General features: G+C 39.0%; 1 protein-coding gene across 1 annotated transcript; it reads right to left on the bottom strand.

Moving 5' to 3' along the window:
* Positions 1-31,496: 31,496 nt before the first annotated feature.
* Positions 31,497-32,225, bottom strand: LOC127079016 (uncharacterized). Its single transcript, XM_051019433.1, has one exon. It carries the CDS (start codon positions 32,223-32,225, stop codon positions 31,497-31,499), a length of 729 nt encoding a protein of 242 aa, XP_050875390.1.
* Between the last annotated feature and the right edge of the window lie 39,864 nt (positions 32,226-72,089).

Here is a 72,089-nt window from a genome sequence, read left to right on the forward strand (position 1 = left end):
AGTTCGGCTAAAAGATTTCCAAAAAAGTAAGTGGATTGATTTTAAACAAAAGCCCTAAGGTCTTTCATTATCCATGGGAGAAAACTCAACCTATACAAACCACAAGTCCACCATGTGAGAAAAGCTTCAACTTGCTAGTGAGGGACCATGCCCTATAATAAGCAAGGAAGTCTTACAATTCAATCACTAAGGACAAAAGGTGAGATTCACATCAACCACTAAGATAATTGAGATCTATGGTTAATGTATGAAAACTTATCAAGAAGTGGACAAAAGCCACAAAAGACAATTGAGTGAGTGAAATTAACCAATTAGGATTATTCACAAAGATGAAGTCAAAGTTGACATTAGATTCAATTCAGAAGAAGTATTGTGAAAATGAAGTTTGAAAATCAGAGGCTTAAGGCCTAGGTTTCTAGTTTGAAAAGAAGTGAAAATGTTTGCACAAAGTTTTCAGGTTTGGGTTATAAATGCAAGTGGAGGTTGTAAGGAAACAAAAGGTGGGGATGATGAGTAAAACTTCTTAGGAGTTCACCTCTTGAGATCATATGTAGATGATCCAAGTGATTCCTTTGGAATAGGTAACAAGCACAAAGTAAGTAAGCAGGTTCAAAGAGAATAAAACTGGAAATGGAATGCCAATAAATGGTCTTACATCCAACTCCGAAAACAAATGAAATAGGAAACAAATTGCCAATCAATGGTCTTATACCTGACTCCACAAAATGATCACAGGAAACAGATAGCCAATCAATGGTCTTACATCTGACTCCTCACAAGACAAAAAATAGGAAATGGAGTGCCAATCAATGGTCTTATGTCCACCTCCACAAAACAAAGATGGAAACCAGATTCCAATCAATGGACTTACACTAGCCTCACAAAGCAAAGAAAACAAATGCAATAAGCAAGAGGAAACAAGTTGCCAATAAATGGTCTTACACTCGACTCCAAGGGAATGGAATGCCAATCAATGGTCTTAGTTCCAACTCCCACCAGATCACAGGAAACAAATGCCAATAGCTGGACTTACAATTGACTCCTCAATGGACAAAACAAAATGTCACCAAGTGTGAACAATGATCATGAAATGATGTACAATTAATACTCAAAGATGAAAACAATGCACAAGGCACACACAAACAATTATGCACAGATGGACAAATAAGCAAACAAGTGGTCAATTATCACACACTATACACAATCAATAGGCTCAAGCAAGGTTGGGCTTTAGTCAAGGGGTCATATCGACCTTGACAAACAAGCCAAATACTGGAATGGGTAGTCAGGCTCTTAACCTCTAACATTGAGAGTTAGGGTGAGCAGATGAAATGGAGATGAGGGTTATGCCTCATAGCTCTTATCCCTGGCCTGGGAGAGCTTGAATCAATAGAATGTGTGGGAGTCCAGAATGAGGAACTCTACTCCACAATGACTGACTCTATACACAAGATTTTGGGTTTTTATTCAAATTGCATCAACATATGGTGTGAGCAAAATGAAAGACTCAACTGAATAGCAGGGGATGGATTACACATCCCTTTTATCTGCCAATTGCCTCTTAAGAGGACTTAACCTGCTTGGCACAACATTAAACAAACAAAGACATGGCCTCTTAAGGAGGGCTTCAGACAGGTGCCTGCCAATAATAGCAGGTCTTCCAGACTACATGAAGATCAAGAATTATACCTAAGTGGTATGCCAACCACAAGCAAAGCAAAGTTCAAATGAACTTAAAGCAACTTAGGTACCTGTGTAAACAACTAAACAAATCAGTACAGTATTCAGACAAACAGACAACAGTCAACAACAAACAGACAATCCCAATGTACAATATGTAAGCCATAAGGCAAACTCAAGTGAATTATCATTAACCCACAAAACAACCAAATGTTAGCAATCAATAGCAAATATCAACATTCAAATGATGAAGCAACATCAACCATGGAGATTGGGTGCTTGGTCCTGAAATTCAAAGCTCACATGTAAGTACAAACCACTAGGTCAAAGCCTAGGGTCAAAGGTGAAGAAAAAATTCAAAACAGGAGCTAATATTCAACACAATGCAACCTCAAACACATATTAACATGTCCTAAAAAGGACCAAGTCAAAATCATCAAGCAAGGCCATGTAATAAGCAAGCCATGTCAAAGGCAAATTTAAGGCACACATTTGGACATTGAGAATGAAAATTACAACTCAAAACAGAAATGATTCAAACAATTCTGGAAATTTTTATGAGAATTCAACATATCCAAACCAATCATCATACCAAAAATCATAAACAGAGAAGCTCATTTGATATGGAAATAAAATTGCACAAGTTGATCAACCAATTGTGTGACACACATTGTCACACCATGCAAACATGTGTATAAAACAGAAATGGCAAATGAGAAAAATGCACAATCAAGCCTCAAACATCCATCAACATGTTAGGAACAATCATGCAAAATTTCATGGCATTTGGATCAATATCAAGCATTTCATGATAGAAAGAATAAGGCAATGTCACAAAAGCATACATGTTCAAACATCCTAACACAATTCAAAATCCAGCCATGCACAATTCCATAAATTTGCATAAAAAAATAAAGGACATTCCAAGGATCAAGTAGCAAAAAACTAGGAATGATTTGGATAATTTTCCAATTTATTATGAATTTTCAAAGTTGGCAAAAATATGAAATAAACATGGATCATGTCATATGGAAATATGGAGGGAAAAAGGAAAAATGGTAAGAACATTTGAAAATATTGCCTCGGCCAAAATCAAACTCGGTAGCATTTCAAAAACGCGCCTAATACGTTGCGTTTCATTAATGACTGGGCGTGCCAGTCAACAGTCAGCGCCAATGCGTGGCAAGTCAGCGAGATCTGAGCCTATCAAAGCGCTAACATGGCGCATACGTGGAGAGGAAAGAGACAAAAAACCTTAGGCACATCATCAAGAACCAGACGGACGCAAAAACGGACGCTACGGTGAAGAACATCGTCTTCCTCGCGAAGACGATGATGAACAGTAGCAAATGCTCAAGAAATTTTTCCAGAATTTTTAAAATCATACATCATTTTAAAGCTTATGTCATGGAGAATGTAGATCGAGTATTAACTAAGTCAAATTCAAAACGAATCATGCAAATCGATCAATAACATTTTGACATATCAAACTTGAATCAAGCATATCTCAATCAATAATGCACCATTTCACATGAAATTTCCACCAGCATAATCAGCAAGCAATAACCTACGCTAACATGGCAATGGATTTGAGAATTATGAGATTCGAAAACTGAACCTCTTGAAGAGCAACTTCTTGAAATGCACGATTCAAAGCTCCAAATGATCCAAATCAACTTCTGAGATGTTATCTTGAAGCTTTGGGAAGTAATTGAGGCTTGGCAGGTGCTAGATCCAGCTCAAATCTGAGTTTCCATCTTCACCTTCATGAACTTGCTACACTTGATTCTTGCACGAACTCAACAATCCAAAGCTTGATCTGCACTAAATCAATACCAGAGAACCAGAATATGAAAGAATATAGCAAGGTTCTTTGAAGATTTTTGAATTTTTGATTAGAAGAAAATTTTGGAGGGAGAGAGAATTTGGATCTAGAAATGGTGAAAATGATTAAGCTCCTCTGAAATTCTGTTAGGTTTTGGTATTTATATGCTCTCTTAATCACATTGCTAATCCACACTTAATTTGGTTAATTGAAATTAGGCAAAATAAGGTGTTTGGCAAAACTTGAAAATTGGAGGTGCATGGCAAAATTCTCACGTGAACAGTGCCATGTACATGGTCAAAGTCACTCAAAATCATTTCACAAACCAAAATGCAATGGTATTTTGTCCATACAATGCACCAATTTTGAATTTTTGAATTTCCCTCCAAAAAAGGCATGGAATAGCAAATGATCAAATGATGAAAATTCATGCAATGTGATGAATGTTTTGAAAAGTTCATGTCATGAGAAGCATTTTAGAAAAAGAGGCACCAAATTTGGAGTTATGAATCAAAAGTTATGGCCTTTTGAAGTTCTATGCACACTTGGCAATGATTTGACCATATCTCCTCAACCATTCATCATATGCTCATGATCTTGGTATTTTTGGAAATGGGAGAGAGAGATCTTTAACTTTCATGTTGGACAAAAATTCATTTGAAGCTTCTTTGATGTTGGAAAGTTGAGTTGAAGTTGGTAAAAAAACTTTCCATTTTTGGAAACTTGAAATTATAGGTCACTTTCCATTTTGGGAAACTTTTGCACTGACTTCAAATTCTTCAACATTGATGTTTGACATGATGAATAAGCATGATTTAGACATGAATGGGATGAAGAAGCTCAATTCCCACACTCAAAACCCACAGTTGACTTTTCAGTTGACTGGCATAGGCCTTTAGATGACCTGAAAATGTTCTGATGAATTTGAGCTTCAACCACTTGGGGAATTGGTCCAAAATGAACCTTTAGCTCACATAAGCTCCATATGATAATCACATGATCCATATCTCAATGGAAACTTCATCTCTTGCACAAAGGATTCACTTGAATTGCCTTGACCTGTTGACTGCTTAAGCTGCAAGTAACAAAGGTTAATGACATATTTTTGTACATTTTGGTTAGTGATTAAAAGAAAAGAAATGATATACAAATGCAAGCAATGCTTGGTGATCAAGAACCACTCTCAAAGAGATATCCCACCCACAGGGAAGAAAGCAAGGTGTCCAATGATCCTTGAGGCTATGCAATGATATGATATGATGCCATGAGGGATCTTAGGGACAAAATTGGGGTCTTACAATGGGAAAGGACGATATTATACATCACACCTGTCACTGATTTTGTGGGTGTAGGACAGTATGCAATATCAATCTTCTCCCATCCGACAATGGACATCCGCTTTATGAGTTTTTCCTTTTTTCCCTCTAATAGTCTTCTTCTTATGCTATATAAGTGAGACTTGGAGACTTGAAGAAAATGCCGGTGACACAATATTTTGACAAGTCTATTTCCTTGTGAAAGCTATCATTTGTTTGTACACAGTTTTTCTTTAAGTGTTTGTTTATTCATTTGTGTAAAATCTTCTTGTATAGAAGCATCTTGTAACATACAAAATATTATTCAAACTGTTTGTTTGATTCCTTGAGGAGGTTATCCTTGAGAAGACAAAGAAGGTTGTTCTTTATGAGCCCTTAAGGAGACTAGGGTATAGTTGGATCCTTGAGAAGACAAAGAAGGTTATTCTTTGTGATTATTGTAATCTGTTGATTATAGTGGATTAAGTCCTTGTGTATAAGGAAAAATCACCTTGGCGGATGGTCTGGAGTAGCTCTGAGTTTCAAGTGAACCATGATAAAAAATACTTGTGTTTTTATCTATTTGTTATTAATCTGTTTATGGTGTTCTTGTTTTGGAAAAAGCATTGGCTTATAAAACCCAATTCACCCCCTACTTGTGTTTTTCACACCTCCAATTGGTATCAGAGCTCCAATTCTGATTGTGATAACAATTTTATCAACACCTCACCGTGTTCAGTACCAACCCAGTTTGTGTGAGAAATAATGACCGTTGCTAACATTGTTAACAATAACGAAAGAGATCACTATAGTGCAAAACCACCAATCTTTTATGGTGAGAAATTTGATTATTGGAAAAAAGATAGAATAAAAAGTTTCTTTCTTGGTTACGATGTTGATCTCTGGATCTTGTAGTTGATGGCTACATTCACCTTGTGAATGCTGAAGGGAATATTATAGCAAGAAGTGTTATGAATGATCCACAAAAGAACGATTTGAAAAATTATCATAAGGCCATAACCATATTGCTAAATGCTATCTCTTATACAGAGTATGAGAAGATAACAAATAGAGATTCTTCCAAATCCACTTTTGACTCTCTGAGGATGACTCATGAGGGGAATGCTCAAGTAAAGGAGACAAAGGCTTTGGCCTTAATCCAAAAGTACGAGGCATTCAAAATGGAAGATGATGAAACAATTGAGACTATGTTCTCAAGGTTTCAGATGCTTGTTGCAGGACTGAAAGTTCTAGACAAAAGATACTCTACAACTGACTAGGTCAAGAAGATTATCAAAAGTCTTCCCAAAAAATGGAGACTTATGGTAACTACCTTGAAGCTGGAAAAGGATCTCAACAGTACCAGTATTGAAGAACTTGTAAGTTCTTTAAGAAGCCACATGATTGAGCTTGAAGAAGATGAACCTCATAAGAGAGGTAAATCTATTGCCCTAAAGTCTAATCCTAAGAAGACAGGAGCCTATAAAGCTGAGGAAGAACCAGAAGGATATGATGAAGACTTAGAAGATGATGATGAGTTGTCTCTAATTTCAAAGAGAGACTCTAGAAGCACAGGAAAAATGGTCAAGGAAAAATCAGAGGATCCAGAAGGACTGCTGGTCGTTTTGATTCTTCGTCTGGACAGAAGAAGCAAGGTTCTGGAAAAGAAGTTATCTACTTCGAGTGCAAGGAGTCATGCCACTACACAAATGATTGTCCAAAGCTGAAAAAGGACAGAAGGCCTAAGAAGAATTTTTCCAAAGGAAAGATGGGATTGATGACCACATGGAATGACTCATAATCCGAAGAAGAAGATCCTGACAAAGAAAAAGCCAACGTTACACTGATGGCAGCTACAAATGACCCCACAGGTTCTGAAGAACCAAAAGACAAGGTATTATCAGAAATCGGATCCAACTCCGATTCTGGAGAGGTATTTTCTAACCTATCTCGTTCTAATATTGAATCGTGTCTCTCTGAAATGCTGAAAAAGTACCAGAGTAAATACAAGGACCTTAAATAAGTCCATGTAGTTGCCTCTAAAACTCGTAGTGAGCTCGAGAAAGATATTTCCTCTCTAAATAAAAAATCATTTTCTTTAGAAAGTAACAACTCTGCTTTGAAAAGAAAAATTTCAAAACTAAAAGAGGGAATAGTCTCAGAAGCTTCTGGTACTGATTGTGTCATTAGATATGACAAAGCACTCCAGTACTTAATAGCTAAAAGCGTAGATAGAAGAAAAATGGCTTCCTTGATCTATGGAGTTAGAAGAAATGGAAAGAAAGGTTTAGGTTGTACAGAAACTATAAAACCTGACGAAAGTTAGAAGGTAAAACCAAAACCTCTCTATGTGCATTTTGTGCCTGCTGTCACTGAGCTTGATATTTCTGGACAGACACATAAACATACAAAGGATAAGAACTCAGTTCTGAAACCTAAGTATCATGCATAAATTCCTCATAATCATCCTTATGCTAAAAGACCCAAAGTTGTAAGAAACTCTGGGAAAAATAACAAGAGAGGACTCAGAAAGTGGGTACCTAAGGATAACATAATTTATGTTACAAACATCCTTAGCAACTCAGCTGAAACACTAGTCATGGTACCTGGACAATTCATGCTCGTGACACATGACGAGATGAAGGTCTATGTTCCAAGATTTGGAACTTAAGCCTGAAGGCTTTGTTGGTTTCGGAGGAAACCAGAAAGGAAATATCATTGGCTCTAGAACTATTGGTAACGACAAACTTCCTTTTGTTACTTATGTTCTTTTAGTTGATGGTCTGATGCATAACCTTTTGTCTATTAATCAACTTAGTGACAATGGTTATGGTATCATTTTTAATTAATAGTCTTGTAAGGATGTTAGTCCGAAAGATGGTACAATCATTTTTAACAGAAAGAGAAAGAACAACATTTAAAAAATTAGACTTTCTGATCTTGAAGATCAAAATGTAAAATGTCTAATGTGTGTTAATGAGGAGCAATGGGTATGGCATATACGTTTTGGCCATGTTAGCATGAGAAGGATTTCTCATCTAAATAAGCTTAGATTGGTCAGAGGTATACCCAACCTAAAGTTCTCTTCAGATGCTCGTTGTGAAGCATGTCTGAAAGATAAGTTTTCTAAAACATCCTTCAAAGCGAAAATTGATGTTTCTAGCTTTGGACCGTCAGAACTTCTGCACATTGATTTGTTTGGATCAGTGAAAACTGTCTCTATCAATGGAAAGAAGTATGGATTGGTCATAGTTGATGACTACAGTCGTTGGACATGAGTAAAGTTCTTGAAACACAAGGATGAGTCACACTCTGTGTTTTCTACCTTCTGCTCACTAGTGCAAACAGAAATGAACTGCAAAATAGTCAAAGTCATAAGTGATCATGGTTAGGAATTTGAAAATAAACATTTTGAAAATATTTTTGATTAAAATGGTATTTCCCATGATTTCTCCTGTCCTAGAAATCCAAAACAAAATGGATTTGTAGAAAGGAAGAATACAACTTTGCAAGAAATTGCTCGCACCATGATCCAAGATACTGATATGGCTAAACATTTATGGGCAGAAGCAGCTAACACAACTTTTTATATTCAGAACATGATTTCTATCAGACTTATTCTAGGTAAGACTCCTTATGAATTATGGAAGAATAGAAAGCCCAACATTTCTTACTTTCACCCTTTTGGATGTGAATGTTTTATATTGAACAATAAAGAGAATATTGGTAAGTTTGATTCTAAAGCAAAAAGTGTTTATTGTTAGGATATTCTGAACGCTCTAAAGGCTACAGAAACTTTAAGACATAAACACAAATTGTTGAGGAATCAATTCATGTTAGATTCAATGATAAGCTTAACCCTGAAAAGTCAAAGCTAGTTGAGAAATTTGCATATCTGAAGATCAATGTTTTAGAATCCAAGGATACTGATTATGGAGAAAAAGATTCAGAAGGCAAAGCTAAAGAATTTGAAGAAATGACTTACCCCAGAAGTTATCGTTGATCCAACTCATAAGAAGAAGAGTAGATAAAGAACCTCTATTTTTGAAGAACTGATTCTGGGAGATAAAAATGCTCTAGTCAGAACAAGATCTTCATTCAAACCTTATGAAGAGACTCTTCTAGGTTTGGTATCTTTGATAGAACCCACATCTATTGATGAATCTCTTCTGGATAATGAATGGATTCTGGATATGCAAGAAGAACTAAATCAATTCACCAGAAATTACATATGAGATCTTGTTTAGAAACCAAAGGGTTTCCATGTCATTGGAACCAGATGGATCTTTAGAAAAACGCTCAATGAGAAAGGAGACGTTGTCCGAAATAAGGCTCGACTAGTAGCACAAGGTTATAGTCAGCAAGAAGGTATAGACTATACAGAAACCTTTTCTCCAGTTGCCAGGTTAGACTCTATTCGTCTTTTAATTTCATTTGCAATCAATCATAACATCATCCTTTATCAGATGGATGTTAAGAGTGCATTCTTAAATGGATATATTTCTGAAGAAGTATATGTGCATTAACCTCCTGGTTTTGAAAGTTCTCAAAATCCTGACTTCGTTTTTAACTGAAAAAATAATTATATGGTCTGAAGTAAGCTCCCAAAGCTTGGTATGATAGACTAAGTAACTTCCTTTTGGAAAATAATTTTACCAGAGGGAAAATGGACACAAGTCTCTTTTGCAAAACCTTTAAGAATGATATTCTGGTTGTGCAAATGTATGTTGATGATATTGTTTTTGGTTCTGCTAATGCATTGTTGTGCAAGGATTTTGCTAAGTCAATGCAAGAAGAATTTGAAATGAGTCTGATGGGAGAACTCAAGTTCTTTCTGGTAGTCCAGATTGATCAATGTTCAGAAGGAACATACATTCATCATAAAAAATATACAAAGGAACTTATGAAGAAGTTTAACTTATCAGAATGTAAGCAAGCAAAGACTTCAATGCATCCTACATGTATTCTGGAGAAAGAAGAGGTAATCAGTAAGGTAAATCAGAAGCTATTCAGATGTATGATAGGTTCTCTTTTGTATCTAACCGCTTCTAGACCTGATATCTTATTTAGTGTCTTCTTATGTCCTCGCTTCTAATCAGATCCTAGGGAAACTCACTTAACTGCTGTTAAGAGAATCTTTAGGTATCTAAAAGATACTACTAACCTTGGTTTGTTTTATAGAAAATCAAATGAATACAAATTAGTAGGATTTTGTGATGCTGACTATGCTAGAGACAGAATAAAAAGGAAAATTACTTCTGAAAGTTGCCAATTTCTGGGAGATAACATGATCTCATGGTCCAACAAGAGACAATCAACAATTGCACTTTCAATAGCCGAAGCTGAATATATTGCAGCTTTTGGATGCAACATTCAGATACTCTAGATAAAGAGTCATGTTTTTGTTGACAATCAACAATCTATATTCAACAATTGCACTTTCAATAGCCGAAGCTGAATATATTGCAAGCTGATATCTTTACAAAACCCCTTGCTGAATATATATTCATGTTATTTCGGAAAAACTTATTTATGGACTTATGTCCAAAATGAAAAGATGTATTTCAGAATGTTTAAGTCTTAAGAACTCTATATTAGATTATGAGAATGTTTTTGTTGACTCTGAAACATGAGCTTTCTGAAGTAAGGAAGTTTTCATGAATCAAAAAGATTCTGATTAGAAGAAATCTTATCGATTTGTCTTCCTGATTCTGAACATTCGTTGCATTAAATGGTTGTCATATCGTTTAATTTCATGTGGTTCTAAGTGGTGACAATTGTCCCACTTTCTGAGCATGCGTGATAAAAGCGTGACACATTGGGTTTCATAATTCTTAGGATTAGGTTAAACTCTTATGCTTCCCCTTATGACTGTGTATTTCCATCTTGTCATCATTTCATTTTTTATATAAACCCACTTCACTCACATTTTTCACACTACGCGCACAATACTCCCACACTTTCATCTTTCAAACCTAAAACACCCATCTCTGCAACTGTTCTACATTTCCTTCATCTTCATCAATGGATACTCAACAACAGTTTCAACAACAGATCAACAACTACAACTAACTCAGCTCAAATCTCCTTCTAGATCTAGATCTATTGAAAGCACTTATCCATCAAAAGAAGAAATCATCGATAATAATATTCCGTCAGATAACTATCCTATCTTCACAAAGATCAATCCACCAAAAGCTTTAGCATACTACATGGAGATCTGTCTTGAAGATAATATTGATCCTTTGGTAGATCCCTTAAATCTTCTGGATGACTACCCAGTTGTTTCGCCCCTCCTCCTCCTTCCCAAAACCCTTAGCTGTTTTCAATAAATGTCTTCGCACATGTGTGGGCTTTTTTATTTCTATATAAGTGTGTGTATGTTCCCTTTTATGTTTGTTAAAATACTTGCTGTATTTCTCTGTGGTTCTTTATATTTTTGTTTTTTTAATGCTAGTTGTATCTTCTCTGCCTTTTTGGCTTTTCAGTGAAAACTTTGTCTTTGTTTCTCATTATTTATTTTATTATTTTGTCTATGTCTTTTTGATTGATGACAAATGGGGATAAACACATCTAAGGGGAATATTCGTAGTTATTTTGATATGCCTAAATTCCTTAAGTAAGAACCCAAACATTAGAATAATAGTTTGTTAAATTATTTGCAAGGTTATATTTCAAGAATCAGAATGGTTATAATCGAACATCAAAAGTTCTTATGAAGTTTCAAAGATCAGAATACAAGTTACCAATCATTTGATGAAATGGTCTTTTACATGGGTCTGTACAACCTTCATGATGATGATTGAGAATCAGATTCAAGGAACTAATATTCATGTTTTGAACCTAGAACATTAAGTACTTGGCATCAAAGTACTTCTGAAAGTTCTTTTTGAAAATTGTGGCATTGGCATCTAGCTACAAGGAAGAGTTTCCTCTATAGTAATCAGACTTGAAAGTCAAGTTTCTTTAAGAAGATAACCATCTCTAAAGCATCTTCAAAATAACTCAACAAGGCTTCTGAAGTAAAGCTTATCATAATGTTGATGTTAACAAACCAGTGCTCTGGACAACATCAATCAACTTCTGAAAATAAACCAGATTCTGACTAAAATTTTACTCTGGTACTTCAAAAAGGTTAATTAGGAAAGTGTTCTTTCATTCTGATTTTATGTGTAGGATTATACATATCAGGGGGAGATTTGTGATTCTGTAATATGTACTCTTCTGTGATTACCTAATACAAATTTGTCCATCAAAATACATGTTTTATCATCATGAAAAAGGGGGAGATTGTTAGAACAGGATTTGGTTCTACATCTATACCTTGAGTTTTGATGATAACAATGTTGTATTTGTGTGAGAACAATTTTGGCACCCAAATGGTTTGTTATTGTGTAGCTTTAATTGCCAATTCTGATTCTGAATATATGACGTGTAACGTCATCAATTTCTGAACAATATATTCCAAATCCTCTTCTGCGCCAGCTATTAGAAGTTCTGAAAGATGTTCAATATTGTTGTTGCAATGATCTTTCTGCTTCTGTGCTGATTCACTCCTAAGAAGCTTCTGAGGAGACACTATGTTGTGGTTGCTGCAATGTTCTCCCAATTCATGCTTCTGGACGTAACTCTAATCACCAAACTTCTGAAGAATGGCAAGCTTCTGAATTTGTGTTATGTAGCCGATGGTTATGAAGTTCTCAAGCCAAGTGATTAAACTTATCAAGGTTCTAACTGAATACTTTGAAGACTCTGAAGATTCTGAAGATACTGAAGATCTCAAGCCAGACTATTGACACTATCAAGGTTCTGACTAAAGATTCTGAAGTTTTTGAATCCAACTTTATGTTTCTCATTTCATGCTTCATCAACTTTCATTAAAAGCCAATGAACTTAAAGATAAGATCAAATGGGAACGTGATCAAATAGTACATAGTGCAAAGTGAACATCCTTTCCACTACCTGATTTCATAGGAAAGGATAGTACTATACGTCACACCTATCACTGATTTTGTGGGCGTAGGATAATATGCAATATCACTTCTCTCCCATCCAATAGTGGACATCCGCTATATGAGCTTTTCCCTTTTTTCCCTCCAACGGTCTTCTTCTTATGCTATATAAGTGAGACTTGGAGACTTGAAGAAAATGCTGGTGACACAATATTTTGACAAGTTTATTTCCTTGTGAAAAGCTATCATTTGTTTGTACATATTTTTTCTTTAAATGTTTGTTTATTGATTTGTGTAAAATCTACTTGTATAGAAGCATCTTGTAACATACAAAATATTATTCAAACTGTTTGTTGATTCCTTGAGGAGGTTATCCTTGAGAAGACAAAGAAGGTTATTCTTTGTGAGTCCTTAAGGAGACTAAGGTATAGTTGAATCCTTAAGAAGACAAAGACGGTTATTCTTTGTAATTATTGCAATCTGTTGATTATAATGGATTAAGTCCTTGTGTATAAGGCAAGATCACCTTCGCGGGTGGACTGGAGTAGCTTTGAGTTTAAAGTGAACCAGGATAAAAATACTTGTGTTTTTATCTCTTTGTTATTAAACTGTTTGTTGTGTTCTTATTTTGGAAAAAGCTTTTGCTTATAAAACCCAATTCACACCCCCCTTTCTTGTGTTCTTCACACCTTCAGTCCAAAAGCCCGAGAAGGACAATCGACAAGAGCTCTTATTCCAAAAAAAAGGATATGTTGAAGCTAGTGGAAATATACCCGAATGCATTACACGCTAGAACATACAACATAGTCACCATTGAACTTTATTTATTCCCGAAGGAAAAGGAAAACATCGATAAAACCCAGGGGAAAGAGATATGATGGGTAAGGAAGTCGGTTATGCAAGGGGAAAGTATTAGCACCCCAAACATCCATGGTACTCCATGGGAACCTTTTTGATTATTCTCGCTCCAATGGGTGTGATATTTGAAGATTACTCGCAAAGGAGTGAGGAAAAGGAAAGAAATAGATAGAGTGCTCGGTGAGGATTAGGGCCCTTATGCCTACGTATCCTCATGGTGCAATGAGGAATTCAGAGCTCCGTAGTTCAAAAAACTAGTGGTGGGAGGTGAAAAGAATTATGATCAAAGTATGGTCTGAACCAAAGGATAAGTGGTTTGAACTCCAACAAGGGTGAAAACATGAACCTAAGAGTAAGGTGCTCTTACCAGTACGTGGGCTAGCATGGCTACCGCTATAGGGTAATACCGAAAATACGAAGAAATGAGTGTTTGGGGGTATGACCCAAAAATATATTGGTTCACAAGGTGACACAAGAAGGAGCACAAATGGGTAGTGTGTTTGGCTCAGAGATAGCTGGTATATCACATGGAGTGAAGGAAGGTAGTATATGAATGTATCATGGAGATGAACGGAAAGAAGTGATCGAAGTTACAAAATTGAAGTATTATGGTAACAAGTGACTGAAGAGGTATACTTTGAAACCGAAGGAAAAGGTGTATTGGAATCCATAAGAGAAATGGGATCTGCACCATAGAGGGAAACAACGTTAAACGAACGTGGACTAGCATGGCTGCCACTATCTGATATTTATCCAAAATAGAAGGAATCAAATGTTTGGATATGAGCCAAACAACTCTAGGGACAAATGCGGATTGTCGCTATATCGTCCTAAAAGGGTATATATGGAATTCCAAGGAAAGTTGTGTTTCGGCGTCACAGAAATAGTATGTTACTAGGTGAACGGTTCAATGATCGAAGGTAGATAATGGATCATGAAAGATATGAATGGTTCCATAAGGCGGAAGGAAGAGATAAACAAGTGATGAAAAGTATAACTCGTACCAACATAATGTTATAAGGGAACCCACAAATGCATGGAACTTAGAATTAAAGAGTAAACATGCATTTACCAGTATGTGGGCTAGCATGGCTGCCGCTATAGGGTAAAGCCAAAAACAAAGACTGAATTAAGTGTCTGGGTGCCGACCAAACAACTCTTGATTCTCAAGACGGACTGCCGCTACATCGTCCTAAAAGGGTATAAGCGGGGCCCAAGAGAAAGTAATATTGTGTACAAGGAACAATGTATCACTGGATGAGGAACAAACAGTTTGAGATCAAAGAAGAATAGTGTCTTGGATCCAAGAAGAGATAAACTTTGAATCAAAGAGCAAGGTGGTGTCTAAACCCAAAAAGATTGAATGAAATGTTTGGAGGAACTCCAAACACCTCTCGATTGATGAGGTAGACTTCTACTATATCGTCCTAAAAGGATGTACAAGGATTCCAAGGAGAAGTATAGTTGATCTCAAAAAGATGATATTGATTTGATGAATGGAGAAGGATTGATGAATAAATAGGGTAGCTCGTGAAGAAATTGGGTTCTCCTACCTACGTATCCTTATAGTGCAATAAGGAAGTCAAAGCTTTTGTAGTTAAGCCTACTAGGGATGAAAATAAGATGATGAAGAAGGAAAGAAGAGATGATAAAATGATTGAAGGAATGGAATAGACTTGATAGTTATTGGATAAGAATCACATTAAAGTCTATGAGTAAAGATGGATACGATAAGAAATGGGCCGAACGTCCCGCACCCAAAGATATCCAGAATGGGTGTAGGAAAGCTCCAGTCTCATTCCTTCTTTACTACTTAAGGCTTATGGCATGTAGTTCTCATCTTAACTTCCAAGTTTCTAAAGGAGAATCTTTGTCGTTGTTTGTTGTAATGGTGAAGAGAGAGAGAGACTTGGCAGTTGATTGACGAGAATCACACCAAAGTCTATGAATAAGGGTGAATACTTTGAATAGATAGGGCCTACACCTTGTACAGAAAGTCGCTCTAGACAAGGATAGGAGAAACTCCGTCTCATCTTTTCTTATTACTTAAGACTCGTGGCACATGATACTTCTTATCACTCACGAGTTATTGGAGAAGAATCTTCATTATTGATCCTTGTATTGATGTTGTCTTGTATGAAGAAGACTTGGTAGTTTAACCGATTTGTGTTGTACTAAAGTCTATGAATAAGGGCGAGCGCTTTGAATAACTGGGGCCTACGCCCCGTATGCAAAGTCGCTCTAGACAATGATATGAGAGACCCCGTCTCATCATTCCTTATTACTTAAGGCTCGTATCGTACATTTTGGATCGTATTTACCAAGTGATGACCTTCGATTTATCTTGTGTAATCCACTGCTTGATATGACTGAGGATACCTTGACTGAAGATCTTGACTTGAGGCCTTGAGCTCCACAACTTAGAAGAAAAAAGTCTTATTAGATGACCAAGGGTATTTTGGTCACTCAAATTAGACTGTGGGATTGTACAAGTTCAAAGGGTTTAATCGATCAAAATTTATTTTGGTCAATTTAAATCGGAGGGTTTGGATTAATTGAAAATCTAGGCTAAACCTAATCTAAGGGTTAGAATTGGATTCAAAAGCTATTTCTAAAAGAGCATGCAATTCTATCACTAAAATAACAAAATAAGCCTTTAAGGGCGAAGTGGTCATTTTACATGGAATATTAATTAGAAACCAAGAGATTAAGTTCTAATTAAATTATAACAAGAGCCTAAAAAATTTATTAGGTCCTAAAATTGATTTCAACCTAATGTTTAGAAATTAACTAAATTCTAAAATCACTTAAACTATATAAATCCTAAATTTGATCTAATTAAAAACTAAACTAAGTTTCCTAAATTCTAATTAAAACCTAATAATCTAATTAAAATTCTAACAAATCAATTAGCCTAAGTAAGCAAAATTAATAACAATAATCCAAACTAAGTCTAAAAAAAGAATTAGAAAGAATTTAACTAAAGATCAGTGGGGTGCAATTCTGGAAACTGTGTGTAATTAGAAAATGGTTTCAGGCCCAAAATTTCTTCCTTGCTAGCCCAAATCCATACCAAATGAAGGGGATGTACAGGTCTTGGAGGAGGCGTATACTTAATTGGGCCTAGATGAGGGCCTAACAAATCCAGTCCTAACAAGCTACGGAACGGTCACATGGAATGGAGAGCGAATATTCCCCTAGGTATTAGTGGTAACACGTCTGTTCCCAAGGCTAATTTCACGTGGCTCAAAAGGGTTCGTTTGTCATAACAAGACGCGTGGACGAAAATAAAAGCCAATATACATCCAATCTTGTGACTATTGGCCTCCCTCCACTCAGTTCTCTCTCTCTCTCTCTCTCTCTCTCTCTCTCGTTACCATCTCCGCCGCGTCGGAGACGTCCTCGGCGGCAGAGCCACCACGAAAATACAGATTGAAACCAGATTCCTATTCTATTCCACGTCCTGAACTCAAATATATTGTTGGTTCTAAGTGTTGGCAGCAATTTTGGTAAAACAAAGAATGTTCACAAGATATTGTGTGTGATGTCTTAACATAAGATATCCTGTGTACCTGCTGGAGTTCAAGAACATAATCATGCATGATTGTTTCATAATGTCATACACAATGTCATGGCATCTGATAATGTGTACCTGCTGGAGTTTAAATGGAAAACATAATTATGCAGGATTGTTTCAGGATGTCATACACGATATCATGACATCTGATATTATGTACCTGCTGGAAATTATAAAAGGAATTATGGAATTATGCAGGATTGTTCCAGTATGTCAGACCTGATGTCATGACATCCTGTACACAGAACATTCAGTGTGAATGTCTAGTGTTATGTGATTGCGCAATTAATGGCAATCTATGTACGATTGAAGATCTGATTTGCAGGCGCATTCAATCATTGATTACAACCTGATTTACTTATTTTCCAAGGAGATTTAACCAGCTGTTATGAAAAGATTTAATTGGAAAATAGTTTTAGGGTTTTCAAGATGTCCAAGCCCAGCTGAAAGCTTCTATAAAAAGGGACTTGGAAAACCTATTTTAACAACACAACCAATACTGAGCGAAATATAGAGAGAGAGCTAGGGTTTGTGTCTTGTTTAGTCGTAAGACTTGTAAGCCATTCAAGTCATCCATAGATGATTGAATTGGTCTGATTTGTGGTTGTAATTTGTCACTCTAAAGCTGTTAAGCAAGAGTGTGTCTCTACTTGATCAAAGTTGTGAAGCAAGATCAAGTGTGTGTCTACTTGATCAAAGCTGTTAAGAAAGATCAAGTGTGTATCTACTTGATTGAAACTGTGAAGTAAAATCAAGTGTGTGTTATTGAAAAGTGTTTTCTTTTCTCAAGGGATTGTTGTTTAAGATCACAGGTGTGATATAGGGAAGTGAGTGGGTTCTCATATCTAAGAGTGCTTAGGTAGAAATTGCACGGGTAGAGATTACGTGAGAAAGACTGTAACTTGTTGAAGTGTACGGAGAGTCTTTGAACTGATTCTATTTAGTGGATTTCCTTCCTGGCTTGGTAGCCCCCAGACGTAGGTGAGTTGCGCCGAGCTGGGTTAACAATTGCTTGTGTCCTTTGCATTACTTCTATATCTTTCTTCTGTTTATGTTATTCAGATATTAGTGTCGTGACATTACCTTCGACATCTCATATCTGATACCAGAATTTCAATTGGTATCAGAGCTGGCATCCTGCTCTGGTTCTGGGTGAGATCTAGGGACAACACTTTCTGGTACAATGGAGAGAGATAAAGGATCTATTCACAGGCCACCAATTTTGGATGGATCTAACTATGACTACTGGAAACCTAGAATGGTAGCCTTCCTAAAAACTCTTGATAATAAGGCTTGGAAGACTGTGTTAACAGGATGGGAACATCCAGTAATTACTAAGGAAGGAGAAGCCACTGCTGATAAGAAGCCTGAAGAACAATGGTCCAAGGAGGAGGATGATCTAGCCCTTGGAAATTCTAAAGCATTGAATGCCATCTTCAATGGAGTAGACAAGAACATCTTCAGATTAGTAAACAACTGTGAAGTGGCTAAAGATGCTTGGGACATTCTTAAAACCACTCATGAAGGCACCTCTAGAGTGAAAATGTCTAGACTACAGCTTCTCACCACCAAGTTTGAAAACTTAAGGATGAAATAAGATGAAAATATCCATGAATTTCACATGAGTATCCTTGAAATTGCCAATGCCTCTGGAGCTTTGGGAGAGAAGATGTCAGATGAAAAGTTAGTAAGGAAAATACTCAGATCACTCCCCAAGAGATTTGTTATGAAAGTAACAGCCATAGAAGAATCTCAAGACATTTCAAATATGAGAGTTGATGAGCTAATTGGATCACTTCAAACATTTGAGATGGGAATATGTGATGGATCTGAAAAGAAAGCCAAGAGCATAACCTTCATGTCAAACACTGAAGAGGAAGATGAGGAAGGGGGTCAAGATATTGATGAAGATTTGGCAAAAGAGGTAGCAATGCTGGGAAGACAGTTCAACAGACTTATGAAAAAGATTGATGTGAGATCTAATGTCAAGAACATCGCATTTGACATCAGTAAATCCAACAGTTTTGGTAGAAGAACAAGGTCTGAAGAAAAGCCCAAAGAAGTTTAGTGCTATGAGTGTAATGGGTATGGTCATATTAAAACTGAATGTGGGACCTACCTCAAGAAACAAAAAAGGAGTCTTGCTGCCTCTTGGTCTAATGGAAGTGAAATAGAAGAAGCTGCAAATCATGTGATTGCATTGACAGGAAGATGGGGTTCTGATGAAGAGTCAGGTGATGATGAAGTAACCTTTGAAGAGCTGGCCACTACCTACAAAGAGTTGTGCCACAAAAGTGCAGGAGTGTGCAAACAAGTTGAAACTCAGAAGAAAGTGATTGCTCAACTGGAGAATGAAAAGGAAGAATATGTGGAAACCATCTCCAAGTTGAAGATTGAAGCAATACTCTTAAATTCCAATCTAGATGAGATGACCAAGTATGTAAGAATGCTTAACAATGGATCTGACATCTTAGACAAGATTCTCCAGATTGGTCAAATAACAGGGGACAAATCTGGCATTGGATTCAATGAATCTAAGGATGAGTGCAATTACACTGCTTGTAAACCAAAATCCAAACCTAAGTACAACCATGTTAAAAACAAACCTGAGATGTCACATCATATGTCTCAACATCAGAAAGGAAGATAGCAGAAAGGGAAGCATCAAAAATGGAGATGCCATTACTGTGGAAAATTTGGCTACCTGAAGCCCTTCTGCTATAAGCTATATGGTTATCCTAGCCCTGCTCAGACTCAATATCAATCAAGACCCAAACCTCACAGGCCTGTCAACAAAAAGCAATGGGTTCCTAAGACAAATGTTACAAGTCTAATAGCTCACACTTCCTTCAGAGTTTCAGCCAAAGAAGATTGGTATTTTGACAGTGGTTGTTCCAGACATATGACTAGAAACAAAAATCTGCTAACTGACCTTCATCCTCATGCCATGAGTTATGTTACCTTTGGTGATGGAGCAAAGGGTGAAATCAAGGGAATGGGTAAGCTGGATTGCCCTGGAGTTCCTGACCTTAACAATTTCCTACTTGTTAAGGGATTAACTGCTAATCTAATAAGCATTAGACAACTGTGTGATCAAGGTCTGAATGTAAACTTCACTAGAACTAAACGTCTGATTACTAACAAGGAAAATGAAGTAATCATGAAAGGAGTTAGGTCCAAAGACAACTGCTACATATGGAGTTGTCAAGAAGCTGATTACTCTTCAATGTGTACCTTAGCCAAAGAGGAAGAAGTGAAGATATGGCATCAAAGATTGGGCCACCTGCATCTTAAAGGTCTGAAAAGGATCATATCTGTTGAAGCTGTTAGGGGAATTCCCAACTTAAATATTAATGAAGGAAAAATATGTGGAGAATGTCAGATTGGTAAACAGACAAGGATGTCACACCAGAAGCTCAGACATGACACCACTACCAATGTTTTGGAACTCCTTCATATGGATTTGATGGGACCCATGCAAGTAGAAAGTCTTGGTGGGAAGAAGTATGCATATGTGGTGCTGGATGATTTCTCCAAATACACCTAGATCAATTTCATAAGAGAAAAATCTGATGTGTTTGAAGACTTCAAGGAGCTTTGTCTAAAACTACAAAGAGAAAAGGAAAGCCATGTCATTAAGATTAGAAGTGATCATGGGAAGGAATTTGAGAACAACAAATTTGCTGAATTATGCTCTTCAGAAGGAATTCATCATGAGTTCTCATCTCCCATTACTCCCCAACAAAATGGTGAGGTGGAAAGAAAAAATAGAACTCTTCAAGAATCAGCCAGAGCTATGATTCATGCTAAGAAATTGCCCTACCAATTTTTGGCTGAAGCCATGAACACAACCTGCTTTGTTCACAACAGAGTGACATTAAAGAAAGGGACTCCCACAACCCTTTATGAAGTCTAGAAAGGAAGAAGACCTACAGTCAAATACTTCCATGTATTTGGTAGTAAATGCTATATCTTGGTTGATCGTGAGCAGAGAAGGAAGATGGATCCCAAAAGTGATGAGGGAATATTTATGGGCTATTCAACAAACAATAGAGCTTACAGGGTCTTTAATTCTAGAACTAATGTGTTGATAGAATCCATTAATGTTGTGGTTGATAACCAACAGACAGATGTCACAGACGATGTCGAGACATCTCTGAATGATTCCCTAGCTGACTTCTCAGACAAAAATAAGGAAAGTAAATCTCCTCAAGCTGAACCTGTAGATGACAAAATCAACAAGGGACCCTCTATCAGAATTCAGAAGGATCATCCCACAGATCTTATCATAGGAGACCCAAATAAAGGGGTCACTACTAGATCAAGATAAGTGATCTCACATGGCTGCTTTGTGTCAAAGATTGAATCTAGGAATGTCAAGGAAGCCTTGACTGATGAGTTCTGGATCAATGCCATGCAGGAGGAGTTAGGTCAATTCAAGAGGAATGAAGTATGGGAACTGGTTCCTAGACCTGAAGGAGTAAATGTCATAGGTACAAAGTGGGTATATAAGAATAAATCTGATGAACAAGGGGCTGATAATAAGAATAAAGCAAGATTAGTAGCTCAAGGATATACTCAAGTTGAAGGGGTGGACTTTGATGAAACATTTGCTCCTGTATCTTGCCTTGAGTCCATTAGATTATTGCTTGGAGTGACATGTATTCTGAAATTCAAACTGTTCCAAATGGATGTAAAAAGTGCCTTCTTGAATGGCTACTTAAATGAAGAAGTGTTTGTTGAACAACCTAAAGGATTCACAGATCCGAATCTTCCACAACATGTGTACAGATTAAAGAAAGCCCTCTATGGGTTGAAGCAAGCTCCCAGGGCTTGGTATGAGAGACTCATAGTGTTCCTCAATGACAATAGATACAGGAAATGAGGTATTGACAAAACTCTACTTGTGAAGAATGAAGGAGGGAAGCTCATGGTGGCACAAATATATGTAGATAACATTGTATTTAGTGGGATGTCAGATCAGATGGTTGAACATTTTGTTAGACAAATGCAATCTGAGTTTGAGACGAGTCTGGTTGGAGAACTGACCTACTTTCTTGGGCTACAAGTCAAACAGATGGAAGACTCTATTTTTCTATCTCAAAGCAAGTATGCCAAGAACATTGTGAAGAAGTTTGGCATGGAGAATGCAAGCCATAAAAGAACACCTTCTCCTACACATGTGAAAATCTCCAAAGATGAAAATGGTGTCAGTGTAGATCAGAGTCTATACAGAAGCATGATAGGTAGTCTGCTATATCTCACAGCAAGCAGACCTGACATTGCATTTGCTATAGGTATTTGTGCTAGATATCAAGCTGAACCAAAAGTCAGTCACATAAACCAAGTGAAGAGAATACTGAAATATGTCAATGGCACCAATGACTATGGGATGTTATATACTCATGGATCTGGATCTATGTTGACTGGTTACTGTGATGCTGACTGGGTTGGAAGTGCTGATGATAGGAAGAGCACATCAGGAGGATGTTTCTTCTTGGGGAACAATCTGATCTCATGGTTTAGCAAGAAACAGAACTGTGTATCTCTATCCACTGCTGAAGCTGAATACATAGCAGTTGGGAGTAGTTGTTCTCAACTGGTCTGGATGAAACAAATGTTGTCTGAATACAATGTCACACAAGAAGTCATGACATTATACTGTGACAACCTGAGTGCTATAAATATTTCCAAAAATCCTATTCATCATAGCAGGACAAAGCACATTGATATTCGTCATCACTTTATAAGAGAACTTGTAGAAGAGAAGGTCATAACTCTAGAGCATGTTACTACTGAAAAGCAATAAGCTGACATTTTCACAAAAGATTTGGATTCCAATCAATTTGAATGTTTAAGAGGGAAGTTGGGGATTTGTATTCATGAGAACCTATAGCAATCAAAGGAGTTTGTGGTTAATATCCTAGAGGAAATTTCTGACAAAAATAGCAAGGAGTTTTGCAAGGTGGTTGTAAGAAGAAGATACTTCTTCCTCTGATTAGATGATTAATGGTTCCCCCCTTGTGTTGAAGACTGGTACGAAGACTGTGTGAGGTGTTTGTCTTTGAAGACTGTTCTGGTGTGGATGTCATGGATGTTGTTCCCCCTGATGTTTGGATACTGAAGAATTTATTGGTTTTTGAAATATGTGTAATTTGTGGCAGTCCTTATTGATGCCTTTATGTAATATTTTGGGCTCTTAATGAGTTCCATGTATTTGTCATTATCTCAGCTGTCACAGTTGTGTATAATGTTGGTTTGTATCTCCTAAACAATTATGTTTTAACATGTTATATGTTATGACATCTGTGGTGACATTCTCTGCTAGGCTAATTGACATTTATTTTGTCTAATTGGTCACCTTTGGTCAAAATTTTGACTAAAAAGGGGGAGAAATTGATGTTGGAGATGTGGAGCTGTGAGGAGATGTATATGCTGGTGTAGCTGAACAGAGGAACAACTATTATTGAAGGAGATGTGCTTGTTGTAAAACAAAATGCTGTTCTGTTTTCAGATGTCAAAGGGGATGTCTGATGTGGTGGTGCATAGGTGTTGATGTTGAAGCAGATGTCAGAATGATATTCTGACTGTTACAGGTGTTGTGGTTACAGGTGCTGTTATTATCATGGGAAATGTATGTGTTGCACAGAATTAGGGGGAGAAGAAGTACCCTTGTGCATGTGTGTATTACTAGTAGCTATAGCTAGTAATTATGTTTGCTTCTACTGCTGTTTAAACTATTGTTTAACTGCTGATAATTTTCTTATGAACAAAAAGGATAGATATATGTTTTAGCCAAAATTTGCCAAAGGGGGAGTTTGTTGGTTCTAAGTGTTGGCGGTAATTTTGGTAAAACAAAGAATGTTCACAAGATGTTGTGTGTGATGTCTTAACATAAGATATCATGTGTACCTGCTGGAGTTCAAGAACATAATCATGCATGATTATTTTAGAATGTCATACACAATGTCATGGCATCTGATAATGTGTACCTGCTGGAGTTTAAATGGAAAACATAATTATGCAGGATTGTTTCAGGATGTCATACACGATGTCATGACATATGATATTATGTACCTGCTAGAAATTATAAAAGGAATTATGGAATTATGCAGGATTGTTCCAGGATGTCAGACCCGATGTCATGACATCCTCTACACAGAACATTCAGTGTGAATGTCTGGTGTTATCTGACTGCGCAATTAATGGCAATCTATGTATGATTGAAGATCTGATTTGCAGGCGCATTCAATCATTGATTACAACCTGATTTACTTATTTTCCAAGGAGATCTAACCAGCCGTTATGAAAAGATTTAATTGGAAAATAGTTTTAGGGTTTTCAAGATGTCCAAGCCCAGCTGAAAGCTTCTATAAAAAGGGACTTGGAAAACCTGTTTTAACAACAGAACCAATACTGAGCGAAATATAGAGAGAGAGCTAGGGTTTGTGTCTTGTTTAGTCATAAGACTTGTAAGCCATTCAAGTCATCCATAGATGATTGAATTGGTCTAATTTGTGGTTGTAATTTGTCACTCTAAAGCTGTTAAGCAAGAGTGTGTGTCTACTTGATCAAAGCTGTGAAGCAAGATCAAGTGTGTGTCTACTTGATCAAAGCTGTTAAGCAAGATCAAGTGTGTGCCTACTTGATTGAAACTATGAAGTAAAATCAAGTGTGTGTTATTGAAAAGTGTTTTCTTTTCTCAAGGGATTGTTGTTTAAGACGACATGTGTGATTGTAGGGAAGTGAGTGGGTTCTCATATCTAAGAGTGCTTAGGTAGAAATTGCACGGGTAGAGATTAGGTGAGAAAGACTGTAACTTGTTGAAGTGTACGAAGAGTCTTTGAACTGATTCTATTTAGTGGATTTCCTTCCTGGCTTGGTAGCCCCTAAACGTAGGTGAGTTGCACCGAACTGGGTTAACAATTGCTTGTGTCCTTTGCATTACTTCTATCTTTTTTTCTGTTTGTGTTATTCAGATATTAGTGTCGTGACATTACCTTCGACATCTCATATCTGATACCAGAATTTCATATATCCATGAAAATCTCTAGCCCTAACTCTAAATGGTTCAATCGGAAATTTTCAGTCAAGAACCCTAGAGTCTCTAAGTTCAATTAAATTCCATTGAAGCAAGGATCCCTATGTGGACCATGGGGTTATCAATGCTAAAGATTTGTACTATGCAATGGTGATCTATTCGTGGCACACAGAGAAGGAACATTTACCCAATAATTGCTCTGGCGAACTTTGATCGGAGAAGACGATATGCAAGAAGTCTCTTGAGCCACCATGTAATATTCACGAAACGACTCCTCTTTGATGATCACTGCTCCTTCTGTTTTTTCTACCCTTTCTTCTGATTCGGATCGTGTGCAATGAAGTGGTTTAGTTCTATCTTCTTGAAGCTTCTAGGTGGAGCTTCAATGGAGTTTTTGGATCGAACTCTGAGTGAGAGAGGGAGAGAAGGAAAGTTCTGGTTTGCAACTATGATCAAAGAAAAAAAATGATGCCAATTGCTCTATGATAACTGGTTTTATAGAGCCCATATTTTGTTATGGAATTTGCATGAAATTCTAATGAAATTCAACTACAAATTAGTTTCAGTTAGAAATGCACTTAGTTAGTTATCACCCAAATTCACTTTGAAATTTAAACCAAATGCAAATGAAATTAAAGAGTTAGTTCGTTGGAAAATTGAGTGTCATTTAAAAATGAATTTGAAGTTACTTTGATTGGTGTGAGTTGAATTGTTATTACTTATTCCCATTCTCTTAATCGACCTTGCCAATGTTTCGGCAGGAAAGCCTAGGGTATTAAGCCAATTTTAGTACCAATCCGGATTGAGGTTGTTCACGCTTCTCCTTGGAAATAAACTTTAGAAATTGGATCTCCTAAATTGTTAACATCTTTCCATTATCTCAATTACTGTATAGCTGATGTGTTGATATTCTAACCTTTGGAAGATGATGCAGTTTTGTCAATTGGTTTTGAGGTATACACATTGCTTTGTTAATTTGGAAATAAAAAATATGGATTTATTCATGACTATTTATCCTATTGCAAGTGCCAGATTTGAGATGAATGATGATTTGATGTGGTTGCAGTTGGATATGATTGCTTGATTGTCATGGACGTATTGCTGGCTAGTATGCTTTGCTGAATCGCATTTTACTGCAGGTTTTCAAATGGGAAATGTGGTTTGTTGGTCCTGCAGGTGCTGCATCTTGCTCATACATTTAATTAGTTGCACAATGCCCTGTTTTTGCTGCAATCTGGTTCGGTCTGCATTGGTCCTGGAAAGGTTTCTGGTCTGCATTGGTTCTTGGCATTTCTAACTTTGCATTCACATCATTTTGTAGGATTTTGTGATTCTTGTTAATGTAGATCAGATTGGATTCTGACATTTCCTTGCATACCTTAGGCTAGTATTTTATGTGTGCCATTATGCATTTCCTTGAGTCCTTTTTGCAGGTTACATGCACCTGAAACATGATGGTTGAACAAGGGTTTGCAACATGATGATCAAGGTTGAAATTTGGAGTATTAAGCACCCATGACAAGCATCCAAGGATCAGGGATTAACATTCGACCTTAGCATTGGAATTAGAAATAAGACTTAGGGTTTTTAGGATGAAAAGGGTTTGAGTTGACTTTGGTCAAAGTTGACCAAAAAGTCAACAATTGGTCAACATGTAAATTTTTGCATTTTTGTATGTAGTGAGACATTTTATTATGGAACTTGATGTATATGAATGATATTGACACTTTTTATACTTGTAATGATTTTGTATGAATATGATTTGAAATTGATCAAAATGAACTATGAACATGACTTTGGATGAACATAAATGACTTGAATAACCATGAATTAATTTGATTTGAATGGATAATGGTGAACATGAACCTAATATCCCTAGGCCAAACACTAAGCATTGGATGTCATGAAGTGGATTTGGATGGGCTTAACCATATGAAACCAAGAAAATCAAGGGCTAGGCACTTGAAAGGTACAAATGAAATGCCATGAGATATAAGCAAAGGATGGTAGTTCATAGGACCAAAGACTTGGGTTAGGACCAATGGCCTTAGGCAAAAATGAATAGAACCAAACCAAGACTCCACATGAATGAACCAAGAACAAGAGGTTATTGGGGACTTGGTCAAGTCAGAGTGTCAAACACCCAATGGGTGAAGAATTGGGTGAAACTAGGGTTTGAAGACCAATTAGATGGAAAGCCAAGCCATAAGGTACTTTAGGGCCATATCCTCCTGAACTAGGGTTACATTAGGCATGCCCTTCAACCAAGGTCTTTTGAATCAATCATGATGCTTCACAAGAAAATATCAAATGATTAAACCTTCCCAATTAGGGTTTTGGTGGCCAAGATAAAGCCTAGAGAAAGTCCCACAAAGCTTCAGCACCATGTCACCAAGAATTAGGGTTGGCAAGCCTTGAGGATTGCCTTGATGACACCTTGATGAATCTATACCTCCAAGGTCAAGCCATTAGGGTTTTACATCCCCCGTGATCAGATGAATAACCAAGTCATACTTTTGGAGCTTAATCCACACCCAAACCCTGGCATTATAAACCAAGAGCTTTGAATCTATAATGATTAACCATTAGATGAATGATGAATATAAATGAAGCATGAATGTATGCATATGATTCTTAATTGAGTGAAAAGATGAAAAAGGAAGGGCAAATTTGTAGGGTACAACAACTACCCTTATTTAATCTTCTTGGACCTGAATAGAAGAATTGCGGAAGCTTTTTAGGTATTCGAGGTGTAAGAGGATTAAATACTAATGTATCCAATTTTCCTGTTGGGGATGGTCATACATGTCTTTTGATATCGTGGATGGTGAGCATGATATGCATGTTGCATGATGTATGCTTTATTTACATGATGCACGAGTGTTTATTTGGTTAGACGGATGTTATTCACGGGTATGGTTTTTTGGTATGGAGGGAACTACAACTCGTCATCAGTTATCAAAGGTTAATATTGTGAAGTCTAAGTGTTAAGACTGCTGTCAAGGATCCATCTACCTGCTGAAGAATACCGGGATACATGGCCCAACAGAGCAGTCATTTAGATGTAATAGGTGTTCAAGCAAAACTTTCAAACTACCGGTTATCTTTTTAAGTTTATCGGGGTTTTATAGTAATGCACAAAGTTTTCCTTTAGTGTAGCTTTTATTATTAAGATTTTAAAGTATTATATGAATAAGATAAATCAATTACTTTGTAAACAAAATGCAGAAGAAGAAGAACAACTGATAAAAGCAAATGATTTTTATTGATTATGAATAGAACTGTACATATGGAGTGTACAAAGATGCAAGCATCCTTCAGGAGGATGTTGCAGAAATTGAAAAAATAAATGAAATGGCAATGGGAAATATTTCTTTTTATTTTCCATTGATTACAACATTGGCCGTTATCCACTGTAAGATCTGAATTCCGAGACCTTGCTTTGATTGACGATGATTAGACCGATCGTTGACCGTCTGATATCTAGCTTGTAGTGTAATGGGCTCCAGGATCATAATTAATGCCTTTATCCCTAACTTTTGCCTGGACATTTTCTATTCTTTTCATCCACCGTGATGCTTCTTTTTGCCTAAGTCGCCCTTTCGGGTTTTCAACTTAGCGAGCTTGATTTTTATGTGATCCCTAACTTTTGCATGGACAATTCATTTTTCGGCCTCTCGGGATAACCACTTTTGCCTAGATTAACTTTGTGGGGATTAATCTAGCGGGCTTCTATTATCATTCCTTTTTAGGCATAATATTTTTTAACTATGTTTGCATTCACTGGTGATGATAAATCTTCCCCATCCATTATTGTGAGGATTATAGCTCCACCTGAGAAGGCCTTCTTGATGACGAAAGGTCCTTCGTAATTGGGAATCCATTTTCCCCGAGGGTCTGTGTGAATAGAATAATATCGTTTGAGCATGAGTTCTCCTGCGCGGTACTCACGAGGAAGAGATTTCTTGTCAAAAGCTCGTTTGAGGCGTCTTTGGTATAACTGACCATCGCAAACGACCGTCAAACACTTTTCTTCTATCAGATTCAGCTGGTCATACAATGATTGAACCCATTTAGCTTCATCGAGGTCAACCTCCATGATGACCCTGAGTGAAGGAATCTCAACTTCAATTGGTAGGACAACCTCCATCCCATACACCAATGAGTATGGAGTTGCCCTAGTGGGCGTGCGAATTGAGGTTCTGTAACCATGCAGAGCAAATGGTAGCATCTCGTGCCAGTCCTTATATGTCTTGACCATTTTTTGGATGATTCTTTTGATGTTCTTATTAGCTGCTTCTACGACGTCATTCATCTTGGGCCGGTATGGTGAGGAGTTGTGGTGCTCGATCTTAAACTCTTCACATAACTCTTTTATCATGTTGTTTTTAAGATCATTGGCATTGTTAGTGATGGTCTTGCTACGAATTTCGTAGAGGCATATTATCTCTTTCTTGATAAACCGAGAAACCACCTGTCGAGTGACATTGGCGTATGAAGCAACTTCGACCCATTTCGTGAAGTAATTAGTGGCAACTAGGATGAATCGATGACTGTTGGAAGCCTTAGGCTCTATCATCCCAATCATATCGATACCCCACATAGAGAAAGGCCATGGAGAAGTTAAAACGTTCAATGGAGTCGGAGGCACAAAGATCTTGTCACGATATATCTGACACTTGTGACATCTTCGAACAAAATTTTAACAATCAACCTCCATTGTGTTGGTGTAATCCCTAGAGGCCAATACTTTTGGTACTTGTATCGAATTATTTATTCATAATAAAAGGCTTTTTCTTTATTATGTTTGTTTAATAAAGTCCCTAGAATAGCTAGTCCGTTTAATGTATCAAGTATGACTTAATCATGAGATCACATTAAACATAAGGACACTATTCTTAAAGTATCCGTAGTCAAGCTTTATTGTGAAGTGGGATAACATTAAAGCATGCCGACTATTATGTTTATAGACTGATGATCACATCTCATGGATCATGGATAAAGAGTTATCAAGTCTTAAACATAGGTATGAATATTAAGAGTAATATTTATACTGGATTGACCCGCTATGAGAATACTATATAGAATGTTATGAAAAGTGTCATAAGTTATTCTCATGGTGATAATGGTGTATACCACCCTTCGACCTGAAACCACTATGGACCCTAGATGTAGAGTCGAGGGCCTTATTGCTGATCAAACATTATCCGTAATTGGATGACTATAAAGACAGTTGATGGGTACTCCACGAAGCATGCTAAGGGACATGAGTGACCTAGATGGAATTTGCCCATCCTACGTAACAGGATAAATGTCTATGGGCCCAATATTAAACTGGACAAGGATGACACAGTCTATGCCTTGTGTTCAGTATAGACATAAGGGTAAAAGGGTAATTGTACACATAATTATTATCACAGAAGGATTTGTCAGATCACATGACATTTTCGTGTTTTGGGTAGCAGTGATGTGTTGCTAGATACCGCTCACTGTTTATTATGTTAAATATGTGATTTAATATAATTTCCAATGTCGCGAAAACCTATAGGGTCACACACAAAGGACGGATTGATGAGAGATCGAGTAATTAAGGAATACCATAATGTACGGTGCCCTTAAGTGAATTATAGAACATCGTAAGGTACGGTGTACTTAAGTAGAATACGAAATATGGTAAGGTACCACCCTCTTAAGTGATTTTGGCATATTATAAGATATGGGCCATATACACTTGAGTGGGCTTTTTAGCTTGCAGCCCACGCAAGTGGTTCTATAAATAGAACCCTTGTGTAAAAGCATTGTTGCAGTTGCAATTTCGTTTCTCTCTCTCTCTCTCTCTCTCTCTCTCTCACACACACACACACACACACACACACACACACACACACTCAAAGCCTTCATTCGTAGCAGCTAGCACTGAGATTGAAGGAATCCGCTCGTGTGGACTGAGTAGGGGCGTTGTCATCGTTCAACGTTCATGATCGCTCCGTAGATCTGCATCAAAGGTTTCAATCATCATAAGAGGTAACGATTCTATCACTGATCATGCCCGTTCGTAAGGATCACTAAAGGAGAAAAATTTAAATTCCGCTGCGTTTTGGGTCGCCCTTCTCCTTCACATTGTTGTCCAGTAATACCCAGCCCAAAGGATCTTCTTGGCCATATCAGAACCTTTTGCATGTACACCCTCGTAACCTTCATATATGGATTTTAAGATCGTGCTAGCTTCGTGTCTATCCATGCATCTGAGTAGTACTGAATCATAATTTCACTTGTATAACACATCACCGCTTAGGAAAAACTTGGAAGAGAGTCTTCTCAGAGCCTTTTTATCAGTAATGGATATACCCTTGGAATACTGCTGCTTCTCCATAAATGTCTTTTTGTCATAGAACCAGGGCTTATCATCAGGATCGACCTCGGTTGCTAGACAATGTGTTGATTCATCTAAGTGGTCAATATGGATGGTTGGCGATTCATTCTTCCATTTGAATTTGAACATAGATGCCAACATGGCTAAAGCATCTGCCAACTGATTTTCCTCCCTAGGAATATGATGAAAAGAGATTTCATCAAAGTAGGGTATTAGTTTTCTGATATGCTCTTTATAAGGTATCAACTTGCTATCCTGAGTCTCCCAATCACCTTTTACCTGACTTATTACCAGAGCTGAATCACCGTATACCTCAAGAATCTTGATCCTTAAGTCGATAGTCTCCTCCAAACCGTAGATACATGCTTCATATTCTGCCATATTGTTGGTGCAGTCAAAACATAATCTGGCGGTAAATGGGAGGTGGAAACCTGTTGGAAAAGTGATAATTGCGCCTACGCCATGACCACGAGCATTGGAAGCACCGTCGAACACAAGCGTCCATCGCGATCCTGGTTCGGGGCCTTCCTCAGGGCTTATCTCGGAGCCTGGCATAGTGAAGTCTCTGATAAACATGATGTCTACGTCTGAAAATTCAAACCTCAACGATTGATAACCTTCCATAGGTAGGTGAACAAGGTAGTCAGATAGAACACCCCCCTTTATTGCTTTCTAGGTCACATACTGGATATCATATTCGGTCAACAACATTTGCCACCGAGCAATTCTACCAGTAACATCAGGCTTTTCGAAGATATACTTTATCAGATCCATTTTGAATATCAATAAAGTAGTATGGCAAACCATGTATTGTCTCAGGCGTCGAGCAACCCAAGCCAAAACGCAACAAGTCTTCTCTAAAAGTGAGTATCTGGTCTCACATTCAGTGAATTTCTTGCTGAGGTAGTAAATGACATGTTCTTTCTTGCCTATGTCGTCGTGCTAACCTAAAATGCAGCGCATAGATTCATCGAGTACTGTGAGGTATATAATGAGTGACCTACCAGGAACCGGTGGTATGAGGATCGGTCGTTCTTGTAAGTACTTTTTTATTTGTCGAATGCCGCTTGACAATCGTCGTTCCACACAATCGATTAATTCTTTTTCAACAATTTGAATATTGGTTAACAAGTGGCTGTTAAATGTGATATGAATCTAGAGATGTAATTGAGTCGACCAAGGAAACCTCGAACTTCTTTTTCTGTTCGGGGAGATGGAATTTCTTGTATGGATCGGACTTTGTCGGGATCAACCTTAATACCTTTCTGACTGACTATGAAACCCAGGAGCTTACCGGATCAGACCTCAAAAGTGCACTTAGCTGGATATAGACGCAACTTGAACTTTCGGAATCTGGAAAACAATTTCCTCAGGTTCTCTAAGTGATCTTCCTCAGTTCTAGATTTGGCAATCATGTAATCCACATAAACCTCAATCTTCTCATGAATCATATCGTGAAAAGAGGGTTACCATGGCATGTTGATATGTTGCCCCTGCATTCTTCAAGTCGAACGACATTACTTTGTAGCAGTAAGTTCCCCAAGGGGTGATAAAAGTTGTCTTCTCCATATCTTCTGGCGACATCTTTATCTGATTATATTCGAAGAACTCATCCATGAAGTAAAAGACGGAAAAATGACCTGTATTATCAACCAAAACGTCAATGTGAGGCAAAGGGAAGTCATCCTTTACGCACATTCCGACTTTGCCGTCTTTCTTCGAAACTGGAGTGGTGTTAGCAACCCACTATGGATACTCAAAAATAGCCAAAAAGCCAACATCAAACTGCTTCTTAACCTCTTCTCTGATCTTGAGTGTCATGTCGGATCTGGTCCTTCTGAGCTTTTGCTTGACAGAAGGACATTCAGGCTTGAGCGATAAGTGATGTTCAACGATGCTGGTGTATAACCCTGACATATCTTGATATGACCAAACAAAGACGTCAACATACTTGTGCAATAACTCAACCAACCTGGAGTGTACGTGCTTAGCAAGAGATGCCCCAACTTTTACTTCTTTTTTATCGGTTTTAGAACCCAAATTAATGACATCCTCTGGTTCTTTGTATGGCTGAATCTCTTTTTCTTCGTGCTCGAGGAGTCGTGCTAGTTCAGCTGGTAATTCACAATCTTCCTCACTGTCATCTTCAACTTGGTTGATTGGAATTCCAGATTTATAGTTGATTCTTTCCATATCGTAATCAATAGTTTTGTTTGCTCTGCATGTGATGAGCTTATTTTCAGTATGCTTTTTTTAATAAAGTGGAAAAAGGGAAAAGAAATCTTTTGCCATTTCGTTTTTTGGTGAAAAAGTAAAAATAACTGAAATAAAAAGGAACATAAATTTTGCATGCAAAAGTACTTTATTTATTTATTCACATAATACTTTTAAACATGGAGGCCCTTACAAGCTATCCTCTTATCTCGGGCGGGGACAAGGGAGTGAGAAAACAAAATGCATTGCGTTTTCTCCGAATACACTACAGGAATCACAAAAGCTATCCAGTTAGAGAGCTTGAACCCTGGAGGACATCTACGTACGAGGCTATGAGTCTCCGGTTTGTTGCCATTGGATTCTTAGACGACTGCCACAGTATGATCACTTTGAAAGCCGGTGCTGCTGAGTTTGACCGGGTTGAACTGCTTATTCTTTGGGCTTGCCTTGAGTGCTGACGAACGATAACTAATACCAAATCTATCGCACTTCTCCACTATGTCGACAACTTTACCCCAGTCGGAAAGTGAGCCTTTCTCCAGAGTCTGCTTGGCGCTTCTGACCGAAGATAGGATGGAAGAGGATGATTGATCATGATTAGCAGTAGCTGAACTGACTTCTTCAAAATCTAAACAATGGAGTGAATCTCAATAACTCCTTCATCTGTATCGGCATATCTAAATGACGAGATTTCACTAACCAACAGGTCTTCTTCACCACATACAATTACCAACTTCTCATCAATCAAGAATTTCAACCTTTGATGTAGTCTAGAGGTGACTGCCCCTGCAACATGAATCCACAATCTACCTAACAGACAACTGTAAGTTGGGTTGATATCCATAACTTGGAAGGTAATGCTGAATTGGTGAGGTCCAACACAAATAGGCAGATCCACTTCCCCAATAACCTGTCTTCAGGAACCATCAAAAGCTCGAACAATCAGTGCGTTGGTCCTCATCTCGGGTCGTTTAAACTACAATTGACCTAATGTAGCTTTTGGCATTACATTAATCGAAGTACCAATGTCAACTAGAACTCGAGAGAGAAGAGAGTCTGTGCACATGACTGACATATGTAGTGATTTATTATGGGCGTTTCCCTCAGGAGGTAATTCTGCCTCATTAAATCCTAAATACCTACTAGATGTGATATTCGCAACCACGCCGTCAAATTGATCGACTGTGATATCCTGCATCACATGAGAGGTATTCAAGACTTTCAACAACACCTTACGGTGAGCCTCAGAACTCAGTAGTAAAGACAAAATAGATATTTTGGAAGGAGTCTGGTTCAACTGACCGGCGATCTTGAAATCACTCTTCTTGATCAATTTGAGGAATTCTTGGCCTTCCTCAAAAGTGATGCTCTTCTTGTGATCTTCAACTTGCTCGTCTTTAACCATCGACCCTTTACCCTTATACGTTTCTGATTCTACAGCTTTGTCTGCAATAACATTCGTCGGTGCTGGAACAGTTGTCACGTTTGAAGTGGCTGATACATTTGCCCCTGCCTGCGGAGGAGGAGTAGGAAGAACCTTCTCTTTAGGAGGGATAACTGTTAGTGATGGAGATACCCTAGGAGTGTATTTTGGAGCGAATACATGACCACTGTGAGTCATGCCTCTCGTCCCAGTTGTATTGACGATTTCAGTGTTAGGAATACAAATTTCTTTTCCCCCCACATACGTTGTTGTCTCATAATTCCAAGGCACCGCCTTGGTGTTCTATTACGGAAACGGACTAGGAACACGAAAATGGATTGGCTGAATCCTCTTGGGAGGAGCTTCAACCTTCTCATTCCTATACACAATAGTTATCGGTTCGATTACTACAACTTCTTATACTGCCTTGGACTTGGAGAACTGTATCAACCCTTGATCTATCAGCTCTTGCACTCAACCCCTTAACTCGTCACAATTGTCCGGATCACATTCACATACTGTGCAATCTTCATGTATACCTCCTAGAAACCTAAACTGTTCAAGTCTCTTCAACACAACTAACTGCGGAGTCTTCACATCATCGACCCGTAGTACATATTATGCCGTTTCGTCTTCAATAATGGCATTGACTGCTGAACCACCATAATTAGGCAAGGGGTTCATTTTTACATTAGGCTTTTCCTTGGAGAAAGACAAAATCTCCTGATTAATCAAGTATTAGATTTTGTATTTGAGGGTCCAACAGTCCTTGGTAGAATGTCCTATATACCCGACATGGAAAGCGCATGAGGCATTAAGATTGTGCTTAGGATGAAAAGGAGGAGAGGCCGTAGGGATTTCTTTTGGTAAAATGGCCCCTACGTGAATCAAAAACGGTACCAATTCAACATATGACACCGAAATTTTATCAATTTGAGGGTTATTACCAAAGTTATTCCTGTTATGTTGACTTCGGCCTTGACCCTTGTTGTCACAAATGTATTGTTGATTCTTATTTTTCTAAGTAGGTGCTGGCTGTTGATTGCATTTCTGCGGTTGATACTTGTCGCATCCGCGAAAATCAACCGGCGGGACTCAAATAAAAACACAACACAGAGCCGCCACTGCGCGTTATTTATCCCAATATAGGGAAAGGAAACGCTCAGAGAAACCTGGAAAGGAAATGGTCTTGCGACCAAAGAGAAAGGGTAAGGGAGTCGGTTACGCAAGGGGAAGGTATTAGCACCCCTCACGTCCGTCGTACTCGACGGGATCCACGTTCTAAAATAAAGAATAGGTTGCTAAAACATCACACACACACACGGGGAACGCAGGTGGGGTTAGGAGAAGGGAGCTCGATAGGACGTCGCATCCTATGCCTACATATCTTGTCTGGAACAAGAATCAGAGCCACTGTAGTTCGGCTTACGCACGCCAAACAACACAAAACACACAAACATATGGCAAACATGGAGCCCGACAGCCAATCATTGGACTTACGTCAGCATCCGAACCAAAACACGCACAAAACGGCAAACGCGGAGCCCGACAGCCAATTACTGGACTTACGTCGGCATCCAAGCCAAACACACAGTCAGATAACAAGTAAACGCACGCAAAAAAGAAAAAAGGTTGCCCGGAGTGGTCTCGCACGACCACCTGCCTACATACCTCGTCTGGAACAAGGATCAGGGCGATGTAGTTCCCCCTAAAGGGACTGAATTACTAGCCAGAAACCAGGGGAAGACACACTACCAGGGAGCTGGACTCGAGCCTAGTGTTGTCATGCATCGTTACCCTAAGTTCAGTTTTCTATCCTACTTGCCTAAGCAAACTACTCCTATCCAGGAAAGAAGCAAGCATACAAGCATACAAAATAATTCAAGCATACATCAAATGAGAACAAGCATCTCAAACAGATATCCACATAGCACGCACTATAACCAAACAAGTGGGCTCACACAATAGGTTTGACTGCCTCAGCAAGTCATCTGTACGGGCTGTGTTTGCTCTTAACCTTGCCATTACGAGGCTAAGGTGAAGCAGATGAAAGGTGAAGTGAGGATCAGACCTCACAGCTCTTATCCCTGACCAGGGAGAGCTTCAGACAAGGGAGCGTGGGTCCAGAATGGAGGGACCCTTCTACGCTCGAAGACTCTGACTCGATTGTGCAACAACACAGATCTTGGGTTTGTGTCCCAATGCATCAACACACAGCCGTGTGAGCAGAGGGACGACTCACAGAATAGTGGGGGATAGATTGCATATCCCTACCTTCCACCAATTGCCTCATAGAGGTCTTTCACCTGCTTGGCACAAATGTAAACAACCGCAAGCATCGCCTCTTAAGGAGGACTTCAGACAGTTTGCCCGGTCAAATAACAGACCAGGTCTCCAGACTACATGAAGTTAGGAAGTTATACCTCAATGCAAGTTGCTTAAGCAAAGCAAAGCAAAAGTTCACAAGGAACTGAGCAACTAAAAGTACCTGGAAACAGTCAAACACAGTTAGTACTCAGACAGACAAAAATAAACAGCAAGTATTAATCAGTCAGACTGTACAAACTAATGCACATCAAAGGCAAGCTATGAGCTCAAGCCCAAACTTCACAACCTACAAAACAAAGTTATGTTAGTGTAAAAACATCAAACAACATCAATTGAATTGACTTGGATCATTCTCCATAAACATTGCACCTTTTCATCCTGAAAAATCAATCAAATGTTAGAAACTAGACCACTAGGCCAAGCCTAGGGTCCAAAGGTGACAAAAATGTCTAAACAGCAAGGGATCTCTAACCAAAGTCAAATTAATGTCAAACAAGAGGCAACACAATTAGTCCCATGTCCATATCATTCATCATGTTCATTTTATGCACAAAACAAATCAAACTAGTTCAAATGGAACACCAAACATCCAAACAGAACTATTGCATTCAAATCCATATCAAAACAATTCCAAAAATCCTCAAATAATTTACACCTAAACAGGACATAATCAAGGTCCAGCATGTCAAATTTTAGCTTAACTGGACAAAGGAAACCATGTCAATGAAAATCAACAAAAACAGACACAATTATATGAGCCAAATCACAACATCAACACATGCATTCACTTCAAAAATTCATAAGTCAATGAAAACAATAAAGAAATGACTGGGACCAAAAGCATCATGTTCTATCATGTGTCTATAACCAGCAAGCCAAATTTCATGTTCATTCAATACCATATGAGCATTTCACACAAGATCTACCAACATATATCACATGAACTTGCACATTTGACCAACAGAGATGAAAAATAGCAATCAATTTGAAAATGCCACATAAAATTCCACAAAAATTCACATAGCTTCTTAACATGTTAATGAACACCCCTGCAAAATTTCACATCATTCTAACAAGCCTAAGCCATTCAAATAAATCCAGCAAGTTGACATAATGAGGTGTGACACAAATTGTCACACCTAGGTTCCAAAATTCATAACTCAAACACCAGGAATCCAAAATCCATGAAATTTACATGTAAATAAACATCAACCAGTCTACAATTACCACAAAAAATTTCAAGCATTTCTTTGTAACCATGAGAATTTCACAATGGATATGGCAAAGTGTACCAAAATATATCACATGTTAATCAACCCTAAGTCAAACACAATTTTCACCATGCACAACTTCAATCAATAGGTCAATAAAATTCTTCAGTCAATTAGGAAGTCAACAAAAAAAATCCACACATTTTCCTGATTTTTAAAACATTTTTTATGAATTTTTTAAAGTGTTTATGAATTTTAACAATTTTTTAGAATTAAATTAATTAATTGGATTTTCACTAATGGCATATCCGTAAATACTATGAACAGTAACGCGGTAAACGTCCTATTCAAATTTTCAAACCAAAATCCAGATCAAACAAGCCTTGTTCGTCGTTTTCACTCAGAATTTTTCCAGGAACAGCATGAACATGAAGAACAACGAAACTTCACAAAAATCCACAAGCGCATAGTCAATGGAACCGTCTAAGAACAAGGAGTCCAAATATAATCCTAATTTAACCTAACTATTCCTAAATCTTACGGATCGATCAAGTTAGGGTTTCACATCATACTTTCAAATCCAAATAACTCAGCCTACAGTTATCCATAATCAAAACTAAGCATAGCATTGGACTCTACATTGAATGACCTTTCGAACGCATACAACAATTAAGCATATCTTGAAATTCGATTTTTGCACACCTGGAAATTGCAGTGATGAAACTGGACGAATTCGCACGATTTCTCCTCAAACAGATGCAGTAGAGGCTTGTGGAAGGTTATTGATGCGTTCAGGTTCAGTTGAAATCACTTCCAATGCACGAAAATTCAGTTCACCATTGATGGAGCTTGTAGGTACAGTCGCAAATGGTAGCTCCTTTCAATCCAAACTTCAAAAACAGATGGAGATGATGATGAGAGGAGTTTGCAGCAAAAAGAATTTCGAAGATTGATCAAGAAATGAGAGAGTTCTTGTCAATTTTTGGTTTTGGTGTTCTTGAACATTCTTGAGAATTTGGAGGGAATTTGAGATCTGATTTTGGGATTGGTGCCTTCTGTTATGATTTACAAATGATTAAGAATATATACTCTTGCTTAATCCATGCTTAATCACACTAATTAACCAAATGCCAAGTGATTACCAAAAATGTCATTTTCACACAAAGGGCAAAATTGTATTTTCACATGCCAGCTCATGACAGCTCACTGCCACCTCATACACCTTCTAAACACCTGTCATGAGCTATTGCCACTTGTTGCATGCTCATTGGAGGTGTATTTCTCATTTTCACTATGTGATGGCTTATGTGTTCAATTATTCAAGTTCATTTCAAAAGCCATTTTCCAAACCATGAAGCCTTAGCATGTTATGAATATTCCAACAAGTTTCAAATGCCATTTATGAAGTGTTGCAAAAATCCCCACTCAAAAATTCCAATTATTTCACAAGTTGGACAATTTTGCCCCTGGTTCTTTTAACTGTACAGTTGAAATTTGACTTTTTGCATTGACCATTTCTGAAGAAATCCAATTATGCACCATGAAAGTACATGTCAAATGGAGTTTGTGCATATAAAGAACTTCCAATTTGGATGCTCCATGTGGAAATTATGCCCTCCTGATTATGGGTCATTTCTGAAATTCACTGGACCATAACTTGCCAACCATACATGGGATTTTCAAGTTCTTGGACTTTTTGGAAAGGTGAGAACAAGATCTACAACTTTCATGTTGAGCAAATTTTCATTTGAAGCTTCCTTGGACACGTGGTCTTGAGGTCAAAAACTTTCCATTTTTGGAAACTTCTATTACAAGTCACTTTCTATTTTTGGCAGTTTTTTTGTTCTGACTTGATTTTCTTCATTCTTAAGCTTTGAGATATCAAATAACACTTGTTCCAACATGAATGAAATGTATCCAACTCATTTTCACCTCCAAATCCATCAGATCATGTACAGTTGACCACAGTTGACTTTTCAGCTGATGGATGAATCTGGCAATGCATAGGTCAATCTGAGCTCCCATCTCCTGATGAAATGGCTCAAGGGTGAAACCCTAGCTTTAATAAGCTCAATATAATCATATTATGAACCCCATAGCCATCATAGACCCCATCTCCTGATTATGCCCTGATTGGCCCAATGCAACTGATTAGGGTTGACCAGTGGTCAAAACCCTAATCTCAAGGAATCCTGCTTCAACACTTGATGAAATCAAACCATGATGATGATGATGTATCATTGTAATCAAGATGAAGACCAATATCCTTTTAGAATCATGAAACCCTAATTTGAACTTCCATCCTCAGATGATTAATGACCAGTCCATAAAACCCTAGGCTTGCATCTCCACCTCTTATCTTCTGATCAAGACTTGTGAGAATGGCTTGCACACTGTAACCACATGATATGCAATATGCAATGCTTAATGACCTAAAAATGCAATGCAATATGTTATGCTAGTCCCAAGAGAGGAGGGCAAATTTTGAGGTGTTACAAAACTGACATGGCGGTTGTTGATACTGAGCAGGAACGACATAAGGGTATGGGTAGTATGGCATGAGATCCATTGGAAACTGATACTGAGGGTGGGCACTTTCTGTCACAATATTTGTCTCCCCCTCCTTCTTTTTCGTGAAGCCCCCATGTGACTTCTTACTCGTAGCTTGCGGAGTAGTGGTGTATGTGATCTTCCCCTATTTCAGCCCATTCTATACATGTTCACTAATAGTCACCATATCTGTGAATTTTGTAGAAGAACTCCCAATCATCTTCTCATAATACAACCTTTTAAGCGTACCCTTGAAGATATCAACAAGTTCGTTATCTGACAAAGCCAGTTTGACCATGGAAGCCATCTCACGCCAGCGTTGAGCGTACTCCTTAAAGGTCTCATTAGATTTTTGTGCATAATTCTATAATTGTAGCCTTGTTGGTGCCATATCGAGATTATGCTTTTATTGTTTTAGAAACGCTTTGGATAGATCCCTTCAGGATTGGATCTTAGCATGTTCTAAACCCATATACCAATCCAGAGAAGCTCCAGACAGACTGTCTTGGAAGCAGTGGATTAGCAAGTCGTCATTGTCAATATACGATGCCATCTTCCTACAGTACATCGAAATGTGACTCCGATGACATCTTAGACCTTTGTACTTCGGTAGTTCTAGAACCTTGAACTTCTGCAGAAGCACCACGTTCGGAACCAAGCAAAGATCTCAGGAATTGGAGCGGTAAATTCATGACCATCAAGCTATAGATAAGCTAGACGTCAATGTAGCGGCAAATTCATGATCATCAAGCTATGGATAAGCTAGACATCAAATAACAAGAGTCTCCACCGCGCTTTTATTGTTTCCAAGGGAAAAGGGAAAAGTACAAACAAAACCCACAAATAAGAAGTTTTCAAATCAAAACTAATAAAATGCCATAGATTATAGGTAAAGGGGTTGGTTACATAGAGGGAAGGTGTTAGCACCCAAAGTGTCCTAGGTACTCCTAGGGAGCCTTTTCTTGTGTGCATATGTGTTTTTGTACAAAATGATGCTTGCAATAAATAGAGTGTAGGGATAAGAAGAGAATTCATTAATTATATTTTTGTGTTTAACAAGACCTTCGGACTTGTACCTACGTACCAACATAAAAATGAGGGATCAAAACCTCGTAGTTCGTGGTATCAATTTTAAAGTGGATGTATTGCTTTTAACACAAATTTAAGTTTGGAAGGGCACAAAGGCCTAAAAATGGTTTGAATGAGTTAGTTCGTTTTGGCTTTTGAAATTTTTAAGTCAAGTATAGTTAAGTTTATTTACAAGTTTGATTTAAGAAAATGAGTTTGAAAATGCAATGGCATAAGGCCAAAGTTTCTAGTTTGCAAGATGGTCTAAGTTTAGAAAAAAAGCACAAGCAAAGAAGTTTTTTTTTTAAAAGGAGAGAGATATTTTGAAATTAAATAAATGTGGAATAAATGAAGAGACTAATCCTAAGCATAAATTTAAAAGTTGGGAGTTGAAAAGATCTGACCAATGGGCTGCAATCCAATAGACAAGAATGTCATATAGAAACCCAAATTGCCTTGGACATTAGAATCAAGCAACAAACATTGCACAAAATATCAACTTGAAGAGCAAGACATCAAATAAAGATATCACATCCAAGCTTAGAAACTTCATGATCTTCTTCAAATTTGCCCATTTAGCAGATGAATTTCACAATGCATAAGTCACAGGTTCAAAATAACAGCTTCACAATGATCATGTTGCAGATGAACTCAAATGGATCTTCAATGATGTATCAGATGAAGTTTCAAGCTACAAGCACTTGGTTACATGAAAGTTGGTATTGGCCAAGTCCTTTGCATAGGGAGTATTGCCTAAATTCTAAGTCCAATTGTCTTAGATCAAACCAACAATCCACACAAGATATTTTTTAGGGTTTTTGTTCTTATTATGTACATTAATGGTCAAAGACCAAATAAACAAACACAATATACACAAACAAATTATATCACAAAATATGGTCCAAGTGGACAAAGTGAAAATGACATTAACATAAACAATTAGAATGGTATGAATAATGGCAAATGAATGAGGCTGAAAAATAAAGTGCATCAAAAGTAAATGACTTAGAATTAAATGTTAGTTGTTAATGAGTTAGAAGTTAGTATTGCTTTTGTTTTTCTTTGTTTTGAGTCATTCTTTGGAGAACACTCAACCCACTTATCACAAGCATGGGTCCTTGAACTAAGACATCTTCCAAAGGAAGGAAAAAAGGCCAAGTTTCCACACAATACCATGAAAGAGGGGAGACTTACAATCTCACTAACTAGAATGTTATGCCTTTTGTGTCAAAATTTAGCGCTATGTTAAGCAATCGTAATTGGACTTATGTAGAAGTCACAACTATTTGAAGCCGAGCAATAGAATTTTGGTGTTAATGCATGTTAGAGACATAGTATGATGAACTATGCTCATGTAACATACCACACACAAAAAGAATATTCAAAGCGGGGAACCTAATCTCGTCCATACTTATGTTGATTTTGAAATCAACTAGCCTTAGGATATTGAGATATCATAGGTCCATGACATGAATGCATAAAGAAGGGGAATGAGTTTAAGAGGGACGGGAAAGGGATCACACTCAAATTGGACAAAAGAGCACTTTTACCAAATTAAGATCATTCATTCATTTTGGGAGATGGAATGTACATTCCATCAATCCCCTAAATCCAATGATCTTAACGTAACAAAGTCAAATCAACTTTGACCAAGGCCCAACAACACAAGTCAAACTTACAAAGTCATTCAAAATGGCTCTACACAATTTACTTGGAATTTATTCAATTAAAAATACTAAAAATAATACATTAAATTAAATATGGTTGGTCAATTTCCTAAAACCTCATCAAAACACCAAAGAAATGACCATGAGATTTATCATAGGTCAAACAAAGGCAAAGGACTTTGGAGAAAAAATTTCAGAATTTTTGGAGACTTAAAAGTATTTTTAAACAATTAAAAATATTTACAAAATCAATTAAATCATGAAAAATATTAATAATGATCCAAAAAATAAATTTTAATTCAAAATATGAAAGAGGATTTTTTTTTTGTGAAACTCTCATGATTTTTGGATCAATATTAAAATTAATATGAATTAATGAAAATAAAAAAAATAAAAATTCAAATAAAAAAATCAAAAAAACGTGAACCACTTGATCTGCCTCATTAATTGAGGTGGCATATCAAGTGGTTGAGCGCGCGCGTTCCATGATGTGCCTGGGTCAAACATCCACACGCTTGGTAATCAACATGTACGCTTGTGATTAAATTTTTTTGAATCCATCTAATGGCTCTGGACCGTGCCACATCATTGCCGAAGCAAAGCGTTGGTCGTCTTCTCAGGCGACCTTGGCCGGACTGGTCCATTCATCACCACATCATAAATGAAAAAGGAGGACATGATCTGAAAGATAAAATGGCGTAGATCAAGAATATCACCTCAATTTTAACTAACTTCACATATATAGAGAGATACGTTGAGTTGAATTTTGAGGTGTGTCAACTGAGTTGCTTCAATTTGATCTCAAAGTAACTTAATCTTCTTGCTTACATTGGTAGGACTTCAGACAGCCAAGTGTCAAAGAGAATTGATGAGTATTAAGAGAGAATCGAAGAGAAGAAAAATCTGGAAAATTACCTTCAATGCTGTGCTGAAATGGATCTCTCTTGCTTCAATTCGTGCTTGATCTTGCTTATGGAGCTTGTGGAAGTGGATTAAGAACAATGCAAAGCTTTGGATCCTGGAGTTTTTGAATCTCCAAATAGTGAGATTCAAACTCAATTTTCAAAATTAAAATTCTCAAGTTTTCCTTTCAAATCTGAGGGTTTGAAGTGTGGAGGCAAAGCTGGCGCGCAAGGGTCCTTTGAAATGAGCGCAGAGGGTCTCTATTTATAGCAAAATGAAGTATTATTTGCACACTTAAAAATACTTCCAAAATTGGCAATGCAATGCACATGCTTGCATGGGCGTCTACAGGCCCATGAAGCAATCCATTTAGGTCCAAAATCAACTGAAATGAGGTCTGCATGAAGCTTGAGTGGCAAGGAAAACTTATTTGATCATTTGAAGCTTGAATCTTGCCAACTTATACAGGTCTATTTACACCATGCGCAGGTCTGTATCATGGTGAACTTTGAGGTTGAAGTTTGGAAATTTCAACATGTTGAAAAAATTTCTAAGTGTCAAGTCACATATTCAATTATTCCACCTTGCTTAACTTTTTATGTGAGCTCCAAATGAGAACAGTGTCTTCATCAAAGTTGTATATCTTTCAAAGTTCTTAAAAACGGTCACAAATTTTACATCATTTGGATTTAGGATGAGTGAGTTATGCATTTTTGAAGTTGAGGAAAATCACTTGTTCAATGGTATTGGTCCCAAATGACCTATAATGTATCCTCATATCACATGCCCATAAAAGTTGATTTAGCTCTTCCTCAAAACATAAAAGTTGAAGTAGACACCTTAAATTATATTGTGCAACTTGGAAATCTTTCATCTCATAAAAAATAGGCAAGTTATGGCCTTGGGAAGTTGACTTTTTAATTAGGGTTTAGACAAAATGACCTATAATGTGTCAACATAGAAAATGACTTTCCAAGCAAAATTGGATCTAGACCTCAACTTGAATGTTGTTTGTTATGTCATTTAGAGTAACGTTTCTCTTGGAGTCATTTTCATATGATGAAAATTGTAGGAGATAGGGTCTAGGGAGACCCAGTTTTGATCAGATGAATTCATCTGGCCAACCACCATCAACCAACTTGCTAGCTTACAATTCTCTTGAATTTTTAGTCTCATGGTAGGTCATATGTGCATAATATGATGGAACTTGAAGTGTCCCTTGATAATTTTGTTCAATTGGTGAGGAAGCTTGTTGAAGAAGTTACTCAAGATACCCAGATAAACTAGGGTTTCCAAGGCAAACCAATTCCAAACTCTTGAAGAAATCTTGATTAAAATAACATGTAGAGATCATTGGTACTCATAAGTGATGCTTAGAGGCATTATGGATCACTCCTTGGTTGTGCTCTTAGCAATGAGGGTTTCAAACCCCAAATGTGAACATGATGGATCAATGGTGATCATGCCCTACCTACAAAAGAGTTAGGCAAATACAAAGACATATTTTTGGTATTTTGGTTAGTAAAATGGTAATATACAAGTATGATCCAATCACATGGTGCTTGGTGATCTCTCCCAAAACAAACCTAATGAAAGAGGGGTAAGAAGGATGCCAAGGTATGATCCCAATGCTAATGCATATGATGAGATTACATGAGGGATCTTAGGGTCAAAATTGGGGTCTTACAGCTGCCCCTATTTAAGGATATTCTAACTGAGGAGGTGAAGGTTAAAATCATCATATCGACTCAGTAGAATGGGCTTAAATAACAACATATAGAAAAAAAATTGGTCCCTAAGAGACCTCATGATGCATATGATATGAAAGTAAGCAAATTCTTTGTGGGGAAATATTGCCACAAAGGAAAAAGAATTAGAGAGACCGAAGGTCCGCAGGAGCATGATGCATTCCGTGAGGAAAACTCACTGGGGAGATAGAGACTTTGAGGGGATAAAAGAGGTTATGCGTAGGCCAAACTATGACTTAAAAACTGCTGGGAGATTAGAGGAATTCCATAAAAAAATGGAAAGACTCAGACAGGGAAATAAACATCTGCAAGGGAAACAAGTAGATCAGGATAAGATTGACGCACTTGGATCATGCAGGAAAAGTGATTTCACTAAGGAAATACACACTCAACTCAACTGGGGAAGAAATGAACTTCAACATAGGAGGATTAGAAATTTATTATCCACTACCGGTTATTGGGTAAGGAGATAATAAAGATCTGACAGAGAGGACACCCGTCATCGGTTAAGATGAACGTATCAAGGATGACTCACTGAGAACCGCCAGGAGGGTGTATTCGTTACCATTACTGGGTAAGAATAGCCTTGCTGGGGAAAACTGCAGAAATAGGGTTAAAGTGAACATATCAAGGATAAACTCAAAGGAAAGAAAATACCAAAGAGAGAGAATACCTGTCACTGATTAAAGTGAACATATCAAGGACAGACTCCAGGGGGAAGAAAATCCATCATCGGTCAAGATGAAAATATCAAGGATAGACTTTCCTAGGGACGTTAAGGAGGATACCCGTCATCGATTAAGATGAACATATCAAGGATAAACTACCTGAACAAAAAGTAGGAATTACATCTATCGAATGCTGGATACAATACCACCAAAGAGCATCTTCGTCACCGGTTAGGATGAACATATCAAGGATAGACTCCAGGGGGAAGAAAATAAGCAGGATTTACAACTTTCGGTTACTGGGTAGAAGACCGCAAAGAGAAGAAAACCCGCCATCGGTTAGGATGAACATATCAAGGATTAACTATCTAGGGAGAAAAAATAGGGATTACAACTACCTTTTTACTGGGTAGAATACCAAAGACGAGAATATCCGTCATCGGTTAGGATGAACATATCAAGGATAAACTCAAAGCAGGGGAAAAAATATCCGTCATCGGTTAGGATGAACATATCAAGGATATACTTCCTGGGGAGACATGAAAATGAATCCGCTGGGGAGAAAAAAGAGGGACCTTTTTCCAGGTATTGGCCAAGAAGTAACAAACTACAAACTAAGAAGAATATTACCAGTTACTGGGTAATAAACTCTTAGGGGACCCAAAGCATCTATCTAGGTAAGATATAGAAAGAAATGGTCAACCAAGACTCAACCCAATGAGGATATAACTCAAGGGGAGTGGTTCCATCCAGATAAACAACTGAGGAGGAAACTGAAATAATAATCGTCCATGAGGAAGTAACTCAGTGGGGAAAGGATAAAGGTTAAAGTCTTTCTGCTTAAGGGGCTGACACTCTACAATTGAAGGAGGACAGACACTAAAGTTGCATGGGGATAAAGTACTGCCATAACAAGGATTCAAAATTATAAGAATGAATCATCAAAAGTGATGATGCAATAATGAAATTATGTGAGTGTATATGTATATGTATATATGATGATTATGTTGACAAAGCGATCGCAAAGGATACAAAGGTATCGCAGATTTGGATCATCGATACAATTCTCGAACAATCCACAAAAGAGGGAGACAACCGCTGAAGAAAAGAGGGATCATCATCCCAAAGGCTCAACCCTAGCTGGGAAAGGAGGAGATCTGCTGAGAAACCATTATCGAGTCTGCAGGGAATTTTAGGTTCACACCATATCAAATGGGAGACAACCATGCAGAGGATAAACACAAATAGCTGCTCAGAAACCAGGAGAAAACTCTGACTGGGAGCGAATCTGATGGCGATGGGTGGAGAAACCGAAGTTCTGTCGCAACCACGCGAACTGCTGAGGAAGCTTGTTCTTACTCCGCGAGAGACCAAAATTGGCTGGGGACCGAACACTAAACTCTGCAGGGGACTAATCAACCAACTTAGTTGGCTACTTCACCGGGGGAAAGGTGAACAAAAAAGTCCAGAGAGAAAAAAACAACAAAAACCGAGTGTTGAATAATGCTGTCAGGGATGAAAGAGAAATGCGCCCACTGCTCGGGGAGAACCAATAATGCCATTCTTAGGGCTTACTGCTTTCGAACCAATGTTGATATTCTTTTAAAATGAAATCGATTTCTTAAAATTCATGCTTTTATATATTTGATAAAAATGATTTTGATTTAAATTTTTTAAAAATGATCATAATAAAATTTAAATCTATTTGGATGAAGTAAATAAGAGTAGAAACAATTGGATAAAAGCTCAACTTTATTTAATAGAACGGTAGCCTGTAAATGACAAGACTCCATAGATCTTTACAAAATTGAAAACGGTAATTTACATGGAAAAAGAGGTACATTGAATACAATGATCACTAATCCTTCTACCAACTCTTGATATCCACTGTGCTCTTGGCTGCCACTGAGGATAATGAATCACCATCGACCATTGTGCTTAAGAACGTTTTCAACATTGAAGATCAGCAGGATGCAATTACTTTCCCAAATCCCTAATTTTTGCATAAATTTGCCCAAGATGGGGTACTCAATTTATCATGATAATTCTTTTCTATTTTATGTCTCTAACTTTTTCCTGGATTTCCCTTTCGGGTTTTCAATCCACCGAGACGCTCATTTTTGCCTAAGCCGCCCTTTCGACTGTTTTCAACTTAGCGAGTTGTTCTTTTCTTTTTTAGGCAAAGTATTTCTTGACTGTATATGTGTTCACAGGACGAGTGAACTCTTCACCATCCATAGTTGTAAGAATCAAAGCACCGCCTGAAAAGGCTCTCTTAACAACGTATGTGGCTTCATAATTAGGAGTCCATTTGCCCCTAGAATCTTGCTTGACAGATAGAATCTTCTTGAGCATAAGGTCAACTTCTCTGAAAACACGAGGTCTGACCTTCTTTTGGTGGATTGATTACGTCTATTGCTCGGGCACTTAACCTGAACAATGAGATGGCTACCCTAGACCCCTTACCTCCTCGCACAATTACTTTAAAATTTCTGAGAGACATGAAATTGTGTCGCTCAAGGAGAGAAGGAGGTTATACACTTATGATTCATGGTGTAGCCATCCCATCTGTTATTCTACCTTGCACCAGACGTACAGATATACGTGATGAGAGGAATTAGACCTACGATTTAGATGCTCCACCTGTTTTGGGTCCTCTTCCTCCTAACATTCCTGATGAGGCGGGACCAGACACTGATGATGAATATGATCAAAGAGAGAGATCTCCCGTACCACATGTGTCCCCCCATCATCCTTCACCACCACACACCGCACCATCTTCTTCTTCTGCAGGTACCACTCCTGGCTTCTATATTACAGAGGAGATGTGGCGAGACCATATGGCTAGAGAGCAGAGGCGAGATGACCTACTCTCTACCATCCAGCAACAAATGACGGATAATATGAACTTCATGCAACAATCACAGCGGAGGACAGACAGGTCCTACGACACTGTCCTACAGTCCCTGCAAGTGATCACCGATACGCAAGCCCGTCAACAACAATACCACCAGAGACACATGGCACTAATTGAAGCCACCCAAGGTTCCATTATTGCTAACCTTCGAGAGGTGAGGACCGCTCAGGATGCTCTGCAGGCGAGGATGGATCAGAGAGATCGCCGTCATACCCGATCCCGTCGTCCACCTCAGGACGGCGAGGGCACTAGTGGTCAGCAATAGGTTGCCAGGTAACTCTTCCTTATCTTATTTCGAAACATTGGGGATAATGTTCGATTTAAGTGTGGGAGGAGACTCTATCGTCCTTTCTTTATTGTTTTTTCTCGCTTTTCCTTTATCGTTTTTCTTTGTTGTTTTTAGATTGTTTAATTTCTCTTTTAGTTGTTTATTTTGCTTTTTAGTATAATGCATGAGTCTGACGAGGCACCAAATATAGTAGATCCTTAGTACAATCCTACCTCCCCATACCTTTAGCCCCACCAAATTTGTTTTGTAAAAGAAAATAGTGTTATTTCGAAAGTTTTCAGGTTTTAAGGACATGTTTTAAGTAAGGATGCGGTGACTTGGGAGAACTTTGCGAAACATCAGTATCTGTTTTAGCACCATAAGCTTCGTAAATATAGGAATCGTTCCCAAAACCCCATATACCATGGCCTTAATCATCATTTCCGTATAAGTCCTTAGTAGTTTATCTCAGCAGTCAGCTCCGGCCTACGCATCCTCTACGTAGGGGACCGATGCAAATAAGTGAATGATCCAGAAAAACAAAAAAATAAAAGAAAGCAAAAAGGCAACTCCGGTATAGGTGGCCCTCACAAAGTCATTTAAACCAAAGAATTGTAAAAAATTGCTACAAAAAGAAAAAGAAAAAAGAAAAAAGAAAAAGAAAAGCAGTACTCACTGTTAGTTGGTTCAGAGGTATCTGGCACTGAACTCGGTAGGGCGGATTACGATCCAATCCCCCACAACTACAGTTGGATCCAATAAAAGGGTTTACACATGTTGATGTGCCAGAAACCCCAAGCTCTGATCATAATCACTAATAGGCCACTCTACTATGAAGCATGTACGGATAACAGGCTTAATGTGATTGCGCCTGAATGAAAAGGACACAAAAAGAGATGAAGAGGCAGGCCTAGGTATTGTGGGATAATATGGGTTGGTTAATATAGGAATGAAGTTTATGTCCGTATTTGCGGATTAGTGTTATCATGATACCCTTAGTTCACTCAGTTAGTACCTATCACTGTATCCCGACTTGAACTTAGAATTTCTACCTGAAGCACTCGTTTACACCAGTTTTTCTTTTATGAGCTTTATAATGTTTTGCTTGAGGACAAGCAAAGGTTTAAGTCTGGGAGAGTTTGATCACACTAAAATTTACGTATTTTTGACTCCGATTTCACATGCATTCTAGTCATTTTATTGTCATTTTGTTGTGTTATTAATGTGTTTTCCTTTGCTTTCAGATTTTTACTTTAATCGGAGCCCCGATCGAGAAAATGAGTGAAAAAGAGCTAAAAACCCTAAAATTCAGCATTTTGTGCTCATGGCCTACCCCATGGCAGGCGCCACAGACCAAGCCATGACGTGTCCAAGTCCAACTTCCTCAACTCCCACGTTTCCCCACTTCATCCACTAAGGCGCCCCACTTTGTGCTTGTGGTGGGCGCCATAGCCTTGTGGCGGGCGCCACAAGAAGGAAACGGTTTCCTCTATTTTCAAGTTGAAGGGCATCCAAGTCAATTCCACTTTTTTTATTTGCTTATAAATAGAAACGCGAACTCAGTTTTACAATCATCCAAACTTAGAGCAGAGGCAGACTCAGAAGCAACTTTGTTTCACTTAGGCATATATTCAGTATTTTATAGTGGTAATCGCTTCGCATTGGAGTGTTACCACAATTGTGTCATCAAGTCTGTGATAGAGTCTGTAATCGAGTTTGGAGCACTTTGGAAGGAAGTTAATCCTGCCTCCATTTACATTTCCGCATTACAATTTACTCAGCCCTCCGATTGGAGCAGGTTTTTATTACTCGCCCTTACTTTATTTATTTCCCGCACTCGCTTTTACTTTATTTATTTCCCGAACTCGCCTTTACTTTATTTATTTCCCGCACTTGCTTTTACTTTATTTATTTCCCGCACTCGCTTTTACTTTATTTATTTCCCGCACTCGCTTTGACTTTATTTATTTCCCACACTCGCTTTTACTTTATTTATTTCCTCGCACTCGCTTTAAATTATTTATTTCCTCGCACTCGCTTTAAATTATTTACTTTCCGCACTCGCACTACTTTTATTTACTTTAATGCACTTTTACTTTATCATGTCTAGCTAAATTTATAAGGCTAGAATGTAAGGATCGTAATTAAACCAGTAATCCGTACAATGGTTCGTAGAAACACTTAAAGGGCTATTTTAACTTTCAACTTAAGTTTTCCCGCACTTCAATTCCGTTGGGTAAGATCGAAAGCCGTCCAACGTCTTTATAAACTTAATTGTTTTTAACTATTTCAAAAACAGCGAAAGCGCTTTGTTTAGTTCATTAGGAGTTTTTAACATCAAGAAGAAAAGAGATTTTAAAACTATTTTCGGACGCGTTTATAAGTTTAGAGTCTGGTTCGTGAGAACCTCTTTTGGTTAAGAAATCCAGGTTATAATACTTTTCAACTTAGTCAAGATACTATATTTCTTTAAAATAGGTTTACTACTCTAACGCAATGCGCGCCTTTTTATAAGTGACAATAAGAGGGTTTGATTAGGGAGTACAACTCGGTTCTGAATACGCGAAAGCGACAGTTCCTGTTAAATTAGTTCTTTTCAAAGTAGGAAACATTGCCCATAAGCAGTTCTATTAGCAAGTACTTGGATTATCAATTGATTACGTGAATTACATTCGACCCTGTCTTTATTAATTAAATCTATTTCAACACTTTACTTTTTATTGCACACTACAAAACACTTATTTTGACAGCCTTTGATAAACACCATAACGACAGATAACGATAGATTGACACTTGGTCTCTGTGGATACGATAATCTTTTATATTACTCTGACGCGTTCGTATACTTGCGAACACCAAGTTTTCCAACGCATCATGCGCCTGTCATACTGTCTTGAAAGTAATGGATCAACGGTTGATCATTATCTGTTTGCGTAGACATCTTGCGGGCGTACATCACCAAATGGCTGAGTGGGCATGTGTTCCCTTTGTATTTTTCAAAGTCAGGCACTTTGAATTTCACTGGAATCTTCACATTCGGCACTAAACACAGTTCAACAACACTCTTCCCAAATAGGTCCTTACCTCTCAAAGTTTTCAACTCCTTGCACAACTCAAGAACTTGATCTTTCATCTCATCCATTTTCTCATACACATCCGGGCCCTCAGACGACTCAGAATGATAGATGGTGTCTTCCACACGAGGCAAGGTATGCACAACAGGCGGTGGCACTAACATGATCGGGCTAGATGTCGACATAGAAGCAAATGTAGGTGTAAATCCTTCGGGCACAAAGTTTGACGGCATTCCCCACGGGAATCCGGCAGGCACGTGAGGTGCGAAATGGGCAGCAGTTGCAGGAACAGTAGAGGTAGCCACCTCTAAAATGACAGTCCTCTAAGGAGGAGGAGTTGCAGGTGTTGGAGAAGACTGGCTCTGCATAGCTAAAATTGACTCCATCATGGCAGTCAGGCAGGCGATCTCCTCTTTCAAGTCTCTGTTCTCTTGCTCAATATATTCCATGATTCTGGAGTGATTGGCGCGAGTATTGTATCGATGAGTCAGCTTGGCTGAAGCATAGATGACGCACCAATGAGACATCTGGCAAAAGAGAAACCTGTTTATGCAAATGAGGCATGAAATGCAATACTTGATTATTTTTATTTTCAAGCAACTTACCGTTTTATTTGCAAATATATATATATATATATATATATATATATATATATATATATTTAACAACAATTGCAACAATTTGATATGACCATAAAAATCTCTTTTATTTATATAATTTGAAGGATTACACTGAGTACAATTTCAGAAACCAAAATACAAAATACAAGAGAAAAGGAGAATAGTCATCCTAAGTATCCCTAATAACAATGTCAGAAGATCTGGCTGTAGGCGCGTACTTCCTTCGAATGCGTCGGATCTCTGACTCAAAAGAAGCCTTCATCTGAGTCTTCTTGAGGACAAGCTGGTCAACAATCTTCTTCCAAGAAACGGAAGGCTGAGGCATTCTAGAGGACGATGAAACTCCGACTCTCTCTGTCTCTTTTTGACTCGGTCTTCAAGTAGCTCAATAAGTGCATCTTTGTTCTTAGACTCAAGCTGTAACTCCTCATGCTTTTTGCTCAAAGCATGGAAACGTTCTTCCCACATATCCTTCTCTCGCTTCATCTTGGCGAGCGTGTCTTCCAACTCCTCTACATCTTGGTTAGGGAGAGTTAATGGCCCAACCACAACCATAGACATAAGTCTCTCACAAGGGTAAGGCATCTTCAACTTCATAGCTCTCTTCTTCACCCAAAGAGTGTAAGCTTCCAAAGCTAAACAATTGTGCGGACCAAGCTCAGATCTTCCTTTCCTATGCACATTATGCCAAGCATACACAATCTTCTGCCTCAAAGATTGGGGATCTTTACCCTCTTGATATAAAAGACTTTCTAACAAAGTGTTATTAGGTTTGTCTCTCAAGGGGAACCCCAGTTGACGTCGAGCCAAAACAGGGTTGTAGTTAATTCCTCCTTGTGTACCAATGAGAGGCACATTAGAGAATTCACCACAACTATTAATAATCTCGAAATTTCTCAAAGAAGGATCATACCAAACTATGTCATCATTAGTGAGATACATAAGTCTTTGAGACCACCGTAGACATTGTTTGTTCTCCACAAAAGCAGGCGTCTGAGGCAAGTGCGAAATAAACCACTTGTACATAAGAGGAATGCAACAGACAATAGTTCCACCACCCTTAGAATTCCTCAAATGTAAAGAGAAGTACATATCACCCAACAAAGTAGGCACAAGATTCCCAATCAAGAAAATTCTAATGGCGTTAACATCAACAAAACCGTCAATGTTAGGGAACAAAGCTAATCCATAGATGAGCAACACAAAGATAGATTCAAAATCATCCACACTACCGGCTTGAGCAAACGCAGTAGCTTCCTTCATGAGGAAATTAGATGGTAATCCAAACAATCCTCCTTTCTTCACCCAATGAGCCTCTATCTCAGACTTCTTCAAGTGAAGAGCTTCAGCAATAAGATGAGATCTGGGAATCTCTTCCAATCCACTAAACGGTACTTTTTTAGAAACGGGTATCCCCAAGAGATGGGCATACTTCTCTAACGTGGGCACAAGCTGATAATCAGGAAAAGTGAAGCATCAGTAGAGAGGGTCATAGAACTGAAACAACACACTTAGAAGTCCTTCAACCACATCCGCAGACAAGATAGACAGAAGCTTCCCATGGCGTTGTTTGAAGTCCAAGGTATCTAATACAAAATATGCTAGCTTCCTTAACTCTTTCAAGTCGGGACATCTGAAACTATACTTCTTAGTGTTCCTTCGTCCACAATCCATGGTCTGCAAATATTTGCAAATAACATCTCAGTTCCTTGAAATTTTCGTGTGATGAATGTTATGATGCGCATGAATGCATGAATGCAACAATCACAAATAAGAGATCACACACAAGGCAAACAAATAAAGGTCAAGGGATGAATCAAGTCATTGTCAAGAGCAATCATCCATTTTGGTGGATTATGGTTTTCACCTTATCAACACCCAAGTTCCATTGATATTGACAAGACTTGATTGGATCAACCAAGAATCAATGGTTTGTTGTAAGTCATTGTAATACCCTAAATGTTACCTTTTATTTTTTATGGAAGCATAGGATTTTGTTTTACACTTCATTAGCATCATACTAGGTCATACTCATTGCATACTGCATTAGTGACTGGGAAATCAGGTTTTGATTGATCACTCCTTAACAGAAGGAGCCCACACAAATCAAGTTGGAGATTTGGACTTCATTCTCCAAGTATACAAGTCTCAAGGGTTTCAAGGGGGTCCAGGTATCTTATTATAGTCTTCAGTTCATCAGTGAAGGATCCAGAGCTATCAGAGTGTTCATCTGGATTTAATCAGGAAATTAGGGTTTCATGGCTACCTAAAATAGTCAATGTTTGGTTGAAAGTAGAGGGGATCATCCATGTCATGATTAGAGAGGCATCGTGGCCTAAGAAGATTAACAATTATCTTAGAAAGATCCATTGGCAATCAGTGCAATCAGTTCTTGATCAATTTTGCCCTAAACTAGGGTTTGGTATAAAATCAGTTTATTTCTGATTCTTTGGGTGAAACTCTTTTCCATGGCCCTCCATATGTCCACAAGGGTCTACATACAAAAAATCAGCTCTTTATTTGAGCTAGAAGTGCTTCAATTGATCATTGGAATAGGGAATCAGACAGTTTGGGAAAAGTCAACTGTGGGGCCAGAAAAGTCAACTCCTGTCATTTTGAGAGTGGAATCTCAAAATCCATGCCTAAGGGATCCTACATGTGAAATTTGATCAAGGTTGGATCATGGATTCATCATTTAATCAGGAATTCAAGAAGTTACCTAATTGGGAAATGGTTGACTTTCCATTTAGGGCAAGTTTTCATGATTGTTGTACCCACTTTAAGCCCATTTTACATTAGGATAAAAGCTCCATTTGAAATTTTCTCCAACATGAAAGTTGTTCCTCTTGTCCCAAGATTTCTAGATATATAAAGTTTGCTCCATTTGGATCAAGATTGAGAAAGTTATGCCTAGTCAAAGTGAGACATTTTTTTAGGACACTTAGAGAAATTTCTAAGTCTCAAAATCTTCAAAGTTTGTCAAGACTTCTTGGCCAGTTTTCTTGCACTTCAAGGCATCATTTGAAAATATTTTCTTCACAACAATTATACCTTGCCATATCCTCTTTCACATCCTTTTGGAATCATCTCATTTGGATCCATGGTTTGAGAGATGCATTCATCTAAAGTTGGCATCATGATTCGAATTTCTAGGCAGCATGTTAGGCCAAAATGGCCCAACCTTTTTGGCATGATGAAACCTGAACTTTAAGGCCATTTTTCACCCTCTTCCACTCCTTATTTCAAGTCATGCTCAACATGAAAGATGCTAAGCTCCATGAACTCTTTCTACTGTTTGCATTGTCTTACCAATTGGTCATGTTCTCATTAAGATATATAGCCTCAAAGTCACCCTTTTGGACTGTTTCCTTACCAGACCAAGACAACCATGCCATGCTGCAAAACCAACCAACCCACGTTTTTTTACCTCTTTTGTCCATGCACTTTTATGTCCACTCACTCAATTTTTGCCAAAATGAGAAACTTGCTCACACCACCTCACTTTTGCTTCAAATGCACATAATCAAAACCAAACATTTCTGAGCCCATTAAGGATTTATTGACCCACATATTTAAGCATTAAAACCCTAATCTGAAGAGGGGATGTGGATTTTTGAGCTAGGCAAGGAAAAAAGGTCATTAGAGTCAGCTTGCATTTCATAGCATTTCTCAAAGTTGAAGCATTGAAGCACCATCAAAGCAACATCATTCTTCTTCCATTCCTCCATTACCAAGAAGCAGTGGACTAACTTCCACTAGGTAATCATCTTGCTCCTTTTTCCATAGCCATGTATAACTTATTATGTTCACCATTATGCTTGCTTCATGCCATTTCCATGCTTGCTTCATGCTGATTTTCATGATTAACCATATGCCTATGCCTGTTTCTGAAGCCCTTAACATGAGGCATTGTCATTGATTTTGAGTTGTTGTTGTAATTTTATGTTCATGCTCGTGGCCATGGTGTCATCTTACTGTCCACATTTCTCCATGTTAAATCCGTTATTTTTACTAAAACAAGTTACCATGATGAACCTCACATTTCACACTTGAACTTTGGTTTTTATGTCATGACATTTGGTGCACTACGTTGGTTGCATTTTTGAGTTGAAGTTGGAAAAGATCCACTGTTTTTTTCACGTTTTCTTGCATGAACATGGGCCTAGGGTTTTGTCCATGAAGAATATGGAGACGTGTCGTCTTGTGGCCCATTAGATCCCGCGCGCGGCTTTTGTTCGTGACCATCCATGTTGTTTTTGTCTTGTAGTGGTTAAGTGAAAATGTGACCGATTGATAATGTTACATGATTTATTTAATTAAAATGTACATTTCATTAAGTGTAACGCCCAGAATAATCATTTGGGCTGTGGGCCTCTGCGCCACTTACTTCCCACACCTCCACGCCTGGCTCATCACCAATTCGCTTACACTTTTATTTTCTTTTTTAATTCACATTTTATTTTTCTGTTTTGTTTTTTAATTCTTAAAAATATTTTCTTTATTCATTAAAATACCAAAAAAATATTTTCCACATTCTTGATGTCTTATTTAATTTTATTTAATTTTTTCGTATTTATTTAATACTAATATTTTATTTTAATTGTTTATTCCAAAGGATTCATATTAGCATACATTTTTTATTGATTTTTATTTTCATGACTTAAAATTATTTTTAGATTCTGATTTTTGGGATGAGGGTTGACCAATGTCCCATGGTCAACCTGACCTTTTCTTGGATTTTTATTTCACCATTTTTTTATTTATTTGATAATTGTTTTGGTTGGTTGACCTTTAGTTTGACTTCTGCCTTATTTCAATTAATTTACCTTCCAATTTCCATTATTTTTAAAATATTTTTGGGGGATGATGATGTCCTGACCCCGCCTTATTTAGTTTAATTTGTCATAATTTTCTTGATTAATTTTCTATTTATTTCATATTTTTTAAGTTGACTTGACTTTTCAGTTGACTTTTCTATGATTGATGTTTGACTTAGGGATTGCGTATGGCAATTGAAGAGATCTTTTGATCCTCCCTTGTTCATCTTATATTCCATGTATTAGAGGCCTTTTCCCTTGATTTTATTTGATCCTTACCTCATTTCCCGATTAAATTATTCAGTGATCCTTTGTGCGCATAGTTTCATCTGTCTGATTCATCTGTCATTTGCTACACTTATTTCTTTCATCCATATTCACTATTGTTTGATTGCTTAACATGTTCATACTTTCCATGCATTGTTTAATGCCCCTTCATTTCATTCTTTGATTATTTGATTTGATTATATACCTGTTTCTTTATCTGATCTGATTAATAACTGCTGCCTACTTGTATGATGTAAGAGGCATATATTCTTATTGTTTGATTGCCATGAACCATCCCCATTCATAACAAATGTACCCCTCTCCCTTGAAGTGTATAATGTTTATTATTTCATTCTTTATTCATCTGTTAATACAAGAATTAAAACGAACATCCGATAACCTTTTCAAAACAAGATCAAAAGCTCGATCCAACGTCGAGTAATCATTTTCAAAACTTAACAGAACCAACACGTATTCATCCATCCTTTTGTAAGTCGATTGCTTCATGCATCACCATTTCTCTTGTAAGTCGATTGCTTCATGCATCGCCATCTACCTGTAAGTCGATTTCTTCATGCATCGCCATCTACCCTTATCCCTCTCCCCTCCTTGCTCCATCCGTCGACTCTTGTTCCGTTTAGGTAGCACCCATTAGGTAAAACCCTTTGTATGATAACATAGGTAGGATTCCCTCAATCTTTGTATGATAAAATTAGGTAGATGTTTCCCTTCTGTAAATCCTAACACATAGGTCCACATTGCATGACAACTCTAGGGCAGAGCTTCCCCACTTTTAGACCTTCCGTGCGTCTCCGTTCTTGTGGCATGTCAATCCGTTCTATTGCAAAGAGGTAACTGCCTAAGACTCGATTCAGCGAGCTGCGATACCTACTGCTAGGACATTGAACAAATTGCCCACTTTCCTTTGACAGAGCTGGTGTCCTCTTTTGTAAGTCCATGTCCAGATGGCAATCCTTAACCCCTAGTTAGGCGAATTACGACAACTCTGATTCTCATGTTCAAATGAGATACGTAGGCACGAGATGCGATGTCTTGGCGAGTTTGACTGACGACTAACAATTAATCCTTGCTTTTTTTCCCCTTGCTGCGATTATTTTCTCTCGCCCTCGTTGCGATCGAGACCTTCCCTTTCTCTTGCCCTAGTTGCAATCGAGACCCTTTTATTCCCGTAGTTAGCTGAACTGCGTTTTGCTCTGATTCTCATTACAGATGAGATACATAGGCATAAGACGCGATGTCTTACCGAGCACACTTCTCTTTAACCCATAGGTAGCCGAGCTACGAAGACTCTGATTCTCATATTCATATGAGATATGTATGTAGTGGATGCGACTTCCCTGTGAGTCATTTTCTTTTGACCTTTCTTTTAGTAAATAGTACATTAGATACACCTACACCCTTTAGACGAGAACAACAAGAGTGGATCCCGTAGAGTACTACGAATGCGTAGGGGTGCTAATACCTTCCCTTCGCATAATCGACTCCCGAACCCAAGATTTGGTTGCGAGACTTTGTCTTTTCCTTTTTTCTTCAGGTTTTCTTCGATCGTTTCCTTTCCCTCCTTTGGGATAAATAACGAACGGTGGCGACTCTTTTGTTTCTTTCTTTCCCGATTGTTTCTTTTTCGCATTTTTAGGTCGCGACAGCTGGCGACTCTGCTGGCGACTTGGTTTCCCTAAGCGAGTCCCTCCTAGCTTTTGTAGGTTCCTTGTTTGTTGGGTGTTTATTCTTTTGCGCAGTTATTTACTTTCAGCATTTATCTGCTTTATCTTATTGCATTATGTACATATGATTGCTGTATCTGCTGTTGGGTTGGTTGTTTGTTGGGATGGGTTGTTCTATGAGAGATAATCCCACTACCCAGGCTTCAGCGTACACACAGGTTTTAGAGTGGATAGTCATGAGGCTTGCGTAGCATGTTGCTACGTTAAGTCGTTCATGAAGACCCACACCCAGACGAGGTTTCTTTTGGATATATTTTGTCCTATGGGTGTTCCATAACGACAGATGTTCCTTTAGAAATCGTCGACTCTGGTGACCATTTCCCGAGGACTCAGCCGAGGCCTCTCCTCCGAGTCGCGTTTATGTTAGCTCTGGTGGGCGCATTCTCGCTGCTCAATCCGAGGACCCCGAGGCTGGGAACTTGCTTTTAGGATGTCCTGTTGAGGGGAGTCAGTGGAGGTCTTTTGTCTCGTAATAATGCCAAACCTTCAGTGGTAAACGTATTATTCGACTGAAGGGCAAGAAACTGACGAACCTCTGTTCTTATAACCTACCAGTGAGGGGCGGGCTAAATTCAGGAAACCTTAACCTTCAACCAACCCGGTTTTCTGGAACAGAGTTTTGATCTCATATTATATTCCTCAGTGGTTTTCTCTTCAGACAGTGCAACCTGACAGTTGTTCAAGCAGATACAACAATCCTGATTCCATGTCACTTCATTGCATCACATCATTTTGCATTCATATCATTTAACACATGTTTATCTATTCCCAGGGGTTTATATCTTCTTTTTGATTCTAGTCGGGGTTTTCTGGTTCTCTTAAGATGGATATTGGCAGAAAGAGACATGTCGCCTACATGTTTCCTGTGGTTTTTTTGGATCCTATTCAACAACTGATGAAGTTAGTGGATCATGATTCTCTAGAAAGATTCCGGAGGGATTACAGTTTGATTCTAAGTTTCGTCACGGTTCTCTCTAAAGATCAACGTGATGCTCTCTTTACACTGCTGCAGTTCTATGACCCTCCACTGAGGTGTTTTGCATTCCCGGACTATATTTTGGTCTCTACTTTGGAAGAGGTTGCCAATTTTCTCAGAGTTCCTATCAAGTCACAGTTGCTATTCTACAATTCTGAGTCTATGCCCGATCTCAGCATGGTTGCTTCAGCCACATATATGGGGAAATCAGTCTTGAAGTCTAATATGTGTCAGAAAGGAGGAGTCAGTGGTTTTCATTTGAGTTTCTTAGTGGGAGAGGCCAAGAAGAAGCTTGGAGATGGTGATCAGAGAGGTTTCAATGCTGTGTTGGCTCTTTGCGTATACGGGATTGTCCTGTTCCCTAATGTTGCAAAATTTGTGGATGTAGACGCAATACGCCTCTTCGTGTTGGGAAATTCGGTGCCGATCTTGCTGGGAGATTTATTTCATTCAGTGCATTATAGGAATGAGAATAGAAAAGGAGGATTGGTGAATTGTTGTGCGCCTTTGTTTTATAAGTGGTTCAGTTCTCACCTACCCAAGTCAGGAGCGTTCGTTGACTTCAAGGACTCATTGAGTTGGTCGAAGAGGTTGATGGGGATAAGAGCTAAAGATATTTCTTGGTGGGCTGACCAAAACTTGCTTCGGGCGGATATTATTCATAGTTATGGGAACTTCCCGAATGTACCGTTGGTAGGAAGAAGAGGAGGTATCAACTATAATCCTTTTCTAGCAGTCATACAGTTTGGATATGCTTTAAGAATTCCGCCTTTCGAAAAAGATGTGGAAGAATCTCTGTTTTTCCATTCTTCATCTGATCTAACTGTATCCCGTAAGGCAGCTAAGGCCTGGCTCAAGGTGATCAAGAGAGGAAGGACTGTGCTTGGAAAAGGAGATTGCAGGACTTATCCTCAGTATGAAGATTGGCTTCAGGGAAGAGTTGAAGAGTTTGGTCTGTCGTTTCCTATTGAAGAACCTTTGTATCCACCTACTCCTGAGCAGTCAACAATGGTGAATCGAGAGGAGTATGACAAATTGAAGAATTCCATGGAGGAACTTCAAGTTGAAAACTCAGAGTTGAGTGTGAAGTTACAAGACTGTATGCGTTTGTACCATGAGGCGGAATATAAGAAGAGGGAAGCTATCAGATTGCAAGAGGAAGCAAAGAAGAAATTGGCTGTGGAGGTGAACTTCTTCAGGAAAACTGACAAAGCCTTGGGGTCATCCAGTTCTAAGTTGAGGCGAGTCAAGCAGCAGTTAATAGATGCCCATGGTAAGTTAGCTGGGTGGCAGAAGCAATGGGATGCATTTTCAGCTTCTCGGAAGGCAAAAGAGGAGGAGATGGTGGCCGAATTGACTGGTCAGATGGAGAAGTTGAAGACTCTGCTGAAGGAGAAGAACAATGAGCTCCTGTGTGCCCGTGCAACCAATGGTTACATCACAAATCAACTCGACAAGGCTCAAGAACAAATTGAAGAACTCAAGGTGCTGGCGGGTTTGAAGAAATCCAGACTTGAAGAGGTATTCAGAGAGAATAATGAGAATTATTACATAGAGCACATCAACGAACTGGATGGGATTATTCACAAGAGAAATTTGCTTATTCGGCGTTTGACAGAATCTCCAGATCATCCTGACACGGTGGCACTGCTGGCTAGAAGGATGTGGTTCAAGGAGTGGGTCAAGGATAGCAGGAGCTTAGACAGATGATACAGAGGAATCCTGCCACTACTCAACCAGAGACGGTAATTGATCCTCTAGTTGGAGAGGTTAACGGACCTAATGGACCGGGGCCTATCCTAATCCCACGTAACAACCCTGATCAACAACCCATTCATGATGATCAGGAGGATCAGTTCACCTTGCTGCAAGAGGACTTCGGTATGGGCCATGGCATGGGCCCCATGTTTAGGAGATTGGAGGAGAGGCTGAAGGCTGTGGAGGGGTAGAATGCTCTCGGAGTAGATGTTGTTGACTTAGGGATGGTCCCAGACGTGAAAGTTCCGCCAAAATTCAGAGTCCCCGTGTTTGACAAATACAATGGCAACTCTTGCCCGAAGACTCATGTGCAAGCTTACTTCCGCAAGATGGTTGCATACTCCGATGATGAGAAGCTGCTCATGTACTTCTTCCAGGATAGTCTAGCTGGGGCATCCTTGGAATGGTATATGAGGCTGGACAGAGGCCACATCCATTGCTGGAGAGACTTGGCTGAGGCCTTTATAAAGCAGTATCAGTATAACACGGACATGGCGCCTGACAGAACTCAACTCCAGAATCTGTCTCTCAAGAGCAATGAGTGCTTCAGAGAATATGCCCAACGCTGGAGAGAGACAACTTCCCGTGTTCAGCCTCCGATGTTGGAAAAGGAGATGGCCAACATGTTCATGACCACTCTGCCCGGATCTTACTTAGAGCGTCTGGTGGGTTGCAACGCCTCAAATTTTGCTGATGTAGTCTCTACCTGTGAGAGGGTGGAGAACTACTTACAGACATGTAAGACCCAGAATGGAGTTGGATCATCATCAGGGGCGAAGAAGCCGTTCATTGGAGGGAAGGAGCGGAGAGAGGGGGATGCAAATTCTTTGTCTTCATATCAGAGCAGGGGTATCTGGAGGAACAACTTCTAGAATTACCATTAGCAGCCTTATGTTGCAGCTGTGACCATTCCGGTTGCAGCACCAGTGCAACAACAATAACCACAACGTCCGCAAAATCAATACCAACAGCAACAGGGTAACAGACCCGCCTATCAACAGAGGCAAAAGATGATGGACAGGCGTTTCGACACTCTTCCAATGTCGTACGCTCAGTTGCTTCCTAGCCTTCAACAATTACAACTCGTGCAGTTACGCACTTTGGCTCCTCCCGTTGGCGGGCTTCCGGTAGGTTATGACGCCAATGCTAGGTGTAATTTCCACTCAGGGGCACCTGGCCATAATATTGAGAACTGCAAAGCTTTTAAGCACGTAGTTCAAGACCTCATTGATTCGAAGGCCATTAACTTTGCACCGGCTCCTAATGTCGTCAACAATGCTATGCCGCAGCATGGTGGTGCAAATGTTAACATGGTGGAAGAAGAAGTCAAGTTTGTCAAGGATGTGTTGAAGTTGAAGACACCGCTGTTGGAGATTAAAGAATACTTGCTGAAGGCAGATGTTTTCCTCGGTTGTGGGAATGGTTGTTTGGGCTGTACTGCACAGAGCGGAGGTTGTTTGAAGCTGCAGCAGGGTATCCAGACCTTGCTCGACGATGGTATCCTCCAAGTTGAAGACTTGTCTGTCCAAGAGTCTGTTGAAGGGGTTGTGGAGGAGGTGTTTGAAGATGCCGTTGAAGAATTCACAAATGTTGATCTTGTTGATTTTGTAATTCCCAATGATGTATTTAATTTTTCTGATGTTGTCGCTGATATCCCAAAGAATGTGTTTAATTCTGATGTACTTGTTGAACTTAATTCCAATGTTTCGGATGCTTGTATTTCAATTAATAAGATTTCTGAGTATGACTGTGATGTTGCCACTATCATAATTTTCTACCCAACAGCTCAGATCAGTGTGCCAGAAGCGCAACCTGTACCACCAGTGCAACCGCATCAATCCACTATGACCATCACGACCCCTGGTCCTTTACCTTTCACCAGCGAAAAGGCCATTCCTTGGCATTATGGGGTGAGTGTGTACACGCATGATCATGGAGTGGAACAGCCACTGAAAATAGAAGAGGTGCAGAATCAGAAGCCTGAATCTGAAATGGAAATAAAAGATCCTGCAGTGGACAATGATGGTGGAATCGGGCGATTCACCAGGAGTGGTAGACTGTTCTCACCACCGGTTACCCAACCTGATAGTGCTGACGCCGCGGCAAAGGCCAAAGGTAAGCAAGTTGTGAATGAGGGTACTTCTGCACCACAGGCTGGTTCTGAGCCTACTTTTGCGAAGGATGTAGACGAGCTCTTGAGTCATAAAGAAAAGCGATTACAAGGTAGTCGATCAGTTGATTCAAACGCCGTCCAAGATATCTATTCTCTCACTCCTACTCTGTTCGGAGGCACACAGGGAGGAACTTCTGAAGGTTCTTAACGCTGTATATGTGCCTCAGGAGATCTCAGTAAACCAACTAGAAGGGATCGTTGCAAATGTTCATGCAAGCAACGGGTTGGGTTTTACTAATTCAGACTTAACACCAGTTGGATGCAATCATAACAAGGCTTTGCACATTTCAATGGAATGCAAAGACACTGTGTTATCTCATGTTCTGGTGGATACAGGTTCCTCTCTCAATGTGCTACCCAAGAGAGCCCTGTCAAGGTTAGAAGTAGAAGGTTTGATCTTGAAGCCTTCCGATCTCGTTGTGAGAGCCTTCGATGGTTCTAAGAGGTCGGTGTCTGGAGAGGTAGAATTGCCAATTAAGATTGGATCACAAACCTTCAACACCGTCTTCTATGTGATGGATATCAGTCCTTCGTATAGCTGCTTGCTGGGTCATCCTTGGATCCACAATGTTGAGGCAGTCTCCTCAACCTTGCATCAGAAGATCAAATTCCCGGTCAACAGAAGAATTATCACTGCTGTGGTGAGGAGGACATTCTGGTCAGTAACTGTATACGTGCGTTTTCGACGCCATGAGATTTGGTGTAAGAAATGATTTTTTTTGACAAATGATGACATGGGTTGGAACGATTTGGTTGATAAGTGTTGATTCGACACTTCGACAAAATGGAAGTTTTGATATTTCGACAAAGATATTTGCAACTAGAAAAGCACTTTCGACAAGACACGGAAGACATTGCAGTATGTTGATAATTCGACAAAAATCCTGAAGGAAGGCGTCATTTCGACTTAATGTATAAATTTGAGTTTAAAAAGTTGTGACGTTTGGCAGAAGACGCGTGGAAGCATCTGGCGAAAGGAGGAAAGCCATGTGTCGTAGTTTTAGGATTTAGTCGTTAATGACAGTTATGTTATTTATGTATATATAAGGTAGTTATTATCTAAAAAGTGGTGTGAAAGATTACTTATACAAAATTCCTGAAAACACTCAAAGTACCCGTGTGAGAGAAAAGAGTCATATTTGGAAAATGTATGTGTAAACAAACACCAATTCTTTCAAAGTTTATTTTATAAAGTTCAAAGTTCTTTACCAATTCCTTTTATGTTTTCCAGTCATTTATCTTTCTGCACTTTCTACTTTTCGATACTTTACATTTCATCAGTTAAATTCTGCCATTTACTTTATCTTGTTAAATCTACATCTACTTAACATTTTAATCAACATATTTCGACGTAAAACACTTAGAGAACAGAAATGAAAGATATGAAAGTGATTTTAGACATCTTCAAGACCATCTAAATCTGCACATGTCCTAGGATTTGTGTGGTTGATCCTGCAAGTGACCCAATTCTACAAGTTTTGGTAAACCAGAGGTTGTTCGCCAAATTTCACAGCGAACAAATTGGCACGCCCAGTGGGACTGTGCAGAAAATTTAGAAAGTTAGATAATCACTAATCAAAATTTGTTCTTCATTGTATGAGACTGAGAAGCGGTAAATTAGCCGTGTCCGAAGTAGAAATACCTAAAAGAACAAGAGTAAGGAAAATGGCGAACCAGCCAAATAATCCTAACGAATCCATCCCAGTATCTAACCCTGTCCCTTCGACAGAAGGCAATATAGGATCGGTCCCTGTGTCAGAGGCTGTACCTTCGTCAGCGGGGTCAATACCAGCGGTTTCGATGTCACAAAACGCGCCTAGTTCGTCCTTCAGGGCACAACAAATGCCCATTGGGACACCCCCCCTGTGGGAAACACTTCCAGGCCTTTTGTAACGAATTTCACCATGCCTCCGCCTGGTAGGGAACAGCCCTTCGGAATGCCAACTTCGGTGATGGCAAGTTTACATAATTCCCCGTTAATATATTCAGATTCGATGGCCAACGTGTCTTCACCCTTACAAGGGTCAGGATATGCTAGAAACGTGAGTAGACTGAATCAACAACCATTTTACGTGCCGCCGATAACAAATAATTCTGCGCAAGTGATTAGACAGCAGATGGACGAGAGTAATCATGATATGGTCCAAATGTTGACGCAACAAATGGGAGCGGTGTTTAATCCACTAATACAAAACACCACTCAAACAAACCAAGTATTGGCAGCGCAAATGACGCGCATTGCTGATTTCTTTGGAGTCCCTCAAACTCGACACAGAGAACAAGTGATTCATAACCCAGCGGTAGCGGTCCAGGAAGAGCCTACGATAAACCAGATACCGTTAGACAATCCTCAAACGAACGTCAGAAACCAAGAGGATGTAGTCGAACAGCCTCGTGTCGAAATCCCCATTCCACAAGAGCCTAGAAGGATAGTAATCCAGAGAGGCCAGGACGCGGATGCTGTATTGCAACAACGGATACGGTATAATAATCCGCCTGTCGAAAACAACTTGGCAGCCATGGTCGAAACGATAATGGCACAAAATGGGATGAACATGGGTTTGCAAAGGCCTAGTTACGCATCCCCACTATCAGAATACATTCTGCAAGAAGAACTGCCACCAAGGTGGAAAGTCCCTAAGTTCACAAAGTTCTCAGGGGACACTAGTGAGTCCACTATAGAACATGTGGCACGTTATCTGATCGAGGCAGGGGAGATAGCCCGTAACGAAAATTTGAAAATAAAATATTTCCCTAGTTCCTTAACAAAAAACGCGTTTACTTGGTTTACATCTTTGCCTGCAAACTCAGTATACACGTGGACCCAATTAGAAAGGCTGTTCCATGAGCAATTCTACATGGGACAAACGAAAATAAGCCTGAAAGAATTAGCCAGTGTCAAGAGAAAACACTCCGAACCAATAGATGATTATTTAAATAGGTTCAGATTGCTAAAGGCTAGATGTTTCACCCCAGTGCCAGAACATGAGTTGGTCGAAATGGCCGCAGGGGACTAGATTATTCCATAAGGAAGAAACTAGATACCCAGTATCTGAGGGATATGGCACAATTAGCGGATAGAGTGAGACAGGTCGAAAGGTTAAGGGACGAAAAATTCAGGGCAAATAAAAATAAAAAAGAGAGGGTAGCCTATGTAGGGGTTCGCCAAGATGACGAGTTCGACGAAAACGAACTAAATAATTTCGACGAACAAGAGATCGACCTAGCAGAACTAAAGCAAGGCCCACCTTATTCGTGCAAAGTACTAACGCCGTCGAACGGGAACCCAGTCGAAGCCAACGATAAGTTCCCCAAAAGGACTTATACGTTCGACATTACTAAATGTGACGAAATCTTCGATCTGTTGGTTAAAGATGGTCAATTAATAAAACCACCAGGCGCTAAAGAACCGCCTGTGGAACAACAGAAAAAGAGAGGTTTTTGTAAATACCATAATTTTCTGGGCCATAAGACGTCTCGTTGTTTCCTTTTCAGGGATCTCGTGCAGAATGCTATCCGTGACGGAAGGCTCAAGTTTGGGGACAAACCAAAACAACAAATGAAGATCGACTCGAATCCTATGCAAGCAGTCGAAGCTCACTACGCTGAACCATCCGTCGTAAACATGGTGGAGGCCGAAGTTGCTCCTGATGGCAATTCGGAAATGGTGGAAGCCCCTGGAAGCTTCGACGCAAATGTCAACATGGTCGAGATTACTGATGATCTCGCAAGCCAGAAAAGAATAGAAACTACTGAAGGTTTCGACAAGAAGGACGGTGACAATGCTGTCGAGAATGTGGAGTTTCGACAAGAGGAGAATTGGGACCGCTTGGGACAGCCAAGTGGGAAATATGATTTTCTTGTGAAGTACAACGCGCCGGCAAGCTCTCAGATCGATATCGACACAATCCAACCAAGCGGCTGGGGAGATGCTTCTTCAGAAAACAATGAGGAAATAGTCGACGAAACGGAGCATACCCCTAATACGAAGGAGAGGGATACTGAAGACCCAACAATTGAAAACAAGGCTGCTGAAGGCTTTGATTCTGCCAAAACGAAGAATGGTGATATCGCCAACTGCGTCAACACTATGGGGCCCTTCAGTAAAGAAATCACAAAAATCAAAGCAGAAGCCGCTGACGGTCCTTCGAAGCCCATGATCAGTGGGATTCTGCGTAGAACAATGGAAGACCCCAGAAAGAATTGGAACAAATGCTGTTGCAAACATGGTCCCAGGACCATATCTTGGTGCTGCTGCCCAGAGAAAGAGTTTGACCAGACACCAAAAGGCGTCGAAGGCGAAGAAGAGAGGCTCATCAGGAAGATGAACGAATTGAGCATCACCGACGAACGAACTGTTGGGGTAAATATGGTAGAAATATCTCAGAAGGACCAGGTCAAAGAGGGCGAAGATCGCCGTCAGAAAGAATACCAAAGGCTGGCGTACCCTAGAGAGGAGGAAAACTTAATGGAATTCATCAAGAGGTGCCAAAGGATGAAAACCAAAGTGATGTTGTGCCCACGCTGCAGCGCAGTCTTCGACAGGAAGGCAGCAACCAACCTGGAAGCGGTGGATAAGACCAAAAGGAAAGAGAGTTGGGGAACGGTGAGATACGACCCAAGGAGAAGTAATCACCACCAGTGGAGGCACGGAGAGAGACGCCAGAACACCTATAAACCATCTGACAAAGCCACAGACGACAAATGGGTTCAACCCATTAGGGACGCCCAGGGGCAGAAGAAATGGGGAAAGTTCGAGGTTCAGAGAGGCGCGTCGATGGAGGGCAAGAAGGAAATGGAAAAACACAAGCCAAGACCATACCCATCAGAGAATTACAAAGGCAAAAATCCCATGTCCAGGTCCCAATGGAGGAGGTTCCAAAGGCAAAAGAGGGCAGAAACGGAGATGGCGAAAAAGAACATGAATGGTCCAAACGAAGCAGAATCTAGCAACAATCGTCAGACAAGGAGCAGGAAAGAGACTCCCCTCCAGATCAATCCTAGCAGAGTTGTCGAATCAGTGGCGTCGAAAGAGAAGATGCAGGAAGATGATGAAGTAACCGACAGTTTTAACTCTGACTCAGAGGCATCCTTCAACGTGATTTGCAACGTTGTCTCTGTTCTCCCTAGAGACTATGATAGAGTCATGGAAATTGAGGATGAAGGAGACGAAATGGAGGAAGAAACAATGGCACACAAGCCCGTCTGCTACTATGTGATGAACAACGGATGCGTCGAAGAGCAGAACGCTTTTTTCGAAAGACCAGACGACTCCATGAAAGCGCATTTGAAACCTCTGTTTATAAAAGGAAAGGTGGAAAATGTCGGCGTGAATAAGATACTGGTGGACGGGGGAGCGGCAGTGAATTTGATGCCCCACTACATGCTGAAGAAGATTGGAAAAGACGATTCGGACGCGAAGCCCCACAACATGGTGCTGTCGAATTACGAAGGGAAGATAGGAACAACTATGGGAGTCATCCAAGTGAACTTAACTGTAGGAACCATAACAAGACCTACGATGTTCATAGTCATCGCTTCAAAAGCCAACTACAACCTGCTGCTTGGTAGGGAATGGATTCACGGCGTAGGAGCGGTACCCTCTTCAATGCACCAGCGGATAGCCATATGGAGGCCAGATGGAATCGTCGAAAACATCGAGGCTGACCAAAGCTACTTCATGACCGAGGTAAACACCGTCAACAGCCAAAGCTTCGACAAAAACCTGGCTCATATACCTCCCTGCAGTCCGGCAGGATTCGACTTGAAGACGACAGACAATGCCTATTGTTCCATGTACCTGCATCCAACGCATGGATTCCAATGGGATAAAGAAGTGATTGGCGAGACTTACATATGGGGTACCACTCATATAGCGCCGACGGGATGGGGGAGTGAATTTGACAATGACGAGTGAACAATCAGCGATTGAAAAGATTACGGCTTACATAGCCGAAAACAAACTAAAAGAGGCCCTTGAGGCTGAAGTAAAAAATATGGCTGTCGAAGCCAACCAAGAGAACTCCAACAAACAATGTCCCCAAGAGGACGTTGCGGAAGATCATGTCACCAACCAAATGGGCGGATGGCAAC

This window comes from Lathyrus oleraceus, chromosome 5 (genome assembly GCF_024323335.1).
Source record: "Lathyrus oleraceus cultivar Zhongwan6 chromosome 5, CAAS_Psat_ZW6_1.0, whole genome shotgun sequence".
Lineage (NCBI taxonomy): Eukaryota > Viridiplantae > Streptophyta > Magnoliopsida > Fabales > Fabaceae > Lathyrus > Lathyrus oleraceus.

What these genes read in the sequence shown, in the direction of transcription:
- LOC127079016 (XM_051019433.1), bottom strand. Translation starts at nt 32,225, where the DNA reads ATGGAAGGTTATCAATCGTTGAGGTTTGAATTTTCAGACGTAGACATC.